The 72,089-nt window shown below is 39.1% G+C and overlaps 1 protein-coding gene and 1 long non-coding RNA gene across 5 annotated transcripts; both read left to right on the plus strand.

Annotated features, from left to right (window-relative positions):
- Positions 1-24,257: 24,257 nt before the first annotated feature.
- On the plus strand, positions 24,258-24,932 carry LOC121784297. The gene has a single exon (XM_042182461.1). It carries the CDS (start codon positions 24,258-24,260, stop codon positions 24,930-24,932), a length of 675 nt encoding a protein of 224 aa, XP_042038395.1.
- A 14,515-nt stretch (positions 24,933-39,447) lies between these two features.
- LOC121783938 lies at positions 39,448-55,414 on the plus strand. 4 transcript variants are annotated; one of them, XR_006046674.1, is made up of 5 exons: positions 39,448-40,889; positions 49,275-49,414; positions 49,716-49,826; positions 50,234-50,433; positions 50,533-55,414. It is a non-coding gene; the product is annotated as an uncharacterized LOC121783938 (long non-coding RNA). The 4 variants fall into 4 exon arrangements; XR_006046676.1 differs by having other exon boundaries at positions 49,282-49,414; XR_006046675.1 differs by lacking the exon at positions 49,275-49,414.
- The last annotated feature ends 16,675 nt before the right edge of the window (positions 55,415-72,089 follow it).

Below are 72,089 nucleotides of genomic sequence, written 5' to 3' on the forward strand. Positions count from 1 at the left end.
TAATACTCAAAACAGCTTTCGAGTATACAAAATAGTAGTGCACACGTCTAAATTTCTCCCACTTATACTGAAAGCGAGTTGAGGTCTTGAATGAGTCGAACTCCTATCCCTTCAACGTGGCTATCGAACGGTTTTACCGCCAAAGCCTTTGTAAAAGGATCTGCCAGGTTGTTCTCTGACGCAATCTTGACCACTTTTATGTCTCTTCTCTGCACTATATCTCTAATGATATGATACTTCCGCTCTATGTGTTTGCTCACTTTGTGAGCTCTTGGTTCTTTCGAGTTTGCCACAGCACCAGAACTGTCACAATAAATGGTGATGCTCTTGGGCAGATTCGAAACCACACCAAAATCCATAAGGAAGTTCTTGAGCCATACAATCTCTTTTGCAGCCTCCGAAGCGGCCACATACTCGGCTTCCATGGTCGAGTCCGCGATGCATTTCTGCTTCACACTCTTCCAAATTACGGCTCCACCTCCTAAGGTGAACACATATCCTGAAGTAGATTTTCTCGAGTCCTGATCAGCTTGAAAGTCTGAGTCAGTATATCCCAAAAGACAGAGCTCGGCTGCATTGTAAACTAGAGCATAGTCCTTAGTCCGTTTAAGGTACTTGAGTATGTTCTTTACGGCAATCCAATGTCCTTGGCCCGGATTCGACTGATATCTTGCCACCATGCCAACAGCAAAGCAAATATCTCGTCTAGTACAAAGCATAGCATACATGAGACTTCCAACTGCCGAAGCATATGGAATCCTTCTCATTGCTTGTATCTCAGACGGCGTTTTAGGGCACATCTCTTGAGATAAATGGATGACATGTCTAAAAGGTAAGAAACCTTTCTTGGCATCCTGCATGCTAAAACGACTAAGTACTGTTTCGATGTAAGATTCTTGAGATAAGCACAACATCTTCTTCTCTCGATTCCGAAGAACCTTGATCCCGAGGATATGTCCCGCGTCTCCCATATCCTTCATCTCGAACTGGCTTGATAACCATGTTCGAACTGATGACAACATCTTTTTATTGTTTCTAATTAGAAGAATGTCATCTACATATAAAACTAAGAACACCACATTCCCCTTATCAACTTTCTTATACACGCAGCTCTCACTTGGGCACTTTTCGAATCCAAACTTGCAAACAGTTTGATCGAAACATTGGTTCCACGATCTGGATGCTTGCTTGAGGCCATAAATGGCCTTCTTAAGCTTCCAAACCATGTGTTCTTTGCCCTTTATGGCATATCCTTAGGGTTGTTCCATGTAGATGGTCTCCTCAAGACTGCCGTTTAGAAATGCAGTCTTAACATCCATCTGCCATACATCCCAATAAGCTGCAATAGACAACAGTATCCGGATCGATTTGAGCATGGCCACTGGGGAGAAGGTCTCATCATAATCGATGCCTTCCTTTTGGGTATACCCCTTGGCCACTAGTCTTGCTTTGAAGACTTTAACTCGTCCATCGGGGTCCACGTTTACGTTTATATATCCACTTGCTCCCAATGGCAGTACAACCTTCGGGTAGGACGGACAAATCGCAGACGTCTTTGTCTATCATAGATTGTAGTTCCGAATCCATTGCTTTTACCCATTCGCAATGATCGATATCTGTCTGCGCCTCCGCAAAGTTCCAGGGATCTAATACATTGCTGTCCGAGGAGTGATCCATAGATTCTCCCAAACCAATGTATCTGTCGGGCTCATGTGAGACCCTCCCACTGCGGCGCGACACTACAATATTTTGAGTAGAAGTTGAAGTTTTGGGAATTGTTTGTACACTTGGTACTTGTTCTTGGTTAATGGAACTTGTGACAGAAGTTAGCTCATCAAGAGCCACTTCACTGCTGGGTTTATGATTCATTACATAGTCTTCCTCTAAGAATGTCGCGTGAGTGCTCACAATGACTTTCTTATCACGGAGACTAAAGAATTCATAACCTTTCGTTCCTTTGGGGTATCCTATAAACAAACATACCTCCGTCCTAGATCCTAGCTTAGTTGGATCCTTTTCCAATACATGAGCCGGGCAACCCCAAACCTTGAGATGTGCTAGATTGGGCTTACGCCCAGTCCACAACTCATATGGAGTTTTAGGTACGGATTTTGATGGTAAATTGTCTAAAATGTGACTTGCGGAAAGCAAGGCATTTCCCCAAAACGAAATAGGCAGACGTGCATAACTCATCATCGATCGAACCATGTTTAATAAGGTCCTGTTCCTTCTTTCAGCCACGCCGTTCTGCTGGGGCATGCCCGGCGCAGTGAGTTGGGATTGAATTCCCACTTCCGATAAGTAGTCCAAAAATTCGGCACTGAGGTATTCTCCTCCACGATCAGATCGTAGGCATTTGATATTCTTCCCATGATACTTCTCCACAAGAGTCTTAAAGTCTTTAAACTTGTCAAAAGACTCTGACTTGTGACGCATCAAGTAAACATATCCAATTTTCGAGAAGTCATCAATAAATGTGATGAAATATCGAAAACCACCTTTTGCCTCAGTTGACATTGGTCCACATACATCGGAATGAACGAGCTCAAGTACTTCCTTGGACCTATTGCCCTTAGCCTTAAAAGGCCTCTTGGTCATATTGCCTTCTAAGCATGACTCACACTTATGAAAAGGTTCCTCCTCTAGACCTTTGATAAGATCTTATTGAACAAGAGAATGGATCCTCCTTTCATTGGCAAGACCAAGTCTAAGGTGCCACAAGTACGTTTCGTTCATTGAATTTGAAGGTTCTTTTCGTTTCTTTGAAATTTTCGATGTTGTATTGAGTTCTGATTTGCGATTATTAAACTGTGTAGAAGTGATTGTGTACAGATTGTTTTCCATGATACCACGACAGATATAAGAACCATCTTTCTTAATAACGCAGTTGTCATTAAAAGAAATCGAATATCCATCATAAACCAATTTAGAAACTGAAATTAATTTTTTCTAAAAGAAGGTATCAACAAAACATTCTTCAAAATAAAAAATCTATCACTACTAAAACGCAAATAAATGTCTCCCACTGCAACGACCGCCACTTTGGTAGCGTTGCCCAGCTGGACTTTGATCTCACGATCATGTAGCCGTCTTGTCACCTGCATTAAGTCAGGATCAAAACAAATATGATCAGTGGCTCCTGTGTCAATAACCCAAGTGCAAATTGATGTCGAAGTCAAACAAGACTCGACAACTAGAGCTTGGTGCATACATGTAGCCTTGCCCCGTTTAGGACAGTCTGGCTTCCAATGCCCCTTTTCTCCACACTTGAAACACTTCCCCGTGGGCTTCTTGTTAGCCCTCTTCTTCTTCTTTCCTTTGCTAGGCTTTAAGCCAGAGGAACGAGGCGCCGAAGTCATCATGGCTGCCTTAGCCTGGACCATAAGTGAAGGGGCTGGCAGCGGAAGCGTGCGTTCAAAACGGATCACATGAATTTGATCTATTTAGCAGATTATTTAGACAAAATCTATTCGCGTAATTATCAGATGTATCATGCTCATAACTTGAATTAAAACGTGCTTTAGCACATAAAATTCCTAAAACATGCTTACTACGGAATTAGCCAATTTACCTAATTGATTCAATCAAGAATCGATGATGGCTTGTTTCGTTCCACGTGAAGATCTTCAATACAAGACCTCGGATCTTCTGACTGGTGTCCCGGACTATACGATGATATTTGTGTGGGCAAATCTCACCAACGTACTAGGACTCGAATAATGGAAGACAGAACTCAGCTCACGGAAGAAGCACAATTTTCGAAAACTCTCTCAAGAGAGGGGGGACGAAAATTTTGTAAAATAATTGTTGTGTTTTCTGTCTCCTTTATTCTCCTATTTATATAAGTCACATATTGGGCCCAGTCAGGGATCTAAGCAAGAATCTGGAACAGGCCTCACCCAATTAGCTTTTTACTAATCAAATTGAACCCACAATTTAATATAAGCTTATATTGGAATATTACGAGCAGCCACTACAGAAGTAATATTGCACTGCCTTCCAAATCCGAAATTACAAGTATTCCGGGTTTCCTTTAATTGTATTTGATTTATTTCCCGCGCTTAAGATGGAAACATCCATTAATTAATTAATGTTTGCTATAGACTTAATTAATTAACATATTTCGAATTCCAAGAGTGGACTTAGCAAGAAACTCTTATTTATTATTCATAGAGTAATCAAACTCCAACTAGTTAGGTTCCGAATAATAAAACCTCGTTTCGAGCTCCTCTTGTGGATGTTATCAAACGAGACTCTCCTCGCGCACGTTTCAACATAATAGCAATCCTAGCACCTCTAGATAATGATCTCCACTACCCAATATACCTAGATCGTTGGGTTACGAAAAACCCGCACCTTTGGTAAGTCAAAGTAGTGGATACTCAATATTGCATGCTCAATGCTAACGTACATTGATTAAGAAATTAATTCTCAAGACCTCGTCTTTTAGTAGATAGCATAAAGACTCGTCTTGCTGTTAGATCCATTCAGTGCTATACCACACCAACGTCATCTTATTTCAATAAGGTTTAGAAATAATCGGACTGACATTGCAACCTTTCGCGATAGGTAGTCTAGGCCTATCTAGGTTGTGAAATTCTTATTTTTCTTTGTTTAGAACTGACCGTGTTACCTTAAATTAGACGACGCCCACAACCGGTCTACTAAAACAAAGACTTAGACTTTGTTACGTTTGCTCATACATTTAAATATGCAATAAACAACCATTAAATGTAAAACATAACAACATTATGACAAAAATAATCTGTTGCATTTATTGGAAAATAACCATTAGAGTTTTACAGTATCCAATCACTCGAAAGGTGATTTCTAATATACAAAACCCTAACAATCTCCCACTAATACTCAAAACAGCTTTCGAGTATACAAAATAGTAGTGCACACATCTAAATTTCTCCCACTTATACTGAAAGCGAGTTGAGGTCTTGAATGAGTCGAACTCCTATCCCTTCAACGTGGCTATCGAACGGTTTTACCGCCAAAGCCTTTGTAAAAGGATCTGCCAGGTTGTTCTCTGACGCAATCTTGACCACTTTTATGTCTCCTCTCTGCACTATATCTCTAATGATATGATACTTCCGCTCTATGTGTTTGCTCACTTTGTGAGCTCTTGGTTCTTTCGAGTTTGCCACAGCACCAGAACTGTCACAATAAATGGTGATGCTCTTGGGCAGATTCGAAACCACACCTAAATCCATAAGGAAGTTCTTGAGCCATACAACCTCTTTTGCAGCCTCCGAAGCGGCCACATACTCGGCTTCCATGGTCGAGTCCGCGATGCATTTCTGCTTCACACTCTTCCAAATTACGGCTCCACCTCCTAAGGTGAACACATATCCTGAAGTAGATTTTCTCGAGTCCTGATCAGCTTGAAAGTCTGAGTCAGTATATCCCAAAAGACAGAGCTCGGCTGCATTGTAAACTAGAGCATAGTCCTTAGTCCGTTTAAGGTACTTGAGTATGTTCTTTACGGCAGTCCAATGTCCTTGGCCCAGATTCGACTGATATCTTGCCACCATGCCAACAGCAAAGCAAATATCTCGTCTAGTACAAAGCATAGCATACATGAGACTTCCAACTGCCGAAGCATATGGAATCCTTCTCATTGCTTGTATCTCAGACGGCGTTTTAGGGCACATCTCTAGAGATAAATGGATGTCATGTCTAAAAGGTAAGAAACCTTTCTTGGCATCCTGCATGCTAAAACGACTAAGTACTGTTTCGATGTAAGATTCTTGAGATAAGCACAACATCTTCTTATCTCGATTCCGAAGAACCTTGATCCCGAGGATGTGTCCTGCGTCTCCCATATCCTTCATCTCGAACTGGTTTGATAACCATGTTCGAACTGATGACAACATCTTTTTATTGTTTCCAATTAGAAGAATGTCATCTACATATAAAACTAAGAACACCACATTCCCCTTATCAACTTTCTTATACACGCAGCTTTCACTTGGGCACTTTTCGAATCCAAACTTGCAAACAGTTTGATCGAAACATTGGTTTCACGATCTGGATGCTTGCTTGAGACCATAAATGGCCTACTTAAGCTTCCAAACCATGTGTTCTTTGCCCTTTATGGCATATCCTTCGGGTTATTCCATGTAGATGGTCTCCTCAAGACTGCCGTTTAGAAATGCAGTCTTAACATCCATCTGCCATACATCCCAATCCATATAAGCTACAATAGACAACAGTATCCGGATCGATTTGAGCATGGCCACTGGGGAGAAGGTCTCATCATAATCGATGCCTTCCTTTTGGGTATACCCCTTGGCCACTAGTCTTGCTTTGAAGACTTTAACTCGTCCATCGGGTCCACGTTTACGTTTATATATCCACTTGCTCCCAATGGCAGTACAACCTTCGGGTAGGACGGACAAATCGTAGACGTCTTTGTCTATCATAGATTGTAGTTCCGAATCCATTGCTTTTACCCATTCGCAATGATCGATATCTGCCTGCGCCTCCGCAAAGTTCCAGGGATCTAATACATTGATGTCCGAGGAGTGCTCCATAGATTCTCCCAAACCAATATATCTGTCGGGCTCATGTGAGACCCTCCCACTGCGGCGCGGCACTACAATATTTTGAGTAGAAGTTGAAGTTTTGGGAATTGTTTGTACACTTGGTACTTGTTCTTGGTTAACAGAACTTGTGACAGAAGTTAGCTCATCAAGAGCCACTTCACTGTTGGGTTTATGATTCATTACATAGTCTTCCTCTAAGAATGTCGCGTGAGTGCTCACAATGACTTTCTTATCTCGGAGACTAAAGAATTCATAACCTTTCGTTCTTTTGGGGTATCCTATAAACAAACATACCTCCGTCCTAGATCCTAGCTTAGTTGGATCCTTTTCCAATACATGAGTCGGGCAACCCCAAACCTTGAGATGCGCTAGATTGGGCTTACGCCCAGTCCACAACTCATATGGAGTTTTAGGTACGGATTTTGATGGTAAATTGTCTAAAATGTGACTTGCGGAAAGCAAGACATGTCCCCAAAACGAAATAGGCAGACGTGCATAACTAATCATCGATCGAACCATGTTTAATAAGGTCCTGTTCCTTCTTTCAGCCACGCCGTTCTGCTGGGGCGTGCCCGGCGCAGTCAGTTGGGATTGAATTCCCACTTCCGATAAGTAGTCCAAAAATTCGGCACTGAGGTATTCGCCTGCATGATCAGATCGTAGGCATTTGATATTCTTCCCATGATACTTCTCCACAAGAGTCTTAAAGTCTTTAAACTTGTCAAAAGACTCTGACTTGTGACGCATCAAGTAGACATATCCAATTTTCGAGAAGTCATCAATAAATTTGATGAAGTATCGAAAACCACCTCTTGCCTCAGTTGACATTGGTCCACATACATCGGAATGAACGAGCTCAAGTACTTCCTTGGACCTATTGCCCTTAGCTTTAAGAGACCTCTTGATTATCTTGCCTTCTAAGCATGACTCACACTTATGAAAATATTCCTCCTCTAGACCTTTGATAAGATCTTGTTGAACAAGAGAATGGATCCTCCTTTCATTGGCATGACCAAGTCTAAGGTGCCACAAGTACGTTTCGTTCATTGAATTTGAAGGTTCTTTTCGTTTATTTGAAATTTTCGATGTTGTATTGAGTTCTGATTTGCGATTATTAAACTGTGTAGAAGTGATTGTGTACAGATTATTTTCCATGATACCACGACAGATATAAGAACCATCTTTCTTAATAACGCAGTTGTCATTAAAAGAAATCGAATATCCATCATAAACCAATTTAGAAACTGAAATTAAATTTCTTCTAAAAGAAGGTATCAACAAACCATTCTTCAAAATCAAAAATCTATCACTACTAAAACGCAAATAAATGTCTCCCACTGCAATGGCCGCCACTTTGGTAGTGTCGCCCAGCTGGACTTCGATCTCACGATCATGTAGCCGTCTTGTCACCTGCAATAAGTCAGGATCAAAACAAATATGATCAGTGGCTCCTGTGTCAATAACCTAAGTGCAAATTGATGTCGAAGTCAAACAAGACTCGACAACTAGAGCCTGGTGCAAACCTGTAGCCTTGCCCCGTTTAGGACAGTCTGGCTTCCAATGCCCCTTTTCTCCACACTTGAAACACTTCCTCGTGGGCTTCTTGTTAGCCCTCTTCTTCTTCTTTCCCTTAGCTATCCTGGCCGGTCCTGAGTTCGGTGCCTGCCTTTTTCCTTTGCTAGGCTTTAAGCCAGAGGAACGAGGCGCTGAAGTCATCATGGCCGCCTTAGCCTGGACCACAAGTGAATGGGCTGGCAGCGGAAGCGTGCGTTCAAAACGGATCACATGAATTTGATCTATTTAGCAGATTATTTAGAAAAAATCTATTCGCGTAATTATCACATGTATCATGCTCATAACTTGAATTAAAACATGCTTTAGCACATAAAATTCCTAAAACATGCTTACTACGGAATTAGCCAATTTACCTCATTGATTCAATCAAGAATCGATGATGGCTTACTTCGTTCCACGTGAAGATCTTCAATACAAGACCTCGGATCTTCTGACTGGTGTCCCGGACTATACGATGATATTTGTGTGGGCAAATCTCACCAACTTACTAGGACTCGAATAATGTAAGACAGAACTCAACTCACGGAGGGAGCACAATTTTCGAAAACTCTCTCAAGAGGGGGGGGACGAAAATTTTGTAAAATAATTGTTGTGTTTTCTGTCTCCTTTATTCTCCTATTTATATAAGTCACATATTGGGCCCAGTCAGGGTTCTAAGGAAGAATCTGGAACAGGCCTCACCCAATTAGCTTTTTACTAATTAAATTGAACCCACAATTTAATATAAGCTTATATTGGAATATTACGAGCAGTCACTACAGAAGTAATATTGCACTACTGCCTTCCAAATCCGAAATTACAAGTATTCCGGGTTTCCTTTAATTGTATTTGATTTACTTCCCGCGCTTAAGATGGAAACATCCATTAATTAATTAATGTCTGCTATAGACTTAATTAATTAACATATTTCAAATTCCAAGAGTGGACTTAGCAAGAAACTCTTATTTATTATTCATAGAGTAATCAATCTCCAACTAGCTAGGTTCCGAATAATAAAACCTCGTTTCGAGCTCCTCTTGTGGATGTTATCAAACGAGACTCTCCTCGCGCACGTTTCAACATAATAGCAATTCTAGCACCTCTAGATAATGATCACCACTACCCAATATACCTGGATCGTTGGGTTACGAAAAACCCGCACCTTTGGTAAGTCAAAGTAGTGGATACTCAATATCGCATGCTCAATGCTAACGTACATTGATTAAGAAATTAATTCTCAAGACCTCGTCTTTCAGTAGATAGCATAAAGACTCGTCTTGCTGTTAGATCCATTCAGTGCTATACCACACCAACGTCATCTTATTTCAATAAGGTTTAGAAATAATCGGACTGACATTGCAACCTTTCGCGATAGGTAGTCTAGGCCTATCTAGGTTGTGAAATTCTTATTTTTCTTTGTTTAGAACTGACCGTTTTACCTTAAATTGGACGACGCCCACAACCGGTCTACTAAAACAAAGACTTAGACTTTGTTACGTTTGCTCATACATTTAAATATGCAATAAACAACCATTAAATGTAAAACATAACAACATTATGACAAAAATAATCTGTTGCATTTATTGAAAAATAACCATTAGAGTTTCAAAGTATCCAATCACTCGAAAGGTGATTTCTAGTATACAAAACCCTAACAATCTCCCACTTATACTCAAAACAGCTTTCGAGTATACAAAATAGTAGTGCACACGTCTAAATTTCTCCCACTTATACTGAAAGCGAGTTGAGGTCTTGAATGAGTCGAACTCCTATCCCTTCAACGTGGCTATCGAACGGTTTTACCGCCAAAGCCTTTGTAAAAGGATCTGCCAGGTTGTTCTCTGACGCAATCTTGACCACTTTTATGTCTCCTCTCTGCACTATATCTCTAATGATATGATACTTCCGCTCTATGTGTTTGCTCACTTTGTGAGCTCTTGGTTCTTTCGAGTTTGCCACAGCACCAGAATTGTCACAATAAATGGTGATGCTCTTGGGCAGATTCGAAACCACACCTAAATCCATAAGGAAGTTCTTGAGCCATACAGCCTCTTTTGCAGCCTCCGAAGCAGCCACATACTCGGCTTCCATGGTCGAGTCCGCGATGCATTTCTGCTTCACACTCTTCCAAATTACGGCTCCACCTCCTAAGGTGAACACATATCCTGAAGTAGATTTTCTCGAGTCCTAATCAACTTGAAAGTCTGAGTCAGTATATCCCAAAAGACAGAGCTCGGCTGCATTGTAAACTAGAGCATAGTCCTTAGTCCGTTTAAGGTACTTGAGTATGTTCTTTACGGCAGTCCAATGTCCTTGGCCCGGATTCGACTGATATCTTGCCACCATGCCAACAGCAAAGCAAATATCTGGTCTAGTACAAAGCATAGCATACATGAGACTTCCAACTGCCGAAGCATATGGAATCCTTCTCATTGCTTGTATCTCAGACGGCGTTTTAGGGCACATCTCTTGAGATAAATGGATGTCATGTCTAAAAGGTAAGAAACCTTTCTTGGCATCCTGCATGCTAAAACGACTAAGTACTGTTTCGATATAAGATTCTTGAGATAAGCACAACATCTTCTTATCTCGATTCCGAAGAACCTTGATCCCGAGGATGTGTCCTGCGTCTCCCATATCCTTCATCTCGAACTGGTTTGATAACCATGTTCGAACTGATGACAACATCTTTTTATTGTTTCCAATTAGAAGAATGTCATCTACATATAAAACTAAGAACACCACATTCCCCTTATCAACTTTCTTATACACGCAGCTTTCACTTGGGCACTTTTCGAATCCAAACTTGCAAACAGTTTGATCGAAACATTGGTTCCACGATCTGGATGCTTGCTTGAGACCATAAATGGCCTTCTTAAGCTTCCAAACCATGTGTTCTTTGCCCTTTATGGCATATCCTTCGGGTTATTCCATGTAGATGGTCTCCTCAAGACTGCCGTTTAGAAATGCAGTCTTAACATCCATCTGCCATACATCCCAATCCATATAAGCTACAATAGACAACAGTATCCGGATCGATTTGAGCATGGCCACTGGGGAGAAGGTCTCATCATAATCGATGCCTTCCTTTTGGGTATACCCCTTGGCCACTAGTCTTGCTTTGAAGACTTTAACTCGTCCATCGGGTCCACGTTTACGTTTATATATCCACTTGCTCCCAATGGCAGTACAACCTTCGGGTAGGACGGACAAATCGTAGACGTCTTTGTCTATCATAGATTGTAGTTCCGAATCCATTGCTTTTACCCATTCGCAATGATCGATATCTGTCTGCGCCTCCACAAAGTTCCAGGGATCTAATACATTGCTGTCCGAGGAGTGATCCATAGATTCTCCCAAACCAATGTATCTGTCGGGCTCATGTGAGACCCTCCCACTGCAGCGCGGCACTACAATATTTTGAGTGGAAGTTGAAGTTTTGGGAATTGTTTGTACACTTGGTACTTGTTCTTGGTTAATGGAACTTGTGACAGAAGTTAGCTCATCAAGAGCCACTTCACTGCTGGGTTTATGATTCATTACATAGTCTTCCTCTAAGAATGTCGCGTGAGTGCTCACAATGACTTTCTTATCACGGAGACTAAAGAATTCATAACCTTTCGTTCCTTTGGGGTATCCTATAAACAAACATACCTCCGTCCTAGATCCTTGCTTAGTTGGATCCTTTTCCAATACATGAGCCGGGCAACTCATCATCGATCGAACCATGTTTAATAAGGTCATGTTCCTTCTTTCAGCCACGCCGTTCTGCTGGGGCGTGCCCGGCGCAGTCAGTTGGGATTGAATTCCCACTTCCGATAAGTAGTCTAAAAATTCGGCACTGAGGTATTCGCCTCCATGATCAGATCGTAGGCATTTGATATTCTTCCCATGATACTTCTCCACAAGAGTCTTAAAGTCTTTAAACTTGTCAAAAGACTCTCACTTGTGACGCATCAAGTAGACATATCCAATTTTCGAGAAGTCATCAATAAATGTGATGAAGTATAGAAAACCACCTCTTGCCTCAGTTGACATGGGTCCACATACATCAGAATGAACGAGCTCAAGTACTTCCTTGGACCTATTGCCCTTAGCCTTAAAAGACCTCTTGGTCATCTTGCCTTCTAAGCATGACTCACACTTATGAAAAGGTTCCTCCTCTAGACCTTTGATAAGATCTTGTTGAACAAGAGAATGGATCCTCCTTTCATTGGCATGACCAAGTCTAAGGTGCCACAAGTACGTTTTGTTCATTGAATTTGAAGGTTCTTTTCGTTTCTTTGAAATTTTCGATGTTGTATTGAGTTCTGATTTGCGATTATTAAACTGTGTAGAAGTGATTGTGTACAGATTGTTTTCCATGATACCACGACAGATATAAGAACCATCTTTCTTAAAAACGCAGTTGTCATTAAAAGAAATCGAATATCCATCATAAACCAATTTAGAAACTGAAATTAAATTTCTTCTAAAATAAGGTATCAACAAACCATTCTTCAAAATCAAAAATCTATCACTACTAAAACGCAAATAAATGTCTCCCACTGCAACGGCCGCCACTTTGGTAGCGTCGCCCAGCTGGACTTCGATCTCACGATCATGTAGCCGTCTTGTCACCTGCAATAAGTCAGGATCAAAACAAATATGATCAGTGGCTCCTGTGTCAATAACCCAAGTGCAAATTGATGTCGAAGTCAAACAAGACTCGACAACTAGAGCCTGGTGCAAACCTGTAGCCTTGCCCCGTTTAGGACAGTCTGGCTTCCAATGCCCCTTTTCTCCACACTTGAAACACTTCCCCGTGGGCTTCTTGTTAGCCCTCTTCTTCTTCTTTCCCTTAGCTATCCTTGCCGGTCCTGAGTTCGGTTCCTGCCTTTTTCCTTTGCTAGGCTTTAAGCCAGAGGAACGAGGCGCCGAAATCATCATGGCCGCCTTAGCCTGGACCATAAGGTCCTCTGCCGACTGGAGTTCAGTCAACAGCTCTGCCAAGGTGTAATTCCTTTTGTTCATCTCGAAGTTGAGCTTGAACTGTTGGAAGCTAGGGGGAAGACTTTGAAGGATTATCATTACCTGGGACTCGGGATCGATTGTCCCTCCCAAGACCTCAATTTGGTTGAGGTGGCCCATCATCTCGAGGACGTGGTCCCTCACAGACGAGCCTTCCTTCATTTTCTTCGACATGATACTCCGAAAGGCTTGAGACTTCGTCGTTCGATTCTGAGTATCAAAAAGATTTTTGAGATTCTGCATAATCTCGGCGGCTGTTTCCATGGCTGAATGCTGATGCTTGAGTACTGAAGACATAGAAGCCAACATGTAGCACTTAGCCATCTCATTCGCCTTATGCCACCGTCTGTGTGCATCTCTGACTCCTGCCGTAGCGGTAGCCGTCGGCACTGGAGGTCGCGGGGTGGTGAGCACAAAGATGTACTCATCTGCTGTGAGAACGATGTCCAAATTTTGTTTTCATTCTATGTAATTTTGGCCCTCGAGTTTATTTTCTTTGAGAATTGCGGAAAGAGGATTGAATGACATATTGACGATTTGATTTGCACTGCAAAACAGAGTATTTTACTATTGTCATAAACTTATGTAAGAAGTTTGATTAGATTAACCATAAAACTTTTCAAAATCTTACAACTGTAAAATTAAAATTTTGTACCCTCCAGAGGAAGTCAATACGCATTAAAATCTTACAATTTTACTGGTCACAACACCGACGAATAGTCCAGAGACCACAGAGTGGCATGGCCGCCTAATGTTGCCTAAGCAAGACCACCGAATTTAGCATTACAGAGTCTCATTTCTACAACACACTCCCATAACAATGCTTGTGTGCTGCTAACAAGATCAAGCTATCTCATAAATCCTGTGTGAACTTCTGAATCTCGCAGTTTCTTAGGATTATTGTCCCCATAGAGCAGGTGGCGATAATATTGGAAACTACATTCTAGTTCATACTATTTATATTTGAGAAGCCCGCCCTCATGAACTTGCTATTTTCTTAGGATTATTGTCCCCACAGAGTAGGTGGCGATAATATTAGAAAAAGGCTTCATAAATTGCAGACCAATTGATGGAGATCATATACAAACGTTGAGTTCGTAATTATAGCTTAGATATTTTGGGTTATGGTTTTACTTTAATTATCCTTAGCCTTGAGGCAGTTTAAGGCTTAATTAAATTATGTTGGTATTTAATCTACTGGATAATTAAATCTTTTATTAATTGGTTTCTTCCTTTAGGAAATTATTGTTCTAGAATATAATTCTTATTCATGTCTACTATAAGGTATATCTAAATTAAACAAATTATTTAATTCTTAATAAGACATGAAAAATTAAATTCAAATTAATTCCATGTTCAAGATTAGGAAGAGATAATGTATTCATACATATCTATCCCTTTTAGGATCTTAGATATATAAATATTAGGAAACTATTAAATTATTATTATCCATATCATCTAGGAATCAAAATATTATTATTTATTTCCATAGATATAGAAAATAATAAAAATATTCCTTAAATCTAGATAAATATTAGGAAACTATTAAATTATTCTCATCTATATCATCTAGGAATAAAATAATATTATTTATTTCCATAGATATAGATAATAATAAAAATATTCCTAAAATCTAGGTAAATCTTCCAAAAAGATTTTATTTCAATTAAATAATACTCCCTCCGTCCCGCTTTAGCAGTCCCGGTTGAGCCGGACACATGTTTTAAGGGGTATTTAAGTGTGTAATAAATAAATGATGTAGTGGAGGTTGGGTCCCACTTTTAAACAACTTTTTTTTTTACTTTTTTGCTTTTAAGTGTGTAAAATAAATGATGTAGTGGAGGTTGAGTCCCACTTTTAATTAATGTAATAAATAAATTGATGTAGTGGACATCAATTTTTATGCATCGAGTTCAACCGGGACTCCTAAAGCGGGACACCCGAAATTGATCAACTGAGACTGCTAAAGCGGGACGGAGGGAGTAATATTTTAATGATATCTTTTAATAAAATAATTAAATAATCATTAAAATAATCTTTCATCGTTATCTCATCGTACGAGGTTCGAACGAACGATGAACGACGAAGATCCGACGAATTCGTCGTCGAATCACGACGCATGCAGCGTCTCAGACACCGGCGCGCAGGTGGCGCGCCAGCGTCTCGGCCGCCTGGCTCGTCGGGTGCCGACGCTTCTCGGCCAGGCGCGAGCGCGGCGGCGCGCCTCTCGGCCAGCGTCTCGGCGCCCTGCTCGACGGGTGCTGACGCTTCTCGGCCAGCGTCTCGGCGCCCGGCTCGACCCTCCGAGCCGTCGGGTGTCGCGAGCTCTCGGCCAGCGGCGCGCACGGTGGCGCACCCGCTCTCGGCCAGCTCGGACCTTCCGCCTAGGGTTCGGCCCGGTGTCTCGCGGTGTCTCGGTGGCTCTCGGACGAGCCACCACTCCGCGCCAGTCACCGCCCTGTCGACGTTGACCCGGGTTCTGTCTGGTGCATGTGGTCTTGGCCGGCGGCGCGCACGAGTCCCCACTCGTTTGCGCGTCGCCACGTGATCACGGCTCCTGGCTCCCACTTTCTCGACATCCCTATCTCGATCGCACATGGTGCGTTCGAGCAATTCAAGTTCTTTGATTCGATATTTCTTGAGTTCATCATGCATAATTAATTAAACAAAACAGCAAGAACATGCTTCGCAATCAAATAATACATGCATACATGAATTTCGCGAAATTTAAATCCAAATAATCAGAGCCAAAGACTGGCTCTGATACCAACTCAAGGGGCTGGCAGTCGAAGCGTGCAGACAAAACGGATCACATGAATTTGATCTATTTAGCAGATTATTAGACAAAATCTATTCGCGTAATTATCACATGTATCATGCTCATAACTTGAATTAAAACATGCTTTAGCACATAAAATTCCTAAAACATGCTTACTACGGAATTAGCCAATTTACCTCGTTGATTCAATCAAGAATCGATGATGGCTAGCTCCGTCTCCACGTGAAGATCTTCAATACAAGACCTCGGGATCTTCTGACTGGTGTCCCGGACTATACGCTGATATTTGTGTGGGCAAATCTCACCAATGTACTAGGACTCGAATAATGAAAGACATAACTCAGCTCACGGAGGAGAGCACAATTTTAGAAAATCACTCTTTAGAGGGGGGACGAAAATTTTACAAAATAATTGTTGTATTTTCTATCTCCTTTATTCTCCTATTTATTTAAGTCACATATTGGGCCCAGTCAGGGATCTAAGGAAGAATCTGGAACAAGCCTCACCCAATTAGTTTTTTACTAATTAAATTGAACCCACAATTTAATATAAGCTTATATTGGAATATTACGAGCAGCCACTACAGAAGTAATATTGCACTGCCTTCCAAATCCGAAATTATAAGTATTCCGGGTTTCCTTTAATTGTATTTGATTTATTTCCCGCGCTTAAGATGGAAACATCCATTAATTAATTAATATCTATACGAGACCTCAGGAGAAGGTCAAGGAGAAGAAACTGAGAAGGTCAAGCCTTACCCATACCGCGAAATGGTTACTAGAAAGAGAGACGCCACAATCGATGTGGCTAGTCTATTTAAAGATGTGGAAGTCAAAAGGTGCCACTCTTGACAGCGTTAAAGTTGCCCCCAGTCAGCAAATTCATCAAGGACTACCTGGCGGGAAAGGTCAATGTAGAAGGGAGAATGATTACGGAAGAAAATGTCTCTGCAGTGATCCAGCGGAGCGACCTCCCATCAAAGAAAATCGATCCAGGAATGTTCACACTCCCGATTTCAATTGGGGATATTCAAGTAGATCACGCAATGTGCGATTTAGGGGCGTCTATCAATGTTCTACCGTATTCCATTTATAAGAAGCTGGGAAGGCCAAGCTCGTCGATACTGACATCATGATACAGCTGGCCGACAGGTCTTGCATTCACCCGGAGGGAATTTTGGAAGACGTAATAGTGAAGGTGAATGATTTTCTATACCCAGCCGACTTCTTCGTCATAAAAATGACAGAGCCAGCGGCGAAGGAGTCTAGTGGAGTCTTGTTGGGAAGACCTTTCCTGTCTACGACCAGCACTATAATCGACGTCCGTAATAGGACGATTAGTCTGGATTTCAGCGGTGAGCAGTTTATATTCAGCATTGACGAAGCAATGAATAGGCCAACAGATAGTGAAAACGTGTATTCGGTGGATGTGACAGAGCCACTGGTGTATGAGTATCTGGAAGAGGAGTTCCTACAAATGCAGTTCACAGACTCCGCCGCGGACGAGGAAGTTGAGAAGGAAATTGCAGACTAGTATGAGGCAATGAAAGTGGGCGAGATGGATGGTCAAGCTATCACGAAAGCGGTGATGGACTTCTGCGAGCGACCTTGGTCAAGCGGGATCGCTCAAGTGTCTAGCCTCGAGAAGCTGCCTGATCAAGGCGGTCAGCTGAGAAAAGAAGCGGAAGAGAACCCCCTGCCTACTGAAGTGCCCACACTCGCTAAGGAATTGAAGCCACTTCCCGCACATTTGAAGTACGCTTACTTGGGGGAGAATGAGACAACGTCAGTTATCATCAACAGTCAGCTGACCCAGGGGCAGGAAGACAAATTGCTGGAAGTACTGAGGCGAAATCAGAAGGCTATCGGGTGGAAGTTGACAGATCTGGTGGGCATCAGCCTAGATTTATGCATGCACCATATCAGATCGGAAGAAGGAGATAAACCCCATTGTGACCAGCAGCGTAAACTCAACCCCAACATGAGGGAAGATGTACTCAAGGAGATAGTCAAGCTAGTCTCCATAGGAATCATCTACTCCATTCTGGATAGCAACTGGGTCAATCCAGTACATATGGTGCCGAAGAAGGGCGGAATCCAAGTTGTATTGATTACAGGAAGCTGAACGCGGCCACAAAGAAAGATCACTTCCCGTTGCCATTCATTGACTAGATGCTTGAGAAATTGGTTGGGAAGCAATACTTCAGATTCCTCGATGGGTACAGTGGCTACTTCCAGATCGCGGTGAATCCAGAGGATCAAGAAAAGACCACCTTCACATGCCCTTTTGGCACCTACGCCTACAGAAGAATGCCATTTGGCCTCTGCAATGCCCCGACACCTTCCAAAGATGCATGATGAGCATCTTCTCTGATTTATTGGAGGATTGCATAGAGATCTTCATGGATGATTTCATCGTCTATGGGGACACATTTGATCAAGGGCTGCATAGCCTGAACAGAGTGCTGGAGAGGTGCCGGCAGAAGGACCTGGTTTTGAACTTTGAGAAGTGCCATTTCATGGTCACCGAAGGCATTGTCCTGGGCCACGTGGTGTCAAGCAGGGGGATCGAGGTTGATCAAGCTAAAGTGGCAGTTATTGCAAAGCTCTCGTATCCAACAAATCAAAAGGAGATCAGGGCTTTCTTGGGTCATGCGGGTTTTTACCTGCGATTTATCAAGGATTTTGCGAAGATAGCCCAGCCATTGACAAGGCTACTCCAGAATAATGTGGAGTTCGAATTTGCTGATGCCTGCAAGGCTGCTTTCCAGCTATTGATGGACAGACTGATCAGTTCTCCGATTATCCACGCCCCCGACTGGAGTCACCCATTCGAGGTGATGTGCGATGCAAGCGATTATGCAGTAGGGGCAGTCCTGGGTCAAAAGATCGATGGGAAAAGCTATATTATCTTCTACGCTTCAAAGACTCTCAATCAAGCGCAGAAGAATTATGATACCACCGAGAAGGAGATGCTGTCAGTGGTCAATGCCTTCGAGAAGTTCAGACCTTACCTGTTGGGTTCTAAGGTGATAGTCTACACATACCATGCGGCGATCAAATACCTTCTTGCGAAGAAAGAGTCAAAATCGCGTCTGATCAGATGGGTACTCATTCTACAAGAGTTTGACTGGGAGGCGGTTGACAAGAAGGGGTCGGAGAATAGAGTGGCTGATCACCTGAGCCGAATCATGCAAGAAGACAATGGGGAAGCCATCTCTGACACCTTCCCCAAAGAGCATTTTTACTTGATCAAGTCCAAGTCCAACCTTCAGTCCATCCACCACGCTGGAAGGATCAATCAAGCTGATCAAGGGAAGGAGATCCAACACAAGCAGAAGGAGCCATGGTTTACGGGCATAGCCAACTATCTGGTGACGGGCGAGCTGCCTGGAAATGATGAAGCCACGAGAGCACAGAAGCAGAAACTCAAAAGTGACTGCCGATACTTCTATTGGGATGATCCTTATTTGTGGAAGATGTGGGCTAATCAAGTCATCCGACACTGCATACCCGAGTGGAACAAGAGGACGTATTGGTCCACTGCCACACACTAGCTTGTGGCGGTCATTTCGGTCCGAAGAAGACAGCGAGGAAGGTGCTTGACAGTGGGTTTTACTGGCCCTCCATCCACAAAGAAGCCTACAAGTTTTGCAAGAGATGCCAGTTGACTGGAGGGATTTCTGCTAGAGATGAGATGCTACAGATCCCCGTAGTAGTGTGTGAAATCTTTGATGTATGGGGATGGATTTCATGGGACCCTTCCCATCGTCGGAAGGGAATCTTTATATCCTGGTGGCAGTGGACTACGTGTCCAAGTGGATAGAGGCTAAAGCCACAAGGACGTGTGAGTCCAAGGAGGTGGCCAAGTTCTTAAAATCGAACATCTTTACCCGGTACGGGGTACCACGAGCCATCATCTCTGATCAAGGAACTCACTTCGTCAACCAGACCATTGAAGCTTTAATGAGAAGATACGACGTCCACCACCGACTGCCCACATCTTACCACCCCCAATCAAATGGCCAAGCTGAAGTGTCTAACCGAGAAATCAAGGCAATTTTGGAGAAGACGGTGAAACCCACAAGGAAAGATTGGAGTCGTCGACTGGAGGATGCGCTCTGGGCATATAGGACCACCTTCAAGACGCCGATCGGAATGTCCCCTTACCGTCTGGTATTCGAAAAAATGTGTCATTTAACTGTGGGAATCTAGCATCAAGCCTTCTGGGCCATCAAAGAAATGAATCTAAATGCTGAGTTCTGTGCTGAAGAAAGAAAATTGCAGCTACAAGAGCTTGAAGACATCCGCCTTGACGCGTACGACTCTGCCATGTGGTATAAAGAAAGGACAAAAATATGGCATGACAAGAACCTCCGAAAGAAGGAGCTCAAGGTGGGACAGAAGGTGTTGCTTTTCCAATCAAGACTCAAGTTGATGCCTGGAAAGTTAAGGTCAAGGTGGAAAGGCCCTATACCGTCGTCGCCATACGAGCAAATGGATCAATCAAACTCCAAGGAAGCGACTCTGATTCGTCTTCCTTTTTGGTGAATGGGCATAGAGTGAAGCCTTACAGAGATTGAACTGAGGTGTGCGTGGTGGACGACGTTCCACTGCTCATGCCCAACCCTCTCCAGTAAAAGCAGGTATAAGGGCTCTCAGTCATTTCCTTGATAGTCTGCTTGATCGAGCAACTAATTTATAAACCTACAAACTGATCAAGTGACATCTTAAGGGCACTCAGTCATTTCCTTGATAGTTTAGTGTTAATATTTTTCGTATTATTAGTTTTAAACACTTAGAAAATTAAAACAATTGGAAAACAAGGAATAACTGATCAAGTGGTTATTATTCGAGTATTCATCTGGATTGACTTGTCCGCTTGATCAGTTGGATACTGGGAGTTTTTGTGGTTTGATGTGGTTTGATTGATCAAGGCAGGGTAATGAAAGGGCACGCCGAATCATTGAAAGTCGCTGAAAGACGAAACGTCGGAGAAGGCCAACTGTTGCGTTGAAAAGTCATGATTGAGTTGGAAGGAGGGAATGAATGCCCTGCCAGCCCTGGCAAGTAGTAGAGACCCCAGCTGGCGTTGGTGCCCAACCCGAGGACAGAGCACGAGGTGGCTGCTCAAGGCGACAATGAATGGAAGCTCCGAATGGAGCAAATGATGACGCAGCTCGTGGAGAACTACCACACCAACAACCTGGTCCTAATGACCAGGGTTGGGACGGCGATGGAGAGGTTGCTGGAAGCCGTTCGCGATCCAGCAAGTGCCGTGGCGAGACAACCAAGCACCAGGCACCCACCACCTCCCTCTGCAAGCTCTCCCCAAGGAAGGCGTACCTCTACCCCACCCAAGCATCCCTCTTCTCAGCCCGGTCAGCAATTCAAGAGGAACTAGTATATCACCCTTACCCAGCTCGTTTGAATTCAAACAATTTCTGTTTTACTTTTGCTTTTGGTCTGTCTATATATATATATATATATATATATTATATATATATATATATATATAATATATATATATATATATATATTATCCGTTTTCACACTTAGTCCAGTGCCCGGGCTAAGTGTGAGAAGTTTATGGATCTTCCCTGCTCTTTTAACTGCCTACGTGTTTTTGTTCTTGTTTTTCTATTTTTCGGCATGCTTTGATTTTTGGCACTATCTCCCACTTAGCCCAGTGTCTGGTCTAAGTGTGAGAAGTTTTCCTTGGTTTGTTCTACCTGTGCCGTTGCCTAACCCTTTTTCCACTGCATCAAGTTGCTCGAGGGCAAGCTAATATGCAGTGGGAGGGGAGAGGGTTATCCTAATTGAAATCATACATGTCCAATTATAAAAAATGCAAACAATTAGATAGAAATAATTAGGGCAGTATGCATGGAATTGGATAAATGAAAGATATGAATGTCTGTGGAAAGAGTAAAGAAAAGGAAACAATATGTTTACATGTGGAAACTTGATTGCTCAACTTGATCAGTTTGAATGACGTAAGTATGAAGGAAATGATCAATTTGAAAACCTTCTGTGAAGCCTCTCTATGTGTGAGTTATAAGCCAAAGACGTAGTTATGGTTTCTAGGGTTTTATCTCCATTTATCATTGTTCTTGGTTTAGTTATGTTAGGCTGAGAATCTTGTGTTACTCCAAACACGTAGTATGACATTTTGATTTCGTGATTTATTCTATGCTCGTTTTTATCTCATGTTCGTTATTACTACTTATTTGATTGAATGAATTTATTACTTTAGGTGCATCTTCAGTGATAATTCTATAGTCTTGATTTAATGTCTCTTTAGCTTGAATTGAGATGGATTGTGGTGGTAATGAATTATGAATTGGAATTGTTTAGATGACAACTTGATAATGGATTTTGATCTTAATTGCAATTGTACTTTGAATCTCGCGCTTCCGTATGGTTCTTAGGATTATTGAATTTGGTTTAAAGAGTAAGTGTTTAGCTATTCTTTGACTAGTTGATGCTTAACATGTTTAGTGCTTGCAGGTTGAATAATTTTAAATTGTCCCGAACGTATGAGATAGAATTGAATGCATAGGATAAAATTGTGTCTTGTTTACAAGTGTTTGGAGTAACAATTGTCTCACAACAATTGTCTCACTTGTGTTAATTTGAATTCAACTTTATTTTTCATTATTTTCAGAAAACAAACTTCAAACAAAAACCTTCATCTTTACTGTTATTTTTATTTATTTGGAGTTAAACGAACTTACCTTCCCTGTGGATCGACACCTTAAATTACTACATACGAAGCTGTACTCTTGCAGTGAAGTGGTAATATTAGGGATAATTTTGTGAACTTGTGTGCCTATCTATTCTGATTTAAAATGGCCTAAAATTACACGCCAAGTTTTGGCGCCGTTGCCGGGGAAGGCAGTTGTTTAATTTTCTATTTTATTTTTATTTAATTTTTTTTATTTTATTTTGTAGGTGCTTAGTTCGTGTTCTTACGGGTGATAGCCATCTACCACGTCTGGACTCGAAGACGAAGGAGTGTTTTATTTGTGGTAGTATCTTTCTAAATCCTTGTGTTTTTTTAGGTTTGCTAGTACACATTCAAGCACACACTTTTTCTAAGACTAACCCCAAAGTTGTCGAGATGTCTCGCTTTCGGTAGAATTGGTATATTTGAGTTGTGCTTGGTTTCTTTTCTGTTGTGTAGGTGTTCTAGAAAATTGAAAACAGAAAAATAAAAAAACAGTGGATGCAAACCAGATCTAAGGGTACACCGCAATTTGGGTTATTGATACATCATAAAAGAGGACAGAATTCAGTTGCGATTGATACACATCAGGACTATCAGAGTCCAGTGAGATAAAATCCAATTTATGAAACAAATTTTGAGACTAGTAGCAGTGATTCAGAAGCTGAGTCGATGGCCGAGAACAATAACAATGCTTCTCCTGTGGAAAAGTTTGGCGATACTGTCAGATCGGGAGTTGATCACCCCGGAAATTTCACCTATGCTACGGATAACATAAGCATCCCACCTCACTACATCAGCTTGGTGAATGGTGGCACCTTGTTCCATGGCCGTGAAGACGAAGAGCCTATAAGCCACCTCAATGCATTCTATGAGTTGACCATGAACCACAGACCTGCGAATGTGCCACATGATAATATCAAGAGAGCTCTCTTTCCTTTTTCGTTGAGAGACTAAGCACGAGAGTGGTACGACTCACTTCCGGGGTACAATGTGGCGACCTTTGAAGATCTGAAATCCAAGTTTCTCCTGGAATATAATTCACCAATGAAGATCGAGAGATTGAGGGATGCCATCACATCTTTTCGGCAGCAAGATGATGAATCTTTTATTGAAGCATGGAAAAGGTTTACTGAGATGTTGAGAAAGTGTCCCAGCCATGGTCTTGCTCCTGGTCTTGATCTTGTCAAATTTTACCAAGGCTTAAACAATGAAAGCATGGGACTTATAAATGCAAGTACTGGTGGAGATCTTGATAATAAGACACATGAGGAAGTGAGGACCTTGTTTCTAAAACTAGCAGATAATCAAAGAAACTGGTACAATCCAAGGAGAGTGGTTGAGAAGAAAGGAAATACCTTCGGAGCTTCAGTAGAATCTGAAAGAATCACAGCGGTTGAGGCACAACTAGCTAATATTAGCACCCAAATGACATCGGTGGTTAAAACAGTATCTTCCATGCAGCTGAACCCACAACCTCAAATTGTTGCAATGGTTAATGTGGACTGTGTCAAGGTGTGCATCACACAGAACCTAAGAAGAGCAAGTCCAGTATTCCTAACGACATTCCACCGCCTCCATATCCATTCACGAAAAAGAAGCGAGTGCGGCCAGAAAAGAGTTTGGAGTGGATGATGAATGTGATTAGAAAGGTGAATGTAGACATCTCATTGGTGGATCTTTTCACCAATTTCCCGAGATTCTCCAAGTTCTTCAAAGACATGATGGCGAACAAGGAGAAACTTCAGGATGAGGGGATTGTGGCATTGAGCACGAATTGCTCACAGCTGATATCTGGAATCATGCCGACGAAGAGAAGAGATCCAGGAGGTTGCATCATACCATGTGAAATTGGTAACTTGATTTTCACAAAGTGTTTATTGGACCAAGGTTCAGGGATCTCACTGATGGCATTGAAAACTGCTCGTGCCATTGGTTTGGAGGAAAGAATGGAGCCTATCGACATCACTCTACAATTGGCTGACCACTCCATAGTGAAGCCCACTGGAATTATTGAGGATGTCTTGGTTAAAATCGATAAGTTCATCATCCCCATTGATTTTATTGTGCTCGACATGCTAGAAGATAGAGAAGTGCCAATTTTGTTTGGTAGACCATTTCTAGCAACGGGAGATGTATTGCTTGGAGCAAAGGATAAATCTGTTACATTCAGAATTAATGGTGAGCAACTGACCATCAATGTTGAGAAGACATGTGTTGGTGGTGATAGTGTTGAGATGGCCTATGTTGGTGGTGATAGTGGTAAGGAAGCAAGAGAGGTGGTCACACTAGAGAGTCCGAAAGTGTAGACCGAGGATGAAGAAGGTCGAGCCAACGACTATAAAAAAGGCGCTGATTGGGAAAGAGTCGCCCAACCCACCCACCCATAAACTTCACAATAACAGTGGAGTATCTTTATACCCACCTTATATTTGTCTTCTACCTTGGGGACAATGTAGAATTTAAGTTTGGGGAGGGTTGAAATTCTGAATTCTGTGTGTGCATGTAGAATGATTTCCTATGGATTGTTACTTGTTGGGAGTCACTAAGTGTTGTCACTTACTTGTTTCTGGAGAACAAGGAGTCTTACTTGTTAATTTAGGAAAGAGTATTGTTCTTTGGTGTCCGATTTCTTGAGCTAAGGAGAGAGAATTATTTCGGTTTTGAAAAATGAGTTAAAAAATCTATATGGTTAATTTGCATAATTTGAGTAGTACTTGAATATATTTTGTTGATGTCGATGCACAAAAATGATCTAGGCATTAGGACTAAAAGCTTCATTGCCAAAATATCACATGTCTGACCCTAAATGAACCCCTAGCGAGCCAGTTTGAGCCTTATAGCCTAATTTCTTTGTTAAAATTTTGAAGTCACTATACTAGCCTACATGATATATCCTTTTGTTAGCCCTTCATTTCAGTCCTTGTCACTAAAATTGAGGTGCTAGCACATCTTTGGGTAGTTGTTGTTGGTGGCAAGAAAAAATGTCATAAGTTTAGATGCTTGTTATGTAATATCCAATTTATGCTTGAGAAATAAAGTGCAAAGTTGCTAAAGAAAGAAAGAAAGAAAAGAGGCAGCTTGTTCATAGAGAAAAAGCCAAGGCAAAAAAAAACTCAAATTAGTGCTCGAAAGAAAGAAAAAAAAAGTAGTAGTTTGTTATGTTGTAAAATCTTAAGTTTGGGGGTGGTGAGCAGTGGAAATTTCATGCTTAATTATTATGAAGCTTTGAGAGATGTTGTCCTATGGGATGTGATAGTATTCTTGATTTTGGTTGAATGAGCTACTAACCAAATTTGATATCCTACCTTAACCAAAAGCCTCATTACAACCACAAATAAAGACCTTTTGATTTGTGCAAAGGTATTGACATTTTGTTGATGAGTTCTGCTTTGAATTTTGTGAAAAGACCAAATAGATTTAAAATAGAGAATAGCCGAATGAAATTCTTTTGAAGATTTAGCAACGATGGTTTGAGACACTAGAGTCATTGCTTGGACTTGGATTGCTTGTTGGATAACTAGATTTTAGGGAGCTGGTTTGTGTTCATACTTTTATTCTAACTCATGTTCAAAGGAGAATGTGGAGTTAGCTTAGGTAATCTCTTGACTTGTGAGAGTTTTTATGCTATGAATTTGGGGATTTAATGAGTCTCGTCATGATTTGAAAACCTTTGTGCTTGAATGCTTATCTTACTCGAGGACGAGCAAAACTTAAGTTTGGGGTATTTGATGTAAATCAAATAATATTAATTCTACTCAAAGATTTCTCCTAATTTATATATGAAAATCATCTATCAATTAATTATTGAAGTTTAATTATTATATATTAATTGATGTATTTACATGTAGAGTGGATTATGTGTGGTACAAAGCTTAAATATTGAAAGACTAATTTTGAGTTTTATTTGTTTTGGGCAGCAAACTAGATAAGTGGGCCTATCAACTATTAAAAAAAAGGAAAAGAAGCACAATGACTTGAAGGAGGCGTGACCTATTAAGGAAAGAAGAAGAAAAAGATATAAAAAGGGGAGAAAAAGGGACGCCACTGGGGAGAGAGGAGACGGAGAAATATTTGTTGAGAAGGCAGCAGATAGCGGCAGAGAGGACCAGGGACGCCATCTTTTTGGAGAAAAACTGCATAGAGAAATTGAAAGGAGAAAATTCCAGCCATCATCCACTCCAAATTTACTCTATGGTTTCTAGGGTTTTATCTCCATTTATCATTGTTCTTGGTTTAGTTATGTTAGGCTGAGAATGTTGTGTTACTCCAAACACGCAGTATGACATTTTTATTTCGTGATTTATTCTTTGCTCGTTTTTATCTCTTGTTCGTTATTACTACTTATTTGATTGAATGAATTTATTACTTTAGGTGCATCTTTAGTGATAATTCTATAGTCTTGATTTAATGCCTCTTTAGCTTGAATTGAGATGGATTGTGGTGGTAATGAATTATCAATTGGAATTGTTTAGAGGACAACTTGATAATGGATTTTGATCTTAATTGCAATTGTACTTTGATTCTCGTGCTTCCGTAGGGTTCTTAGGATTATTAAATTTGGTTTAAAGAGTAAGTGTTTAGCTATTCTTTGACTAGTTGATGCTTAGCATGTTTAGTGCTTGCAGGTTGAATAATTTTAAATTGTCCCGAACGTATGAGATAGAATTGAATACATAAGATAAATCCGTGTCTTGTTTACAAGTGTTTGGAGTAACAATTGTCTCACTTGTGTTAATTTGAATTCAACTTTATTTTTCATTATTTTCAGAAAACATACTTCAAACAAAAACCTTCATCTTTACTGTTATTTTTATTTATTTGGAGTTAAACGAACTTACCTTCCCTGTGGATCGACACCTTAAATTACTACATACGAAGCTGTACTCTTGTAGTGAAGTAGTAATATTAGGGATAATTTTGTGAGCTTGTGTGCCTATCTATTCAGATTTAAAAAGACCTAAAATTACACGCCAAAAACTGCACAAGTAGTAAGGACTAAAGGCATTAGGACTTAACCATTTGAGCCATTTCTTCTTTCGTTTCACAAACCCGCCTCCTCAAACAAGGCACCCCCTAGAAAACCACGTTGAGCCTGTATACACTTTTACCTGTCTTTTGAAACCGAAACCCCCATTTTTACACATTTCGATAAGTACGTGAGAAAAAGGGGTCGAGAGATGAATTATTTCAAAAGAAAAGGGCATAGCAATAGAAAAGCCAAAATAAATGGTAATCGGGTTGAACACGTTAGTCAGTCAGGTTGATCGGTTAAGTTGATCAGTTAAAATATATATATATAGGGTCTTCATCTACCAAAAGAAGCGCTTAAGTATAAAAATACAGGCCAAATCTGGAGCGGATGATCTGTTTATGAACGGCCACGATTTGATGTTGTCAACGATTTTTATAGGTCATAATAATGTCGAATTGAGGCATAAAAGGGTAATTTGGGTACTAAAAATTTAATTAAACCGCCGTTTCGTTTTTTAACGCGGAATTCATGGGATCATTACTCCACACGCCATCAACCTGATTCCTCAGTTCCCGCTCCATTGAATTCATCTCCCCCCCCCCCCCCCAATATATCTACTCCACCACAAAAAACCCTAGTCACTAAATCAACAACTACTTCTAGGCATACGAAGCGGCAAAAATATACAAAGCTCCAAGCATTAATCGTTTCGAACTAAGATTCATCGGCTACTACACATAAAGCGGTCACCCACAATAATCGTTTCAGCCCAGAAAAACCTATCCCGTTTCCAGAAGGAGATGAACAAGGAGAGCCAACAGTCAAATACAACAATGGTGAATACTCGAGCATCTGGATCTTCAACTCATGACGGAAAAGGTTAGATGTTTGTAGTATCTCATGACTTACATCCCACAAAATCATTCAAAGCTATAACGTCGTTTTTTTTGTTTACCTAGTGTATCAGAGAACAAACACTAAAAAAAAGCCACCGCGGATCCCTAAAGCTCAGACGGGTAAATAGATTTCACCTTCTAGTTTTTTTATGCATGTACTTTTGTTTCGATTTGGAAGCTAGTATGTAATTGTCAATTTTTGTTTCATAAGAAAAAGGCGAAACTGCATCCAAACCAACAACTGAAGCAAGCGATGCTATACATGCCATAAACCCAGGTTAAAATTATCTATTTGTTACATTCATGTAGCGCTGCTCTTTAAAAAATAAAAAATAAGTATGCCATAAACTGGAAAAAGGTTCTGGAATAACATGCATATTTAAATGCTTATTATGACCAAAATTATCTATATGGTTTTATGACTTCGATAATCGCATATTATGACCCAAAAATGTTCATTGAATTGTTTAAATATTATCAATGTATGATTTAAACGTATGACCCAAATACAGGTTGTGCTTACCAAACTTGAGCATATGTTTTCATGACCTACATATTCACTTAGTATGGCCCAAAATGAAAAATAAGTATGATTAAAATATGTATGTTATAATTGTGTGACGTATTAAATGCTTATTATGACCAAAATTATCTATATGGTTTTATGACTTCGATAATCGCATATTATGACCCAAAAATGAAAAATAAGTATGATTAAAATATGTATGTTATAATCGTGTGACGTATTAAATGCTTATTATGACCAAAATTATCTATGTGGTTTTATGACTTCGATAATCACATATTATGACCCAAAAATGTTCATTGAATTGTTTAAATATTATCAATGTCTAATTTAAACGTATGACCCAAATACAGGTTGTGCTTACAAAACTTGAGCATATGTTTTCATGACCTACATATTCACTTAGTATGGCCCAAAATATTTTTAATACATTTGGTGTAATTGTTGGAGAAATCTTCGACCTTGCTAATACATGGCAGCCATGTCTAGCTTTGAATATAACTGTAATATAATTTATCTATTATTTAGCTATTTTCCATTATATAAATAATTCGATTCGATAACCCTCATGAATTGCAGGGTGATCTCGCAAGAAGACTCGGTATGAAACAAGGAAAAAGTACTAACATAAATGAAATTCAAAATTGTGTTGTTACACCACAGGATGGAGTAAACAAGGTAATTCTAGTGTAATAATAGTTTAACCTTATTGATTACTGCTACAAATATGTTACTAAAATGACCATATCGTACAATATGTAACAAATATTTTTGTACATCATTGACATACGTACACATTCATTAATATTAATATTTATTTGAGTCTGTAGCGGAGATTAGTAGCTTCACGGCTATAGGAAGGATTCAAAGCTGCAACACTGAAAAATCAGTTATAAGTGTTGGTTCTGGAGCAGCAAGTTTGTGTGCATCAAAGGTAAATGTCAAAATTTAAAAAGTCATTAAAAAACTATAGGTACTGCAATGTTTGTTGAGTTTCTATATATATGTTGATATATATGTTTGTTACAGAGTGAGAACCAGGAATGCAACACAATAATTGGTACATCATTTAACGGTAGTAGCGTTGCATCACATCAGACGGGTATAGAAAAGGTACAAACAATGTAGATATATATTCTTGTATGTACCCATTTTTAACCAAATATCAGGCATAACAACATCATCCACATATTATTACACTGATTAATATGTACTGAATTATAAATAGGAAGGAACTATCAATGTGGAAGAGATTGTAAAATCAGCCGTGGCTGACTACATGGAAGGCGGTGGTGATGATGCTGCTGATCAATTTTATTCAGAGGCTTCAGGAACGAAAACGAAAACAAACTGCTTAAATAGCCAAGAGAACGAATCCGCGCTCTCACTACAAAGCAAACCAGCTCCAAAGGACTCTAATCAAATGGTTGTCCTTACCAGTGAACGGAGCGAAAATCATTGAGTACCTTCAAGGAAACATAAAATAGTATTAAAAGATTTACACGTGTATAATGATATATAAAATAATATGTCATAATAAACACAAATCGTAGCATAACAGATAAATGCATCAATTTTAATAAAAAACTTCTACCTATTAATTGAGTACGTAGTATCAAACGAAACGATGTCACCAAATTGCAAGAAATTCATCTTGGCCATAGGATCACACCAGAATAAATGAATTAGACGACTACAGGAATCAACTTCATACTCGTACGTGAAGGCATCACAATTTTCCTTCTTCTTCTTCAACTCATCTATAATCATTTGGGCGTGATATCCTTCAGCGTATCTTCTGATGTCCCGTGTGTAGTTACGGATGTCCAACACAGTACACCCAACATACTCATAACCGCCCATCAATTCAGTCAACAGCTTGAAAGTGAGACCGGCTTAGATTATTCTCTGCAATCTTTCCTTCTTGACACTCCCCCTCAAGTTGAGCAACGACATCTCCGATGTTCAACTTGCCTAGAACTTCCTTGAAGACTTTGGTGTTGACTACCTTGGTTAAGATGTCTGCCCATTGTTGTTCGGACTTGACAAATGGAAGCTCAATAACTCCCTCGTCTAGTTTCTCCTTGATGAAGTGACGATCGACTTCAACATGTTTGGTTCGATCATATTGAACTGGATTTCCGGAGATACTGATTGTTGCCTTGTTGTCGCAGTATAGTCGCCTACTTTGGGTAGGTGGAAAACTCATTTCTGAAAGTAACCTTCGTAGCCATAAGATTTCCGTTATGCCACTTTTTACTCCTTGAAATTTGGCCTCCACACTACAAAGCTACTACTTTCTGTTTTTTACTCCTCCACGTCACTAAGTTTCCTCCAAGAAAAGTAAAGTACCCTGTTGTAGACCTTCTATCATTTGGATTGCTTGCCCAATCAGCATATGTGTATCCATCAATCTCTAAATGTTCCTTCTTCTCAAGGAATATCTCATATCCAGTTGTGCCTTTCAAATAGCGTACGATCCTCAATGCTACCTCCATGTGACTTTCTTGGGGTTGGTGCATGAACTGGCTTACTAGCCCAACAGCATGGGCTATGTCTGGCCTAGTATGTGCGAGGTAGATCAATTTTCCAACCAGGCGTTGGTACTTTCCCCGATTAGTCATCTTGCTTCCTTCTTCAATCCTGAATCCATGATTTACTATGATTGGGGTTTCTGCCGGTTTACACTCAAGTAGACCAGTCTCTGTCAATAGATCTAGGACGTACTTTCTTTGTCGAAGGAATATGCCATACTTTGATCTCAGGATCTCAATTCCTAGGAAGTATTTCATTACTCTTAGATCTTTCATCTCGAATTCTTGAAACAAGCTTCTCTTCAAATTCTCAATTTCTTCCTCATCGTCTCCAGTGATAATCATATCATCAACATAGATGATTTAACACGTGATCTTGTCACCTCTTTTCTTCAAGAACAGTGTGTGGTAAGAGTTGCTTTGTTTGAATCCAGCGGAAGTCATAGCCTGACAGAACCTTCCAAACCATACTCTAGGGGATTGCTTGAGTCCGTAGAGAGTTCTCTTCAATTTGCAGACTTCTCCATTTTTTAACTCTCCAGAGTATCCAGGAGGAGCTTCCATGTATACTTCCTCATTATTTTTTAGTTCTATATGTAGAAAAGCATTAGTCACATCAAATTGGTGTAACGGTCAGTCCTTGCATGCATCCACGGAAAGTAGCACCCTTACAGTGCTCATCTTGGTGACCGGGGAGAAGCTCTCATCATAGTCTATCACATAGGTCTGAGTGTATCCCTTTGCTACCAACATAGTATAGTCCTTGGTGCTCAGTGCCATGCCCAATTATCTTCCCCGTCTTCGTATCCTCTAAAACGCAGAATTGAGGCTGCATTAGTAAGTTGCAATTAAGTTCTCTCGTCACTTGACTAACATATATCAGTTTGTGAGACAACGAAGGAACATATAGACAGTTAGATAGCTTCAATTCAGGAAAAATAGTAACTGGGCCTGCTCCTTGGACATGTGTCAAATCCCCACTCGCAGTTTGTATATAAGATTTTTGTGTGGTGGAAAAATTGGAAAAATCTGAGGCATCATAAGACATGGTATCGGTGGCTCCACAATCAAATATCCAGTGGGCAGTTTTTTCTTGATTTTCGGGGATAGTTGGCAAATCGGCTAATGCTTGGAAGGCATTTCTACACTCAATATTGGGCTAAGTGTCAAAAATTCCAATATTTGTGGTCTCTAAACATGATCTTAATTTCCCAAGGGGCCCTTTCTGCAAATTCATAGACTTTTGGGGTATAGATTGACACATAAAAGGCATAGAGGGTCGGAAATTATATTTTGGAAAATTTTAGGGTTCAGTTTCGCATAAATGGCATATATTGGGTATTTTTGAAGGGTTTAGAAAATGTGAGGGGTTTATATCACAAAACCCCTATTTACCTCCTGAAACCCTCGCCGCCACCGTCAATCCACGTCCGACCTCTGCTTGTTGCACTTCGTCCCCTCTTTGGTTTTCGATCGTCATCACTGATGAGACCGACGACATGTTGCTGCCTGCCAGAACACCTCCGCCGTTTGGAGGTGGTTCGATAATAGTAGCATCGGAATCCCAGCCTCCTCATGCCACTACCACCGCTGCCCTTCCGCCACCGCCTCGATTCTGGTTCCGATTGGCCGCCCTCGCTGCCCTAGTCTTCTTCATTTCATGCCATAATTCAGGATATCCGATTAGGAGAAAGCATCCCTCTTTGGTGTGTTTCTTTCCTCCACAATGAGAGCAAGTAAGCCTTCTCTTGTCTTCTTCTCCTGTTCGGCTGCGATTTGTGGCATTTGAGGAGTAGCCGGGTGGTGGTGGCCGGTTTACGGTGGCTAATCCAGCGCCGATGCCTCTTGATGAGGCTCGTTTCATGCATTTGTTCTATGATAAAACTACATCAAATTCTATAAACTAACAACCATTTTTTAGCCAGGTGTGTGTGAAAACCGTCATATTCAGAAGAATGAACAAATCATGTGAGCGGATGAGCGGATCAAGGAAAGAGGTCAAAAACTGCAGCATTGAGCTGATCAAGTCAGGAATTAAATGGAACCAGCAGGAGTTCCGCATGGAAGATAGAGCTCAAGACCCCATTTCAGAGATGATGGTACCCTAGGGATCAAAGCCCTACCCCTCTCTATATAAAGGAAGCCCAATACCAGAAGAAGGGAGTCCCAGCCAATGGTGAAAATGGGGTCTCAAACGTGCTTAGTTAGAACATCTTTAGGAATTCAGCTCTCTTCTAGGGCTGAAATTAGAGCTATTTTACTTCATTTTCTTGATTCCTGTTGCACACACACACTTGGTCCTAGTTTAGTTTAGTTTGGTTGGCGTTTGGTGTTGGTTTTTAGTTTTAAGCTCTCGGTTCTGTTATTTCACTCTGAGAAGTGGTGATGAAACACTATACTGCTTTCGTAGTTTGTTTCCAGTTTACTTTTGATGTTATTGACCTCTGGTGTTTTGTTTGATCTAGTAAATTTGATGCTATGTTTTCATTTCCAGCTGATGTCCTCTGTTTCATGCATGATGCTTCTAATTTGCTTTCGGTTTCCTTTTTATGTTGCATGTCTTAGCTCAAAAATGTCTTGTTTTGTTTTGATTTGGTCAGATCTGATGTTTTATTTTTGAAAGTTCTTAGGATGTTCAGATCTAGTAGTTTATGTTTCATTTCTGCATGATCATGGGTTAGTTTCTTGTTTACGTAGTCGTAGCTTAGATCTTAGGAGTAGATTTAATTTTATGTGTTGTTATGATGTTTCATCTTCCGTAGATTTTCAGATATGTTCTTTACTCTGTTTCCCATGTTGATTTGGTGAAGAAGATGAAGTTGTTAAAAAGTTTTTACTTTATCGTACACTTTGCAGGGGACTGACAGTCCCCCGTTTATGTTGTTTGTCCATTTATGGAAAGTTTAGTTAAGTTGATCAATTAGATTAGTCAAGCTTTCATGAGTTGATCAGTTTAGTTGGTTTAGTTTCTCAAATCAAGTAATTTAACTTAACCCACCCCCTAGAAAGCGTGGAAGCATTCATCCCCAAGTCGTGTCTGAAGGGGTTGGCAGCGGAAGCGTGCATCAAATTGATCACATAATAATTCTGATCTATTTAGTAGATTATTTAGACAAAATCTATTCGCGTAATTATCACATGTAGCATGCTCATAACTTGAATTTAATCATGCTTTAATTGAAACCTAAAATACGCTTACTACGAAGTTAGCCAATTTACCTCGTTAATTCTCCAAAGAATCGAAGTTGGCTAGCGCCTTCTCCACATGAAGATCTTGACAACTAAACCACAGATCATCTGACTGGTTCCCGGACTGTACGCTGATATCAGTATGGGCTGATCTCACCAGAATACTAGGACTTAAATAAAGAAGATGAAAACTGCTCACGGAGGGAACTGAAAAATCGTCCCTCTTGTGGAAGGAGAGGGGGATGAAAATATGGAGAAAATATTAAGTGTATTTTCTGTCTCCTTTATTCTCCTATTTATATTAAGTCACATATTTGGCCCAGTCAGGGATCTATGGAAGAATTTGGATATGGCCTTCTCCAATTAGTTTTTTACTAATCAAGTTGAACCCACAATTTAATATAATCTTATACTGGAATATTACGAGCAGCCACTACAGAAGTAATATTGCACTGCCCATCCAAATCTGAAATTACAAGTATTTCGGGTTTCTATTTGTTTGTCGTTCATTTCCCGCGCTTAAGATAGAAACGTTCATTAATTAATTAATGTCTGCTATGAACTTAATTAATTAACATATTATTAACTCCAAGAGTGGAATTAGCAAGAAACGTTTATTTATTATTCATAGAGTAATCAAACTCCAACTAGCTATGTTCCGAATAATAAAACCTTGTTTCAAGATCCTCTTGTGGACGTTATCAAACGAGACTCACCTCGCGCACGATTCAATATAATAGCAATCCTAGCACCGCTAGATATCAATCACCACTACCCAATATACTAGGATTCTTAGGATGCGAAAAACCCGCAACATTTGGTAATTCAAAGTAGTGCATAACCAATACCGTATGCTCAATGCTAACTTACATTGATTAAGAAATTAATTATCAAGACCTCGTCTTTCAGTAGATAGCATAAATACTGGTCTCACTGTTAGATCCAATTCAGTGCTATACCACACCAATGTCATCTTATTTCAGTAAGGCTTAGAAATATGCGGACTGACATTGCAACCTTTCACGATAGGTAGTCTAGGCCTATCTGGGTTGTGAAATTCTTATTTTTCTTTGTTCAGAACTGCCGTGTTACCTTAAAGTGGACGACGCCCACAACCGGTCTACTAAAACAAAGACTTAGACTTTGTTACGTTACTTATACATTTAAATATGTAATAAAATTCATTAAATGTAAAACGTAACAACATTATGACAAAAATAATCTGTTGCATCCATTGGAAAATAAAATATAGAGTTTTACAGTATTCTAGTATACAAACTCTAACAATCTCCCACTTATACTCAAAACAGCTTTCGAGTATACAAAATAAATGTGCACTACGTTTTAATTCTCCCACTTATACTGAAAGCGAGTTGAGGTCTTGAATGAGTCGAAGTCCCATCCCTTCAACATGGCGCTCGAACGGTTTCACCGCTAATGCCTTTGTAAAAGGATCTGTCAGGTTGTTCTCTAACGCAATCTTGACCACTTATATGTCTCCTCTCTGCGCTATATCTCTAATGATATGATACTTCCTCTCTATGTGTTTGCTCGCTTTGTGAGCCCGTGGTTCTTTCGAGTTTGCCACAACACCAGAATTGTCACATTAAATGGTGATGCTGTTGGGCAGATTCGTAACCACACCTAAGTCCATAAGGAAGTTCTTGAACCATACAGCCTCTTTTGCAGCCTCCGAAGCGGCCACATACTCGGCTTCCATGGTAGAGTCCGTGATGCACTTTTGCTTCACACTCTTCCAAATTACGACTCCACCTCCTAAGGTGAACACATATCTAGAAGTAGATTTTCTCGAGACCTGATCAGCTTGAAAATTCGAGTTAGTATATCCCAAAGGACAGCGCTCGGCTGCATTGTAAACTAGAGCATAACCCTTAGTCCGTTTAAGGTACTTGAGTATGTTCTTTATGGAAGTCCAATGTCCTTGGCCCGGATTCGACTGATATCTTGCCACCATGCCAATAGCAAAGTAAATATCAGGCGTTGTACAAAGCATAACATACATGAGACTACCAACTGCCGAAGCATATGGTACCTTTCTCATCCCTTCTATCTCAGATGGCGTTTTGGGCACATCTCTTGAGATAGATGAATGCCATGTCTAAAAGGTAAGAAACTTTTCTTGGCATCTTGCATGCTAAAGCGACTAAGTACAGTGTTGATGTAAGGTTCTTGAGATAAGCACAACGTCCTCTTCTCACGATTCCGAAGAACCTTGATCCCAAGGATGTGTCCCGCGTCTCTCATATCCTTCATCTCGAACTGGTTTGACAACCAAGTTCGTACTGATGACAACATCTTTTTATTGCTTCCAATTAGAAGAATGTCATCTACATATAAAACTAAGAACACAACATTTCCCTTTTCAACCTTCTTGTAGATGCAGCTTTCATTTGAGCACTTTTTAAATCCAAACTTATGAACAATCTGTTCGAAACACTGGTTCCATGATCTAGATGCTTGCTTGAGGCCATAAATGGCCATCTTAAGCTTCCAAACCATGTGTTTCTTAAGCAGTGAAGTTAGCTCGTCAAGAGCCATTTCGCTGCTGGGCTTATGATTCATTACAAAGTCTTCCTCTAAAAATGTCGCGTGTGTACTCACAATGACTTTCTTGTCCCAGAGACTATAGAATTCATAAGTTTTCGTTCCTCTAGGGTACCCTATAAACACACATACATTCGTCCTTGATCTTAGCTTAGTTGGATCATTTTCCAATACATGAGTCGGGCAACCCCAAATCTTGAGATGTGCTAGATTAGGCTTGCGCCCAGTCCACAACTCATAAGGAGTAGTAGGAACGAATTTTGTCCCCAAAATGAAATAGGTACCCGTGCATAACTCATCATCGACCGGACCATGTTCAACAAGGTCCTATTCCTTCTTTCAGCCACACCATTCTGTTGGGGCGTGCCCGGCGCGGTCAGTTGGGATTTAATTCTCGTCACCGATAAGTAGTCCAAAAACTCAGCACTGAGGTACTCGCCTCCGCGATCAGATCACAGACTTTTGATACTCTTTCCATGATACGTCTCCACATATGCCTTAAACTCTTTGAACTTGTCAAAAGATACAGACTTGTGGCGCATCAAATAGACATATCCAATTTTCGAGAAGTCATCAATAAATGTGATGAAGTATCAAAAACCGCCTCTTACCTCGGTCAACATTGGTCCACACACATCTGTATGAACGAGCTCAAGTACTTCCTTGGCCCTATTGTCCTTAGCCCTAAAAGGCCTCTTGGTCATCTTGCCTTCCAAGCATGATTCGCACGTATGAAACGACTCCTTCTCTAGACCTTTGATAAGGTCTTGGTCCACAAGAGAATGGATCATTCTTTCATTGGCATGACCAAGTCTAAGGTGCCATAAGTACGTTTCGTTCATTGAACTTGAAAGTTCTTTTCTTTTCCTTGAAATTTTCGATGTTGTATTGAGTTCTGATTTGTGATTATTAAACTGTGTAGACGTGATTGTGTACAGATTATTTTCCATGATACCACGACAGATATAAGAACCATCTTTCTTAACAACGCAATTGTCATTAAAAGAAATCGAATATCCATCAAAAACCAATTTATAAACTGAAATTAATTTTTTTCTAAAAGAAGGTATAAACAAAACATTCTTCAAAATAAAAAATCTATCACTACTAAAACGCAAATAAACGTCTCCCACTGCCACGGCCGCCACTTTAGTAGCGTCGCCCAGCTCGACCTCGATCTCACCATCGTATAGCCGTCTTGTCACCTGCATTAAGTCGGGATAAAAACAAATATGATCGGTAGCTCTAGTGTCAATAACCCAAGTATGAGTAGATGTCGAAGTCAAAACATGACTCGACCACTAGTGTCACGACCACAACTCCCTAGTACTAGTGAGCGTAGCTATTTCGTGACTAAAATAATCTTATCAATCATGAATTTAACATAAGTGAAATAATCAACTCGAGATAATAGTTTTCGAAGGCGAATGGGTACATAGTCAAAATGAAATCAGAGTAACGAGGCCAGAGTCATAAATTCCTAGAACAAAATTCTACTGCAGCGGAAGAGTCCAAGATAAAATAGTATGTATGAAGACATACTACTTTGGGCTACCTAACTACTTATTAACGTTCACTTCCCAACACCTTCGTCGCCTCAATCACGTTCAACCTGCACGTTAAAAAAGAAACATGCAGGGCTGAGTACTTGGTATACTCAGTGAGCACAGTGCCAAAAGCAGTTCTATTTAATTTGTAAGTCGTAGTTGAGTGAACACGGGGGTTTTATTTAAAATTGCCTGAGTCACTAAATTCCTTTCATTTCCTAAAATTGATTGCGCAATCACATAAACATAAATACCATATCTGAACGTATGTGAACCGGGAATGTAGCCACATTCCACGACACTCACTGGACCGACCAACTTGAAAGCTAGCACACGGCCCCCATATGTGTACACTAGTCCGAGTAGGGTTTGCGGCCCTACTGAGACTCAAATTCGATTTAACATCATTGATATAGCCAAACACATAGATAATCGTAAAAGAAAAACATGACATGACAAACATGTTTAGAAAAAATTCCCTTTTTCATACTATTATCACCTTTTTGCAAAGAATGCCCACTCTTCAATTAATTTCCTAACCCAAGGTTAAATAAGAGACCCAAACTTAACATTAAATTGGAAGGGCCAAACTCACAAAAATACTCCCATTCTCGTCGCCTTTCTTTCCCCTCAAATCCATCTCACAATTCACTCTCAACCAAAATCCCTAAATCAACGAAAACTCTAGATCAGAATCCCCAATTCGAATTTCCGTCGCCCCTCTTCTTCCTTAACGCTCTTCGCCGGCGTCGCTCCCTTCCGGCGTTCACACACCACTGCCGGAGTCCAGCAGAGCCCTCGTCACTTTGCGAGGCTTCTGCCTCCGCTGCTGCTCGACGAGGCTCGAGACGCCGCCGCTTCGCGCTACTGCTCCTGCAGCGCCGTCGCCCCGGTCAACGCCAAACCGCCGCCGGCGCTTCCCTTGGCGCCTCCCTTTCGAGCTCTCTCTCTCTCCGTTGAAACCACGGAGGAGTTCTGCGTTCTCCGCCGTTTTGCCACCTGTCGGCCTCTACTCCGGTTGACGCCTTTCCCGCCGTCGTCGGCATTCCGTTACTCCCCCTCGCTTCCCTCCTCTTCTCTCGTGACGACGGTCATCGTCTCGACGGCCAGCCGCCGCCTCTCCCCTGCTGCCGGAGCAGCATCTGCTTCGCGGATGCCGCCTCTCCCCTGCTGCCGGAGTAGCATCTTCTTCGCGCATGGTTCACGGCGTCTGGTCGACGCCGACCCATCCCCTCGACTCCGGCTCGATCCGGCCCGCCAACGAAGCGACTTGCCGCCGCCGCCTTCGTCGGACAGAAGCTAAGTCTTTACCCTCTCCCGCTTATTTTACTCGTCTAAGCTCTGGAAAGCAAATTTTGGAGAAGTTGAATTGGGTCTTCGCTTGATTTTAGGCAGGTGTTGATTATAGTTAAATTGATAGAGTTATGCTCTTGTTGTGTATGTGACAAGGCTCGAGAAGAACTAAAGTTTCGTTCCTTCATTGTGTGTTACCTCTGGTGATGGTGGTTGTTAAACCTTGGTGTAGAAGATTTGCAGCCCCTCTTACTTCCTCTTTTTACTCGCTCTCATTCACAAAAACAATCTCTCTCGGTTTCCTTTCTTTAATGGTGCGTGGTTTATGGTGGAGTTGATCAAGTGTGTGTGTATGAGGGTATATACATGCAACTGCACACTGTGGTTTTGTTGAGATTTAGCAGGAATCAAATCTGCAAGTTCCTTGTCTTTTGTTAAACTGATTCGCTGTTCTTTTGGAGTAGTACAAGGGGTGTACTCGTGGAATTAAATGTGCTGCTATATTACTTTGTTCTCTTCTTGGAGCAACTCTTTTTTTTCAAATGATGCTGCAGCAATTTAACTGAAATATTGGTGGTGTACTAGAATCCTGCAGCAACTTTAACTGCCATTTGGCTCCATGTGAGTGCCTAGTACTTAGTTAATAAGTGGGATTGTTTGTTGTGGCAGGTGCATAGGCATAATGCAGGTGCTGCTATGAGGAATGGAGGTTGCAGGATCTGACTTGCTCTCTTTGGCAAGGTATAGGTCTTTGTTGAGAAAGTAGTGTTGTCTCACCCTTTTACTTGGCAAAACTTAGGACTTGGTGACTAGAAAGCACCAAGCAGTCTATGGTCCAACGAACATTTGAAATTAAGGCGATTAAAGGAGCGGGTGTTACATTATACCCTCGTTAACGAAAATTTCATCCCGAAATTTGCTTACGTCACTTGAATAGCTTTGGGTATTTTTCCTTCATTTTGCCCTCAAGCTCCCATGTAGCTTCTTTGTGGTCGTGATGCTTCCACCTAACTTTCACTATTACGATAGATTTATTTCTCAATTCTTTTACCTTCCGGTCCAAGATTGCTTCTGGTTTCTCTTCATAGCCTAAATCTGGGTCTAACACCATTTCTTCTTGGTGGATTTTGTGCTTGGGGTCGAACACATATTTTCTCAATTGTGACACATGAAATACATGGTTCACAATTTGGAAACTCGGTGATAGCGCCAATCTATACGCCACGGGACCGACTTCTTTAAGAATTTCATAGGGTACGATGAAACACGGTCTAAGTTTGACTTTGACGATGAACCTTGTAATCCCTTTTCACGGGGATACCTTCGGAAAAAACTTTGCCTCTAGCCTTGAACTGCAGGTCGGTTCTGCGAACATCAGCGTATGACTTTTTTCCTATCTTGAGCTTCCTTAATTACCTCACGGATCTGTCGGACAATTTCTATCATCTCTTCTATAGAGTCCGGTCCAAGAATCTTTCTCTCATCGACTTCATTCCAGTAAAGCGGTGATCTACATTTCTTTCCATAGAGCGCTTCATACAGGGCCATATTTATAGTTGTTTGATAACTGTTGTTGTAAGCAAACTCTATGGGTGGTAGCACTGGCTCCCAGTTTCCTCCACGGTCGAGCACTACGGCTCTCAACATATCCTCCAATGCTTGGATCGTTCTTTCGGACTGCCTGTCCGTCTGTGGATGAAGCGCGATACTGAAATTTAACCGAGTGCCTAGCTTTTGCTGCAGGCTTATCCAAAATCTAGAAGTAAACTTCGAATCACGATCTGAGGTGATCGTTACCGGTACTCCATGTAAGCGTATGATCTCCTACACATGGATCTGGGTCAACTTGTCCGATCCATATGTGATACGGATTGGTACAAAGTGGGCACTTTGGTGAGGCGATCTATTATCACCCAGATGGCAGTATTTCCTCGATGGGACTTTGGCAGTCCCATCACAAAATCCATTGCGATGTGCTTCCATTTCCATTCTGGAATCTCTAGAGGTTGCAATTTCTCATATGGTTGTGGGTGTAGAACCTTCACCTGTTGACATGCCAGGCATCTTTCTACAAACGATGCTATGCTCTTTTTCATGCTATCCTACCATAATTGTTTCTTCATGTCCTGGTACATTTTCGTACTCCCAGGCTGGGTAGTGTATGACGTCTCATGAGCTTCACTCATGATCTCATTTCTGAGCGCCTCGTCGTTGGGCACACACATTCTTCTTTCAAAAGTGAGAGCGTTATTTGCTTCTTCGCGGTAACCTTCTTCATTCCCCGTCCTCACTCTCAGACGGAATTTTTTTTTCTAATGCTTTATCACATCTTTGAGCCTCGTTGATCCTGCCCTTAAATCTGGTTCTATAAACAAGGTGGCGATTTTACTATCCACCGTCTCCGGCGCTCTTACTACCTCATACTACATCTTAGCAAACTCACGTATGAGCTCCTCATTCTGTGTGAGAAAAGTGGCCTATTTGGGGCGTAGTCTTTTTGCTCCAAGCGTCTGCCACTACGTTCGCCTTGCCAGGATGGTAGTTTATATCACAGTCATAATCCTTTACTAATTCGAGTCATCTGCGTTGTCGCATGTTCAAATCTTTCTGCTCAAAGAAGTACTTGAGGCTTTTGTGGTCCGTGAAGATCTCACATCGAACTCCGTAGAGATGATGTCTCCAAATCTTCAAGGCATGTACCGCTGCAGCTAATTCTAGGTCGTGCGTTGGGTAGTTTAACTCGTGCGGCCTGAGTTGGCATAATGCGTACGCAATCACCTTACCATTCTGCATCAGCATGCATCCGAGTCCGGCTTTTGATGCATCTCTGTACACCACATAACTTGTTCCTGGTTCTGGCACGACTAGAACCGGTGCGGTGGTCAACTTTTTCCTTTAACAACTAGAAACTTGCTTCATATTCTGGTGTCCAATTGACCTTAACTCCTTTATTGAGTTGTGGAGTCATTGGCCTTGCTATTTTGGAAAATCCCTCAATAAACCTTCGGTAGTATCCGGCCAATCTTAAGAAACTCCGAATTTCATTGGGTGTCGTTGGTGATTGCCAACGTTGTACTACTTCTATTTTGGCAGGGTCTACTCGGATCCCTTCTGCCGTCACTATGTGTCCAAGAAAATTTACTTCGTTAAGCCAATACTCACACTTGATAAACTTAGCATAGAGCTTTTCGGCTCTTAACTTCTCCAAAGTGGCCCTCAAATGTTGCTCGTGTTCCTTCTCGTTCTTCGAGTAAATGAGCACATCGTCTATAAAGACTAGGACGAACTTGTCCAGGTATGGGTGGAACACGCGGTTCATTAGATCCATGAACACAGCTGGGGCATTTGTAAGCCCAAAAGGCATTATAGTGAACTCGTGATGGTCATATCTGGTGCGGAATGCAGTCTTGGGTATATCGTCCTGCCGGACCTTTAGTTGGTGCCAGATATCAAATCCATCTTTGAGAATACACCAGCTCCTCAGAGCTAGTCAAGCAAATCATCGATCCTTGGGTAAAGGGTACATGTCTTTGAGCGTCAACTTATTCAACTCTCGGTAATCTATACACATTCTCAACGTTTCGTGCTTCTTTACGAAGGATATTGGTGTACCTCATGGTCACACAATGGGTTAAAAAACCCAGGTCTAGTAGTTCTTGTAGCTAGATCTTAATTTCTTCTTACTCCTTAAGCGCCACTCTATATGGTGACTGAGATAACGTGGTTGATTCAAGCCATTCATTAATTAATTTATATCGTTTGACTGGTGAAGCCATTCCTCATCCTAGATTTCATCGTCGGATACTGAGTTCTTTAAATGTTTGCATTGATCGTAATTGTAGTCATTCAGCTAGCGGATTGACCTCGTAACCTCTTGCTTAGCTGGGGTAGTCCACTTTCACAGTTTTCAGGATACCTTTGCGCTTTTTGCGATGTGGAATAGTTCTTCAGACATTGCTAACTACATATTTCTTCGCATTTCGTTGCTAACGTCCGTCCTTACTCCATATTATAGGACTCCAAATTTGTTCTCTTACGATAACCCTTTAAAGAAAATTTTGATTCTCCCCTTCCGTGGTAGGGATGATGAGGGTAGTGGTGCTATCACGTGTTCTTTTTCCTGAATGTCTCTCCAACTTTGGCTTTTTCTGGCCACCTTTCAGACGAATCTCTTTTGTTGATGGAATTTGTTTCGTCAAACATAAACTATGAATGTACTTGCATTTTCTCCATGATTTTCATTACATAATCGTGATTAAGTCTTCATTTCTTGTGGCTCACTTATCTTACCCGTAATAAGCATTTCGATCGATCATCGTTTATATATATAAGGGTCTTGTACATCATCAAAAGTCATTTGGTCCATGTATATTCCTTACCACTTCTCTTCTCAAGGCTAGTTAGCTAAGTACATAGCATAATATTCGATCTTTTACTAGCTTGTTACAAGCAGTACGTAGATGTGAAATATTTAACATTTCTTGTTTTCGGTCAAGTCGACGCTTCTAGTTGGTGTATCATTTTATGCCCGTGAGTCAATCGAGACTTCTCTTTTCTTTTCTTCTTTTTTTTCATACGTATCTGAAAGGAATTAAGGCCATACCTTTCCTGAAAGTCTTGTGTCAAGAACTCAATGATTAATATAATAGTCTTAACTTGGATATGAAACATAAAAGAAGCATGACTGAAAATTTGAAGGGCTCCATAGTATCCAAGGGAATAAGAATAACATCCCTTGTTCGATTCTTATGGATTTTCATCAACAAATTGCGACAATTAATTTTGACGGCAAATACTAAGTTCAATTGAACTTATCTTGTCCAATCAAAGAACTACATGGTTCAAATGGTTTCAAATAATTAAACTCATAGAATTTGAGAACTCACTTTTGATGGGAGCTTGAAAGAATATGAGATAGGTCATGAAAACTGGATGGAAATGAATTAATTGTAAATTTCCATAGTAGGCTACCAAATGGGACAGTACAGTTGTCCATTTAAATTGAAAGGAACTGAGCATCAAGGATATTGGTTCAAACATGTCACCGCATGAGATGATCAGCCGCGAAAAATTTAGAAACGTAGGCGATTGCAATGAAGGAGCATTGATTCTGTTTCAAAGGTGTAATTCATTTTGTTCATCTCGAAGCTGAGCTTGAACTGCTGGAAGCTAGGGGGAAGACTCTTAAGGATAATAGTCACTTGGGACTCGGGATCGATCGTCCCTCCTAAAACCTCAATTTGGTTGAGGTGGCTCATCATCTCGAGTACATGGTCCCGCACAGACGTGCCTTCCTTCATTGTCTTCATCATGATACTCCGAAAGGTTTGAGACTTAGCCGCTCGATTCTGAGTACCAAAAAGATTTGTGAGATTTTGCATAATTTTGGCGGCAGTTGCCATGGCAGAATGCTGATGCTTGAGCACTGAAGACATAGAAGTCAACATATAGCATTTAGCCATCTCATTCGCCTTATGCAACCGTCTATGCGCATCTCTAACTCATGCCACGGCATTCGCCGCCGGCACTGGAGGCTGTGGAGTAGTGAGCACAAACTTGTACTCTTCAGCTGTGAGGGCGATGTCCAAATTTTGTTTCCATTCTATGTAATTATGACCCTCGAATTTGTCTTCTTTAAGAATTGCAGAAAGAGGATTGAATGACATTTTGACGATTTAGTTTGCACTGCAAAACAGAAGATTTACTATTTGTCATAAACTTATTTAAGAAATTTGAGTAGATTAACCATAAAACTTTTCAAAATATTACAACTGTAAAAATTAGAATTTTGTACCCTCCATAAGAGGTCAATACGCATTAAAATTTTATCATTTTACTGGTCACAACACCGACGAATAGTCCAGAGACCACATAATGACATGGCCGCCTAATGTTGCCTAAGTAATACCACCAGATTTAGCATTACAGAATCTCATTTATACAACACACTCCCATAACAATATTCATGTGCTGCTAATAAAATTAAGTTATCTCATAAATTCTGCGTGAACACATGAATCTCGCAGTTTCTTAGGATTATTGTCCTAACATAAAGCGTGTCGATAATATTATAAACCACATTCTAGTTCACACTATCTATATTTGAGAAATCCGCCCTCGTGAACTTACTATTTCTTAGGATTCTTGTCCCCACATAATGGGTGACGATAATATTATAAATTAGCATCACAAATTGTAGACCAATCGATGGAGACCATATGCAAACATTAAGTTCGTAATTATAAGTTAGATATTTTGGTTATGGTTTTTCTTTAATTATCCTTAGGGCAGAAAAATGCTTAATTAAATTATGTTGGCATTTAATTGACTGGATAATTAAATTTTTTTTTATCTTTTAGTATCTTACTTTAGGAAATTAATTATTCTAGAATTTAATTCTTATTCACGTCTACTATAACATATTTCTAAAATAAACGAATTATTTAAATCTTAATTAGACATGAAAAATTAAATTCAAATTATTTCCATATTCAAGATTAGGAGGAGAAATTATATTATTTAATGTATTCCTACATATCTATCCTTATTAGGATTCTAGATATATAATAATTAGAAAACTATTAAATTAATCTTGTTGATATTATCTAGAAAATAAAATAATATTATTTATTTTCATAGATATAGTCAATAATTTAAATATTCCTAAATTCTAGGGAAATCTTCCCAAAATAATTTATTTCCATTAAATAATAATACTTTAATGATATCTTTTAATTAATGAATTAAATAATCATTAAAATAATCCATCATCGATAACTCATCGCACTAGGTTTGCACGAACGATGAACGACGAATATCTGACGAATTCATCGTCGGGAAATTCCGACGAGCCACCCTTCTCGGCCGGCAGCCTGCGCACGCAGCGCCGCTGCCTTCAGCCATGCATGGTAGCCCCAGAGCTCGAGATCTCAAACCAGCGGCTAGCTCCTGAGCGAGACTGCCGCCAACCCTCTCCGCCTGGCTGCGCATCTCCCTGCGGCTCCCACTGCTCCTGCCAGCAACCGCGCTTGGCACGGCGCTCCTCTCCTTCGTCGGGGCTTCTTCCGCCTAGGGTTCCGGCCTGGCAACTCGCGGTGTCTTGGCGGTCCTCGGACAAACTACCGCGCCGCGACAGACGCCGCCTGTCGATGTTTCCGGGCGACTGTCGATGTTTCCGGGCGAAAACCGCCTAGGGTTCGCGGTCTCGGTCGGTGGCGAGCACGAGCCCACGCTCGTCTGCGCGTCACCCCGTGACTGTGAATTCCTCGGCTCCTACTCAATTCGACGCCCTACCTCGATCGCGCTTGGTGCGATCCGTCTCGGCGTGAGTGCCGACGGATCACACATCTCGTACGATTGAAAAATTCAAGTTCTTTGATTAGATAGTTCTTGAGTTCATCATGCATAAAATATAAACAAGAACATCAATAACATGCTTCGCAATCAAATAACACATGCATACATGAATTTTTCTTAAATTTAAATCCAAATAATCAGAGCCAAAGACTGGCTCTGATACCAATTGAAGGGTTTGGCAGCGGAGGCATGCATCAAATTGATCACATAATAATTCTGATATATTTAGTAGATTATTTAGACAAAATTTATTTGTGTAATTATCACATGTATCATGTTAATAATTGAATTTAATCATGCTTTAATTGAAACCTAAAACATGCTTACTACGGAGTTAGCCAATTTACCTCGTTAATTCTCCAAAGAATCGAAGTTGGCTAGCGCATTCTCCACGTGAAGATCTTGAGAACTAAACCACAGATCTTCTGACTAGGTCCTGGACTGTATGTTGATATCAGTATGGGCTGATCTCACAAGAATACTAGGACTTAAATAAAGAAGACGAAAACTGCTCATGGAGGGAACTGAAAAATCGTCCATCTTGTGCAAGGACAGGGGGATGAAAATTTGGAGAAAATATTAAGTGTATTTTCTGTCTCATTTATTCTCCTATTTATATTAAGTTACGTATTGGGTCTATTCAGGAATCTATGGAAGAATTTGGATAAGACCCCCTCCAATTAGTTTTTTACTAATTAAATTGAACTCACAATTTAATACTCCCTCCGTCTCATGCTACTCGCACTTTTCATTTTAGGCCGTAAATTTGGGATTGATTTTTTTGTGTAATTAAAAAAGAATTTTAGGTGTAATGAGACATCACTTAATAAAAGAGCTCTTAACTTAAACTAACATATTAATTAAATGCATTAATTCTAACTTAAATTATAAATAGTGTAAGGACTTTGTGACGAGCCGAAAAGCAAACGTGCGAGTAGCACGGGACGGAGGGAGTATAAGCTCCTCTTGTGGACGTTATCAAACGAGACTCACCTCACGCACGATTCAATGTAATGGCAATCCTAACATCGCTAGATATTAATCACCACTACCCAATATATCAAGATTATTGGGTTGCGTAAAACTCGTACCATTTGATAAGTCAAAGCAGTGCATAATCAGTACCGTATGCTCAATGCTAACGTACATTGATTAAGAAATTAATTATCAAGACCTCGTCTTTCAGTAGATAGCATAAAGACTTGTTTCGTTGTTAGATCCAATTCAGTGCTATACCACACCAATGTCATCTTATTTCAGTAAGCCTTAGAAATATGCGGACTGACTTTGCAACATTTCACGATATACCTATCTGGGTTGTGAAATTCTTATTTTTCTTTGTTCAGAACTGACCGTTTTACCTTAAAGGGAACGACGCCCACAACCGGTCTACTAAAACAAAGACTTTGACTTTGTTACGTTGCTTCTACATTTAAATATACAATAAACATTCATTAAATGTAAAACATAACAATATTATGATAAAAATAATTTGTTGCATCCATTGGAAAATAAAATATAGAGTTTTACAGTATTCAATCACTCGAAAGGTGATTTTTATTATACAAACTCTAACAGTGCCAAGCAAACAAATATTAAACGCCTTATCTCTGTGGGATCGATCTTTACTTCCCTATACTAGTTAATAGTATTGTGGGTTAAGGTTTTGAAAACACACTTTTAGCTTTTCTACTCATCTCACTCAAGTTGAATCTAAGCCGAGTTAATCAGCCTGAGTTTCCACTAGATCCATTCACCAGCATTTTGCAGGTAGCAGGCGTATATAGGCTGACTGGATCAGTTTGACAATCCGACTTGATTAAGCCACAACGATAAACTAAGAAGATGAAGAGAGAACAATTGAAAGAAATATGAGTTTTCATCTCTCGTTGGTGGCTCCTTCGATTCAGGTTTGAGGACTCCCGAATTTATGGCTTCTCTTCGAATAATCCCATATGCTTGCCTCACTTTTGGAAGGAGATCTTTGTTGATGATTTCCTTCTTGACCGCATCATACTTGTGATCTAGGGCTCGTAGGAACTGTTATACTCGAAACCTTTGTTCTCTCTGATTGTATTTCTCGATCTCCGATGGGTAACTCATCGGGTTTGGGTCTCGGGTGTCAATCATGATCCATAGATCCTGAAACTTGTTCCATAATTCCTCCAATGTCATTGTTCATTGTCTCATGTCGTATGCTTGTTGATGCAGATCCCATATTTGGATAGGATCAGAACCGCTCCCGTACGTGACAGCAAGTCCATCCCATAGGTCTCTTGCCGTCTCATACCGGGATACCTCGTTCACAAGGCTTGTTTCGAGGTTGTTGATGATCCAATTGAACATCGTATTATCCCGTTGTTGCCATTTTGCTTAACCGGGATCTTCGATTGGGGGAGGTTTTTAAACTCCAATTATGTGAGACGCCAAACCTTTTCCCCCGATCGCTCGTTTCATGAGGGTTATCCACAGGGGATAGTTGTCTCCATCTAGTTTGGTTTTCACAGTGACTTCCCTGAAATTCTCGGGGTGGTCGGGTTGAGTAGGTTGGGTTGTTGTCAGTGGTGTTACCGGCTTTATTTCTGGTGGCATATTGAAGTTTTGTTTCATGAATGCCGCATGTTGTGCAGCGTATTCGGATGGGAAGCCAGATTGGCTGCCCTTGGTTGAGGTTTTTTTTGGGAGTTTCTGTTCAGAATCTGACATGGTTTTGGTTGGCTGATTTGCAGGTTCTCGGTTGGGAAGGGTTAGGCTAAAGGTCGAGAAGGGTTAGGGACGATGATGACTCTATTCCTGAGTCCCATGGAAGATTTAGCCTGCTCTGATACCATCTTAAGAAAGGATTTCAACCGAGAGGAAAAGATGTGGGAGTGAAGGAATCATTTTTATCTCTGTGTGTTTTATATACAATCTTTACACCCTTTTATAGGTAGAAATATGTGTAACTAAGGCAGAGTATAAATCTATTCCTAATTGGAGCAATTACATATCAATTATATGCTAATTGTGATACTTTCCTGCTTGACAGTTCCGAGATGAGAGTATTCTGGTGGATCAGAAGGAAGAAACCAGGAAAGACAGAAGGTGAGAGGTCGGGAAAAGGGAAACATGCCTAGAAGCTCTAGCTGAAAATTTATCCATATTCTTGCTAAGAGTGGAGTCGTAGCAGAGGCACCCAAAAACTTACTTTAAGTTTAGAGTATGAAGGTGGTGTATTGAAGAGGATTTGAAATGATGAAACATTATGTTGAAGTACAAAAGATGGAATATGATTTATGAGGTAAGAGGATGCAAGAATGCAATATCCCCATAATGTGAAAGGCGAGATTGGAAAGAAGGCTTCTAGCAATGTTGAGAAAAGATGTTGATATCTTCTCTCAACTCGTGCATTATGCTTAGGAGTATCAACACAAGAATGTTGAACAATGGTCCCAGAAGATGAAAAAAGATCTGAAAGATTGAATTATGAGGAATTGTCAGTTTTGATGATTTTATTTTCTTTGAGAATTGGGTGATGATGACTATGATGAAGAACTTTGTGATTACTGATTTCACATCCAATAGGGCTTAGGAAAGTCTAATCAAATATAGTAGTGTCATCAACTATAATGAGAAAGTAATTGTACCTTTGTGTTATGTGCATGGAGAGAAAGGTCCCCACACATCACGACGAATGAGATCAAATGTACTCTCTACTACAGAATCAGAATTGAGAAATGATAAGTGTTCTTGTTTAGCTGAAGGGTAAGCATCACACAAGGAAGGAGTTTTATCTAGAAAATATAAGGCATCAGACATAGAGTTGAGTTTATTAAAAGATATGACTTTATTGAAAGATAGGTGCCAGAGATCAACACTAACAATAGAATTGATACAAAAAGAAGAGATAATGTCTGGTTGATTAAAGTATCAACTTCAACATCAATTGTGTTACGATTACCAAGACGGCTACCCTTTCCAGTCACAATCCCATGTAAAGCTTCTAGAATTTCAAGAGAGTTATGAGTGCAAGTAACAGTAAAAGATAGGGAAAAGGTTAATGAGCTGACTGAAATAATACTTCATAACACCTAGAGTTGGAATCAACTTACAAAAGATAAAGTTGTGAATCAACTAAGGTAAAAGAATCTTATGTCTAGAGAGCAAAATATAAAGAGCTAAGGGGAAGCTAAGTTCTAAGTCTAAGAAATGCTCTCATCTTTCTTGCTCACAATTCCCTTAAATACTTCCACCTAGAACCACAGTCACACATACACGTGTGGTGCACATGAGTATTAAGCGCCTTCTTCGAGAAGTTCACCCGTTCAGTCCGCAGCAGAAACCTGTTTGCTAAGTTAGGCGTATGTTCGCAAATTTCCAACTTTGTGGCACGGACATATAGAACTAATTGATCATCTTCATCAGCTTGGAGAACCCTTCGGTTAATCTTCTCTATCCAACTGCTTCCGACTTGTGTTTATTGTGAATTTACCTCCAAACTCTACAAATTTATCCCATTATAGTACTCCTGACGTCCCTAATAAGTTGAGTCAAAAGTAGGAGATAGAAATAAAGTAGGAAAGATGAAAAGAGAGTGAAGTATGATGGAATAAAGAAAGAGTGATGGGAGTTTTGTTTTTCTGTTAAAAAAATTAAATGACTCAACTTAGTTGGGACATCCCACAAATAATATGACTCAAACTTAGTTGGACAGGGGGAGTACAAAAATAATAATCGATGACACAAATCAACTTATCACACATGACGTCGTTCATTTCCTTAGGTAAGGACACTTTCGGATTGACGTCACAACCTTTCACGATAGGTAGTCTATCTAGGTTGTGAAATTCCTTTCTGTTCTGCAATAGCAGACTTAGTTACCTACTGTGAACGTTGTTCACAACTAATCTACTATGCAGAAGATTTGACTTGTTTGCTTCTTATGTATTTAAATGTAAATAAAAACATCTTATAAATGCATGAGCAAAACACATTGTAACCAATATTCCATCTCATATATATAGTGAAAAAATGGATGAGCAAAACACATTGTAACAAATATTCCATCTCATATATTAGTGAAAAAATGGATAAAGAGTTATGCTAGCATTCAAAGATGTTTTACAATATACTAAACTCTAACAACATTGCAATATACGCATTGGGACTGAGCTTAATTGTTGTATTACTAGAAAAGAAACATACAAAAGCTAGATTGTTAAAGTTCTAAGATAGATATGCCCACTGTTCATGAACCGGCAGTTCCGATTTTGCGAAATGTGGAAGTAGAATCGGAATCGGAATCGGAATCGGAACCGTGAGGTTGTTTCACGGTTTCGGTTTCGGTTCCGGTTCTGAACCGCCAGTTTTCAGGCGGTTCCTCGCGGTTTAGGTTCCGTTTCGCTGTTATGGCGGTTTTTAAATTTTTTTTTGCTAGGTAATTTGAACTTATACATTAAATTTTAATGGACAACGGTACATTATAATTTACATATACAATGTAATATAACTTACAAGTGTCGTCGGAACATAAATTAAAAAACACGAAATGGGGGGAAAAGGAAAAAAATGAAAAGGGCTTGAGCTCAACTTAAACTTTCAAATTAAACTTTTCAAATATATGTTGAGTTGCCTACGTATCCACAATTTTATTGAGGAACCAAAGTCCACGTAGTTCTCTTACCTTGCTTACCTTTTTGGTCGGCCGTGTTTGCCGCTCACCGCCTCCCCGTCATTGATATTGTAGTGCGGCCTCGCTTCCGACCTTGTCATCGGTGGATAAGTCTTCACCATCACTCTCTACACGGAAGTCGAAATCTGACTCTTGTGCTCTCATGTCCGCCTTTGCCCAATCATCGAGTAACATAGTGGCTTCCATGTTTTTGGCGGAGAGATTGCTCCTTTTGTTGTCTAGGACACAATCGCCGACACTAAAAGCTTGCTCAACGGCGACGGTGGAAGTAGGAACGGCGAAAAATCTCCTAAACCATTACTGAGAGTATCAGAAACTCTTTGTCATGTGATGACCACCAATCAAGGACGTCAATTTGTTGAGTATGAGGACTTGCATCTTGAAAAATAGCTCTAGTCTTATTGGTGGTAGCACTGTATAGATCTTGCAATTGTGATACTACGTCTGGATCAATCATGACGTTGCTATAGTTCCCGCCACCAAAATCAAATGCAGAAGGACTAGGAGGAGCACGTACTTGGTGAGTGATGTTATACCGCATTTCATATTCCGCGTAGATAGCACGAAGTGCACTATCTAACCTTAGTTTGATTTCTTCAACATTCAGAAGACTTAGTTCGAAGCCTTCTCCTCTTGTCAAACACATTTCTCGAAGTTGAGAAAAATCCAAATCGTGCAAACAACCATAGTACATATCTAAAATACGCGCAAAATATTTCAGCCATTTTTCCACCATATAAAATAAAATAGCCTTCAATTCTATTAATTAAGTATTTTTCACAGATGTCTTAAAACCAATTGACATGTACATGCAATGCTCCAAAACGTGCACACAAGTAGGATAATAAACATCAGATAACTCAACAATGGCATATTTGAAAGCTTGGAATAATCGAGACAAATCTATGATGTGTTCCCAACAAGAGGGTATCAAAAGCATATCAGAAGGAGCATGTGGGCAACTTCTAAAAAAATCACATAAATATTTAATGTGGTTCAAGGTCGACTCCAACATATCGTACGTCGAGTTTCAACGAGTTGAACTTCCAAACGAAAATTGGTGTACCTGCACTGCTTGCTATGATAATATTTCTTCCAAACTCTATCAATAGGAGTTTTGTTATGAATCAATTAAACAACAATTCTAACAGGATCAACATACTTTTGTCACAAATCGATCGCATCTTGAACACATGAATTCAAAATATGAGCAATACATCGCACATGAAAATTTTTGCCATAAAAAACTTGAATGATCAAAACCAACATATTATTGATCAATTGAGTAATTGCTTGTGCAGTATGTGGTGCGGGAAATTCCCTAAATGCAATCAAACGTTTGTTCAAAATCCAACTGTGATCAACAAAATGCATAGTGATGCCCATATATGACTTTTTGCAAAAACAAATCAGTTCACACATCCGAGAAAATTGAAACTTTATGGCCCAAGTTAACAATAAATGTACCTAATTGCGCCTTCTCTTCCGAGCATTGTCGAATGACAAACACAGATTTTGCATGTTTTTAAGGTCTTGATTTGGCTCGTTTAAAATATCAATCATGCATATTATGTTCATTATTCCATATATTTCTACATTTTGGTATTTTGACGTGTTTGTTGAGAAATTACAGAAAATGACTTAAAAAGGTGCAAAAAGGCTAATGTGTTGCAGCCTCAGTTCAAGCCGAGTTTCCCGACAGTGTTAGAGTCTAATCAGTGATTATTTCATACCATTCTCTTCGTCTTCGAAAGAGCTTTGCGTGGATACCTTGAACGTCTCAATCGGAGTTCTGTGGAGAAAGTTATGACTATTCTACGAACATTACGCGATGCAGTCAAAGCTGGCGGAAATTAGGATGAAATTCAAAGAAGAAAATAAATTGTTAACCCAAATCTCTCCAATTTCTTATAGGGCACGAAAATCATCAAAATAATCCTTTATCATGCCAATAAATACTCAACCCTAATCCAATTCTTCTTTATCTCATAGCCTCCAATCCTTCTCCCTCTCTACACATTCTTCCATCCCACATTCCACACATAGTTCATCCATCTTCCATTGGAGCGGAGCTCTGTAAATCCAGGCAATAGAAGACTGGAGATTGAAGATTCTACATTGGGTTTTATCTATTTCTTTCATGTCTCGTACTTTAATTGGTGTATTTACTTGTCTATGAGTAGAACATCTTTTGTGGATTTTTTTGGTGAAGATATTCAATTGATTTTCCTTGTTAGTTCTTGCAGTTTTTTTATTTATCCTTGTGCCTTCTATATTCAATTGATTAGCTACCTTTTGGATACATGTTAGAGTTGATTAGAGTACTCATGAGACGAAATAATTGACTTGGACGAGGGATAATTCACACCTTAATTCAATAGAACTCTGGAGAGTTGAGGTTTTGTGTGAGGTCATTGGTGTATAATCTTTTGGGAGTTAAATGTTAGAGATTTAAAGGGGACTTTGGTTTCAACATTTAATCTACTGATTTTTCACCTTGGGAGGGGGTTTAATCTAGTTTAGTGATCGACTTAATAACTCTAGAGACCGTAATTCAAGGAAGTCGATTGGATAATAGCTCGTGATTGAGTTTTTGCATCCTAAAATTCTGCAATCCTCAGCCTGCTTTGTATTATTATTATTTTTATGATTTCTGTTATTTGTTTATTTATTTCTGTCTAGTTTAATAATCAAACCAAAACCGCTGTGTCTCTATAGTATATGACGCTTAGTATATGGTAGTCAGTTGCAATCTTATTCCTTGTGTTCGATATCCCGGTACTGACCTTTAGCTATACTAGATCTACCATGTATGCTTGCAGGTATTTTTAGTGCTAATAAACAGTGCATCATCGAACAACAACTCGAGCCATAATAGTTCGACTTAATTTTCTTGCAGCAGCGTTATAAACTTGTCGCATACTCAATTCAAACTCATCATTATCAAAAGCACAGAGACAAAATGTTTCATCACAACAAATCAAGATATCATGTTAAGAGCATTTTTGTGATCATATTTTAAAAGAGTAGTGTTACACATATGACTCGACTATTTTTAGTAATCAAAATATCACCCGCAAGTGTATAGGGTTTTGTATGTCGTAGCAAGTTAAAATTATCGATCCTCTGAGACTAAAAGACGATTTGAGTACTATGATGCAACTTTGAACACTATCTAGACTAAGCAAAGATGTTTCGGGTTTTCTTAACTAAGAACAAAGAGCAAACAAGCAAATAGAGACAATTAACTAAATAAAGCAAGTAAAAGATGGTTTTCACACAAATTGGGGAAGGATAGAGATATGGATCTGTTAGTATGGATCAAGGGTCACTCACGGGTCATGCTCATCTATTGGGCCTTAATTGTGGTTAGGAAAGTCAGGATCATTGTTTAGACCCTCTCTCGAGTGCATTTAACGCGTTAATCGGCCTCTAATATGGGAGTCTTCTCCCTACAAGTCAAAGCCGACTCGAAAGACCTATGGAATCAAGCCCTCCCTCTAGCACATGCATCTCTCGATCACATGGGTTGCACGGAGTTGTTGATTACACATCTATCCTAATCATGCATTTCTCAATGACAACAATTAAACAAAATATGTATCTAATTGGTAACGAAATTAGATAATAAAACCTCAATAATCAACAAAACAAACAAAAGATATAGATAAGAATTAAACCAAGATCAACCCATGAAATCCATGAAAGTTTAAGAAATCTAGCTACTCACATTCAAATCCATAACATAAGAAATCTCAAAGTAAATGGAAGAAAACATAGTAGAAAGAGAAATTAGGAACTCCCAATAGGTAGAAATGATGGTGGAGAGTCTTCTTCCTTCAATTGCTTGAATGAGGGAAACTCCTTGGCCTTCAATTCACCTTCTATATCTTCAATTTAGCTCAAAATCGTGTGTGTGTAAGTTGGGAAAGCTGTCAAAAACACCCGGTCGGGTGATTTGTAAGTGGAAAAACACCCAACCGGGTGTTTAGCCTGGATCCCACAATTCGCTTCAAAGCACCGTAATTAGTTTGATGTTTGCGATGACGGAGCAGCGGGCGACATAGCACGCTGGGCAGGCTGCGTCGACAGCCCGAGCCTACGGACTGGACAGTTTGTACGACGCGGCACAGCAGGTGCAGTCACGACAGCCCGAACACAGCAGCCACATACGATTCAGCAGCAAAGGTTTGCGCGTGACAGCAGCGACGGCAGTTCGATTGTCGGCAGCCCAAGCTCTCGAACTGGGCAGTTTGTGCGACAGAGAACAGCAGCGGCTGCAGATTTCAGTGGGAGTCCGACGAATTGCTAGATAAGGGGTTTTCCTATGCCTCGTCCCGTGACTTCGCTTTCCGAATTTTGATTAAGGTTTCAAAATCCTTCGATTCAATTTGGAAATAATTCAAGATTAGTTTAGAATTAAGATTTGAATATATCTTTTGGATTTTATATATTATAGTAAAAGATTTAATTTTGAATTAAATCATGGATTAATTAGATTTTATTCTTATCTTATGGATATATATGGATTTAATTCCTAGATAAATCCTAATTGGATTTGGATAATGATAATCTAATTTTATTTATCTCTATCCTATGGGCTATGGATTAATGTGGATTTATTAGTAGACGAATCCTAGTTGGATTTAGATAATAATAATATTATTTTATTCTTATCCAATGAATGTATATGGATTTATTCATATATGAGTCATAGATGGATTTGGATAGTAATAATATAATATTTTTTTCTTATCCTATGAATTTATATGGATTTATTCATATATGAGTTTTAGATGGATTTATACGGATTTATATGGATTTATTCATATAATATTAATGATAATATAATATTATCTAATTCTATGGATTTATATGGATTTACTCCAAGATAATTCCTAAATGGATTAGGATTAATATTAATATTTATTTATTTTTATCCTATGATTTGAATAGATTTAATTCTATTAAGATAAATCCTAGATGGATTAGAATAAACACTAATCCAAGTTATCCTTATCTTATAGATATATATCCTAGATGGATTAGGATATTAAAGATAATATATAAGAATATCCTTATTTAATTGGATATATATAAATTAATTTATCGAACAAATCCTAAGTAATATTTGATATATATGTCTATTTTAAATAGAATTAAGATTTATATAAATCTTGGTTGATAGGATTTTATTTTTATCTTATGGATGATGATGGAATTGTTTCTATCTAGTAATATCCTAGTACGATTTAAATAATGATAATCCTAGATCAACGTTATCTTGAATTGTAGGATTTGATTTTATCGAAATAAAATTTAGAATAATCCTAAGTGGGTTTGGATAGTTAACTCTATTTAGATAAGTCCTAAATTAATTTGGATAATCATTATCCAATATAAAACTTAATTGTTTAATTGAATCTCCCTAGAATAGATTAAATAATTGTCGATAATTATCTTGTATGTTTAAATGTCATGCATTAAATGGATTTATCTGTTTATTTGGTGTTTATCTATTTTAAGCGGATTGTCTGTCTTATCTGCTTATGTGATAATTATGCAAAAACGATATAAAATATCTAATCGATAATTACAACAGTGTGTTGTATATGGTCTCCATCGATTGGATTGTAAATTTATGAAACCAATTTCTAATAATATCGTCACCCATTATGTGGGGACAATAATCCTACGAAATAGCAAGTTCATAAGGACAGACTTCTCAATAGTATATAGTGTGAACTAGAAAGTGATTTCTAATATTATCGCCACCCATTATGTGGGGGCAATAATCCTAAGAAATTGTAAATTTCAGAAGTTCAAATAGAATTTATGAGATAGCTTGATTTTGTTATCAGCACATGAGCATTGTTATGGGAGTGTGTTGTTGAAACAAAATTCTGTAATGCGAAATCTGATGGTTGTGCTTAGGCAACATTAGGCGGCATGCCATTATGTGGTCTTTGGACTATTCGTCGGTGTTGTGACCAGTAAAAATGTTAAAGTTGTGAATGAGTATTAACCTCTTATGGAGGGTACCTGTTTTCGATTTTACAATTGCAAGATACATAATTGTTTTGTAATTATTTTATATTATGTATTAAGCATAGTATGTGATAATAAGTTTATTTAGCCAAAACGTAGAGAGCCTTTGTCCTAGCGGCAAGGAGCTTAGAAATTATTGTATGAGGTGTCGAGTTCGAGCACTCTTGACATCAGTTGTAATTTCCTTCCTTCTATAGTATAGGAGTTTAATTGTAATTTCCTCCTTCGTAGATGAGTTAATTTTTTTTTAAAGTTTATTAGCCAAAACTTCATAATGACATTCAATAATTTGTCTGCGATCCTTAAAGAAAACAAACTCGAAGACCAAAATCTTGAAAACAGAGTTAAAAATTTGGTTTGAGAGAACTTCATTGCAAAATCCATCCACAGTAATCCATCCAAACAGTGCAAAACTATGAGTATGTTATCTTCACCTTTTCACCTCAAACCCTACATTGAGATGAGATGAGATGGATTTTACCATAAGAAGCGCCTTGCTTATGGTGAAACGGAGGGAGCACTATGTTTTATTTCATTAGATCCTTCTACAAAATTTTAAATTTATAGAACTTTGTATTAATGCATTTTATTTCAATAGGTATTTTTATATTTTTTTTGTTTCATTAGGTACTTATACTACTAACTTTTGATTTAAAAGATTTTTTTATTGAATATTTATTGAATATACTTTATAATTTAATTAACTTCTCTTGTATTAATTAAATTTATATACTTTTTTTTTGTTTTTCTCCTATTTATTCTGAAATTAAATTAATTATAATATCAAATCAAGAATCATTGAAAAAAAATAATAAAATTATAAATTGATATCAGGCAATATCACTATATTTTGCATTTTTTCAATAATTTTTAAGTCGATGTTGCAACAAAGTAATTGCAAAATAAATTAAAAATAAAATTAATTATCATAAAAAAATTTATTAGATTTTGAAGTTTAATAAATAAAGATCAAATTAAGTATTTTAGTTGATAATTTTTGCAGAATCATTTAGGGTTGTTTTAGATCTATATAGTGATAAATAGGGCTTGTAAAAAATGCCGAAATATTGAAATACCGGTCTTATCGTACCGAAAAATATCGAAAATACCGAATTTTCGGTATACCGTGATTTCCGGTACGGTATGATACCGCAAAAGTACGATATACCGAAAATTTTGGTAAGGTAAAGGTATATTTTTTGGTATACCAAATTTACGATAAAGTATACTGTATGATAGTTCAGTATGGTATGTCGTACTCACCCACCCCTAGTGATAAACATCAAATATAAGTGTCGATGATACACTACGATAGAAAATGAATTTTAATTTATTAGTTAATTATATGTGCGTGTCTTGTATTTGTGTGAGAGTGAGCAGTGAGAGAAATGGAAAACAATAATTCAGTTGATGAATGTATAAAAAGTAATTTAGTAATACAAAATGATTGTATTTTATTCTTATATTTTATCTTTAGTTATTGAATATATAAATGGAATCAACTAACAATTATTAATTCTATTCAGTTTTCTAATTTTTTTATCAAGTAAGTGAATTGTCATTCATTTTCTACAATTACTCCCACTTTTATGTTCATTTTATTAATTCCTTATTCAATGCCATGTCCGAATTTTTTAGCTGAGTGCGCTCTATTTCTAATAATGACCTAATTTTCCATGCCAAAGTACAAATTATGCACCATCAATCTATCTCTCCAGATGAGTAAGGACAAAACTTATGGCCTCATTTTTCATATGTACTGATAATTATTCAAAGACTAATTGAAGTGTGAAATGCGAAATTTCATCCCCAAACTTCAACTTGTGATGGCAAAGATAAACAAAATAAAGTCATAAGTCAATACGAAAACAACTATAATTCCAATGATTATTACTTTTTTTCCAGTTTTTAATACGAATTTATAATGTATAGAATATAGAGTGACAAGGATTGCTAAGTAAAGAAGTATACTCAATCCCACTCTAAATAAAAATAAAACTTAGACACACAAGTAGTTGAACAAAAATCCACGCAGCGTTGCCTCTGCTGCCTCTATGCAAATTGAAACAAAAAAAATTGTAAAGTAAAAGAAACAATTTCATAAGAAAAACACAAATTAATTCATGATGTGTCTTATAACTTTCACAATCTAGCTTTTGTTTGCATGTTTGTAGATGAAGAGTGAAGTGTTGTTGCATTAATTATTCCTCGTTAAAGTTGTGTACATGATATTATTGCATGTTTCCAGTTTTATTCTTTCATCTTTTTCATGTTTGAATTAATGGTTTCGTTGAAGGTCGAAAGGATATCAAATAGTGGTGCTAAAATTACAGTAGAAGTCAAGATTATGGTAGGATAGTATTTGGTGTTTTTTCCACCCTCTTCCTCGGACCGCTTTCTCTTCCAAGAATAGCAATTTTTCTTCTAGTGGCCAGACGTTTTGCGATAATGACATGACATAGTCTGCTTTTGAGACTGGTGTAGTTTGATCCCCCAAATTTCTTCTTGAATGGCCTTTTCTTCAACAATTCTGAATGAGTACAATCTTTGCTTCATATACATGCGATTTGCTAGTGACTTTGTCATGTATAATGACTCCAATTTTGACCAAATGTCGGCACCACCGGTTGTTTCTCAGGCGACCTCCTCTAGCACTTTATATCCAAGATTAAAGATAATTGCACTATGAGCTCTTTCAAGGAATTCATCCTTCTTAGCCTTCTCTTTAGCACCAGTTAGTTCCTCTTTCCATTTATGATCCGCCTTCAATGCATCGGCCAAAAAACCCTTGTGCACTAACATGCCTTCATTTTCAAAAATCTCCATAGCCCCGAAGTCATTCTTGCCTGAGAAATTTTCAGCCTCAAATCTTGAAATCGTCGTTGTACTTTTGCTAGATCAATTTCCCACAGATGGCGCCACATTGCAAGTAAACGAAACACAAGAACAATGAGATTTATGTGGTTCGACGAAGCAATGACACTCTTTGTTGATTTGTTGGGTAACACAAGATGAACTACAATGTTAACAGTTAACACAGATGCTCGGCAATCAGAAACAATAATCACTCAAGTCACAAGAATAATAGCACACTCAAAAACTCGGTTGAAGCCTATCTTCTTTCACTAGATGAGTCTCTCTGTATAACCGATTCCTGCCCCTTAATCCACCATATGTGGCTAGTTCAATCTCAACGGGTACTTTCAATATGAACACTCAATGGATCAGCCAAAATACTTAACAAATAGTACAATCACAATATTTGAGATGAAAATCATCCTCCATGCAGAGCAGTGGCTTCGAGATGAACCCATTAACCAATAAATAATTTTGCATTACTAATTGGATAAATTTAGGAATTGATGTATGAACTAAAACAATGATTTCGAAGGTCTCAAACGGTGTACTCCAAAATCCAATGTGTTCAGAAAGGTCTAGAACACAGTAGCTGTTGGCTATCGACATATAACTTTAGGACTTCGTATTGTAATTTTAGAACATGTTTAACAACTAATAAACAACATTTTTCAATAAACTATAATGTTTCCGCCGAAAGGAGTTGGAGTTGCAGTTGCATTTCAGTAAATTTTATCAAAACACTCCATTATATAATGATGATGATGATAGATGTAACTGCTCTTAGTATTAATAAGCATTTTACTTTTTTGTATTAGTTCGAACGATTAAATCAATAAATATCTCCTCTATTTTTCATCTCTATTTCCCATATTTGAATGGAGACATCTTATACAATAGTTTTTACATGGTATCAACAGTTGATTCTCTTTCTTCCTTGTGATTTTTGTTCTATTCTCTTTCAAAATGAATCGCTGCACCAATTGTGATGGCAATGTTCCTGCTGTTCCGTTGGAGGACAATACAAGTCCTTATTATCTTCATCCTAGTCTTCAGCTGGTTTCTAAAGTTTTGATTGGTTGTAGGAGATCTGTTGTCACTGCTCTTTTAGTTTCCTCAATGTGATTCGGCTAGATCTTATCATCTTCAGCATCAGATTATGTCTCCTACTCAAGGTCAATCGGATGTTAGCACCTATTTCACAAACCTAAGGATTGTTTGCGATGAGTTCAAACACTCTCAGCCAATGGCTTGGTTGCCTTATGCACTATGCAAATTCTTATTGGCCTCAACTCCTCTTATCTACCATCTTGTCCATGGCTCGTTTAACTTCTCTTTCAAAGGTTTTTTCTCTCATTGATGGTTTGAGTCCTCTTTTTACTCCCTCTTCAAGTGAACAACTCTATAGCCGCGGCAGATTATTATGCATTCATTGCGGTAAAACAAATCACACAATTGATAGTTGTTTTTCCCCAAGGGATTTCAATCCTACGTCGGTTGGTGCACTGCCTTGTATGGATCAATGTCAGCAGCTAATTGCTCTCTTTCAGCTGTAAAAATATGCTCATCTTCATCAGCACCACAACCATCCTACTGGTATACTACTCTTTTTTCTCCATTTATTGCTACTGTTTATGTTATAATGTTTCACTTTTTAGCTCTTCATCTTCTATCCACATTGCTTTTGTGAATCTTTCTAATGGAGACAATACACTCAACTCCAATTTTCTGTTAACTTGATCTCACTCAGCTCATTAACCTCTTCCCTATCTTTTATTGTTACTTTCACTCATAACTCTCTTGAAATTGAGGACTGTGACTGGGAAAGGTATCCGTCTTGGTAATCTTAACACAATTGATATTGAAGCTAATACTTGTACAAATCCCCCAGATGTGTTATCTCTTCTTTTTGTATCAATTCTGTTGCACAAGAGACTTGGTCACCTATCTTTCAATAAACTCAACTCTATGTGATGTCTTATGGGATATTTCTTTTGTAGTTCTAGGCCATATTTAACATTTCATAAGTGTACTGAACTTTTTTTTTGTTCCTGCTTTGGGAGAGACGCATGAGGGTCATGCGTCTCCCGTTAATGAAACGCATGACGGTCATGCGTTTTTGTGTAAGACGCATGAGAGAAATGCGTCGTTCAAATTTGTTATTTTTTTTGGAAGACGCGTGAGCGTCATGCGTCTGTCTGTAAAACGCATTCTGCACATGCGTCGCTATTTTTTTTTTATTTTTTAGACGACGCATGACCGTCATGCGTCTTAGGGTAAAACGCATGACCGTCATGCGTCTCTAATTTGCACAAAACAGACGCGACAGAGGCAGTAGCTTCATTTTCTGCGCGAGAAAAAGAGGGAGATGCGAAACTCAGGTGATTTCTTGGCTATTCCGGCGATTTCCCGTCAATCTTTCAACATTCCTCCCTTATTTGTTGTTTATTTGTATATTATTTGTGTAGGTTTCACCCAATTGGGTTGGTCCAAGTGCTTAAGTAAATAAGCTGAATCGTTTCGAAGATAGGTCCAATAAATCCCACACTTTTACTTGTATGTCAACTAAATATAGTTGACACTAGTATGTCTTCTGTTCGACATCAATATTTACATGTCAACAAAAGACATACATATATTTGTTGACATAGTTTTTAGTTATCAATTTAAGATAATTATCAACTAATCATATCCCTAGTATAGAAAATGATCTATAATAATGAATGCAAACAAATTCTATCGATAATTAATCGATGTCATTTCATAAATAAATTGATAATTCAATAGATAGTTCATTGAAGTCCTCCAGTACTAAGAATCTGCTATATATGCTAAATGATAGATACATTTTCTTGATAAGTTCCACTGTTTCGATATGTAGCCTTCCAGTAAATCTTCTTTCTATGCTTTTTAAGATTAAAAAATGAGTCAGTAAGTACTTTTTCTTAAGCTAAACTTGAAGTTAAATTGGATTATCGTAATAAGACATTAGCTTGATGCAGATATTAGAGCCGAGGCCTCAAGTTTGTACCATCGCTGGACACGCAAAATTGTCATTTTGGTACGTTCCACAATAGTGGAGTCATTTATCTTTTTAGTAAAAGTCAATACATTTCTTCTTACTTACTTTATTTTCTCTTACTTTATTTTCTCTTACTTTATTTTCTATTCATCTCTCTACCTTTTTCATTTTCTACTTTATTCTTCCTTTACATAACTCACTTAACACAATTTTTCTTAAATCACGTGTCGAAAAGAAAACACCTCCACTACTATGGAACGGAGGGAGTACTTCCTCCGTGCTGGCTTGACACATTTCTTAATAGCACAAGATTTTAAGAGTTATTCTTCAATGGCTCATGTCATTTACTTTAAAATGGCTCATCTTGCGCTTCTTTGCCTGCCGTATCCTATCCCTTCTTTCTTTCTTCTTCTTCTTCTTCAATTAGGCGGAGCTGTTCTTCATCTTCCTGCCTGCCAATTCTTGCACTGGACAAGATACAACAAACTTTAACTTTCATTATAAGAAATGTAATGCTTCCATTATAAGAAATGTGTCATTTAGGGTGGGACATCTAAAAAAATAAAAAATGTGTCCCTTAGAATAGGGACGGAAGGAGTATATTAAGTTAACTAAACCAAATGCATCAAAAAAGTAAAAAGAAGCCATGTATATATTCATGACCAGATTTGATAGTCAGTCCATCATAGTGACCTTAAAAATTGGCCTCCAAACTTATTGGGATTATAACTGCAAAACAATTGTAGTCTTTAATACTTTGCATTAATTCGGCCAAAAAAAACATGTAGAATTGCAATAGGATTTGCGTCAACGAACCAGACCAGCTGACACTCTCAGCATCATCAGATAAAAGAAACGAATAGTTTTCAACTGCATCAATCATCAACAATATGAGTACAACAATCAAATAACAATAGGAAAGCATCAGTTTTGTTTGAGATTTTGAACTGACAGGAGCAGTAACAGAGCTCTTCTTCTCCTGCTATGAGTAAAATAAATTTAACACGTTTTCAGTTTCTTTTTAGATGCAACTAATAAATTATTAAAATTTGCATGTATAGCAGTACAGCTCAGATACTGAACTAGGCAGTCTTTTATGTTCTAAACACGTAGTAAAAACCTAAAAGTAATGAGAAAAGCGAACCTTATGGCTAGTTCTACATATCCTTGCTGCTGAGCAATAACTGGCTGTGAAGGCCCAGCCCAAACAAAGAACCATAGCTGCAAATAACAACCTTCGATTCATATAGCATAAGAATGCTTGTTGATTCATCATCAAAGCTTGTGTTAGATAGTACCAAAAATCAACCATGCAAAATGCTCAAATAACCAAAACCATGCACAAATATAAAACCAACATAGATAATCAGATATACATAAATTTTGCAATATTAAAAAAAACATCAATATATTCAAAATTTTGAGCTAGCCAGGGTTTGCAGTCCCTGTATCCTTCTTCATAGACTCTTTTAACCTTTGCCTGAGGGCAAGATAATCCAACTCCTCCTGGGTGGGCTTATGAACTCTTTCATAACCATCGTCATCACCATCTTCCTCATACTCATCCCAATCTTCATACTCCTGCAATTAAAATATTAAATCAAAAAAACACCTGAGAAAAATATTGAAGGTGGTGAATGTCTTACATCTTTTTCATACCCTCCCATTGCTCTAATGAATTGCTATATAAAAGAAGGAAATATGGATTCTGGTCTCACAGGACTTGAATCCCCAATCCTGAACACAGAAATAAACATTTCAAATTTCAACCAAATTGCTGAAAATTGATTATTCATTGACCAAATTTCAAACACCAGAATTAATTAGTTATAAGATAAATTTCTAACAATTTAACGTATCACTTACCTGGACAAATTTCAGAAAAAGGGTCTCAATTCGCAGGCCTTTCGAAATTTGGGATTGACCTTTCGAAATATACGACCGTGGCATGCGAATTTTCGAAATAAGAGATTTTCAAATTTTTATATATTTTTACTTCTTTTTTCATATTATTTCTTTTACTATATTTAACAACAAACCAAATTATCCCTAATGTTTTTAACACAATTTTTGATATATTTTATTCCAACAACCACCATTTCCACAACCACCATCTCCGGCTCCAAACCCTCCCACAGCGGAAAATGCCCATCTCAATTCCTCCACCCACCAAGGCCAAATTCCTTCATAATTGCATAAACCACCCAATTGCTAACTAACTGCAAAGGTCCCACCATCCAATTCCAATTTTCTTTCATGTATTTCCGTTCATGTAATCTGCAAATTAAATCAAATCTTAAAGAACACGGAATTGAACTAAGAATTTAACTGGGAAAAATGAGGCAGCCCGAGCTGGAATGGCACCGGGCAGTAGCTGTAATATACGCCTGCTGGAGGCAGCGGCGACCTGCGACGGCAGCGGTTTGACTGCGGATAGCAGTAGCGGCTGCCTCGGAGGACAGCAGGCAGCCCGTAACGAAGAAGAGGCGGCGCCGAAATCTTCTTTTGAGAGAGGAGATCGAGAGGGAAAAGAAATAGAGGTTGAGAATCTAGTGTGCCGAACAGAAGACGTAATCCGGAGGAGGAATTTGAGTTTTTCTAATTGAATTTGTTTTAGATGGATCATGGGAGAGAAAGGGGTGGACGGCAGAAGGGGAGGAGGAGAATGAGGGTGGAGCGGCGGTGATTAGTTGTAATTTACAAAATTGGAGTTAAAAAAATTTAAATTATAACGTAAATATTAGGTGTAATTTGGTTCATTTGTAAATATTATAATAAAAATAATAAGTGAAAATAAATGAACGTTCCGAAAAATTCGCATGCCACAATCCCATATTTTAAAAGGTCAACGAATTTAATCCCAAATTTTGAAAGGCCTGAGAATTGAAACTTTTTTCCTCCAACAAACAGATTTTTACATATTCGCACAAAACACATAACCGATTTGCATATTTGACCGGGAAAAGAAGAAAATTTGCAGTCCTAAGAGACGTGATGGAAAGGAGATTCAACCAGATATCCAAAACGATTGCTTGAAAAACATACTTATGTATTTCCAGACAATTCAATTGATCGTGACAACAACGAGGCAATCACTTTTATGGAATGAATGGGGTAGCCATTTAGAATTATGGAATTGGAAGATTTGGAATTGTAATTCAATTCCGTGTACAAAAATAGCCTTATTAATGTAATTCAATTTATAAATCAGACATTCTAATTATGAATACACGTCCCCGAACCGAACCGAACCGAACCGAACCGTCCGAACCGGAACCCTCGGCGACGGTTTGAACCGTGCCTGGAACCGCCGGTTCCCCCGGGCCGGTTCAGGTTCCAATTGTGCGCAAACCGTAACCTGCGGTTCCGGCAACTTTTCAGGCCTATTTCCGACCTACACACTAGGCTTTTCAGAAACCGTCAGCGGAACCGCATTAGCAATTTCCTTCACCAGACACCGCACAAGCAATTGGTTCTTTAAATAAAAGTTGGACTTTAAATAAACGTTTAATTGGTTTTAGACAATTTCCTTCACCACACACCGCACAAGCAATTGCATCTTTAATTATTCAAATTTTGAATGATTATGATTTATGCTACAAAATATTTTCGGTTGGTTTTGAAAACGCAACCGCTAACACTGCAAGTATACCCAAATTAATTGCGGCTTGCTCCCCGGTGATAAGTGGTAAGTATTTTCACCAAAGATGTATGTGTCATGTTTTAAATTTATGTGTACAAGATGTTTTGTCTTTATGGTAAAGACATATTCAACCTATTACAACAGATGTATTCTTGATCTTCTGGAAGCCTCATATTGGCAAGGCGTGGAAGAAGTATTGTCATTCGAAGAAAATAAGGTACACAACTTTTAATTTAGATGTGTCTACTAGATGGAACTCTACATATGATATGTTGCATTCCACATTAGATCATATAGAATATTTGGTTGATTTTTATAGAACTTTCCCTGTAAATGATTTATATCTAATCTCTTCTTGTTGGGATCAAAGCATGAGTTTATTTAAATTATTCAGAGGTTTTAGAAATGCCATCGTTGAGTGATCGAGTGTGCATTATTGCACATTCGTTCGTGTTTTAGAACATTGCATGTATATATCACTTGGTTTTAGAACTGCAATGAAAAATTCCGTAAATAATCCTGAATTAATGTGTGTTTTATATTACTCCCTCTGTCCCACTACAAGTGAGGCGTTTCTTTTTTGTCGTTGTTTTGCGAAAATGATAATAAATAGTTAAAGGGGAGAGAAAGTAAAGTAAGAGAGAGAATAATGTAGAAGAGAGTCGTATATACATTATTATCTTACTTACTTTACTTTATCTCTACTTTAACTATTTATTATTATTTTTGCAAAACAACATCCGATTTGGAGCGCCTCACTTGTAGCGGGACGGAGGGAGTATATGATTGAAAAATGGCTTAAGATTTCAATGAGATCCCAACAGTTTTTTTGCTTGCAAAAGTTTTGGATCCAAAATGGAGACTAGTTGGTACTTTAAAAAATTTATAATTTTATTACAACAATTTGGCTTCTATTGATCTTGAACCACTCCGAGCTTTGCAATCGAATGACGAGGACGACGACAACAACATAAACCTAGCCCAAACATTCCAAATAAACCTCCCTCACCTCTCAACCCTGCAAAGAAGTTTTGAGTTCGACTTGCGGGCTCTCTTTCACGATTACGAAGCCAAGTACAACAGTACCCACCAAGTGAGACCTAGACCCCCATCAAACACATAACTTTGGCTTCTTCCAAGTTGATGACCCCGACGCTCAATCCCAATTAGCGGACCTATACGGCTACAGCAGCGAAGGAAGGACGGCAAATTCGGCAAGTGAGTTAGATTTATATTTTGACTCACACTTTTCTTTCAATGATGAAGAAGGAGGTCCCGTTCCCTAACAAATCGGCGTCCTAGATTGGTGGGGATCACACGAGAAAGATTTTCCCATCCTTGCATCAATGGCCAAGGAGATCTTTTTGGTTCCGGCTTCCACTGTCGCCGTCGAGTCCGCCTTTAGTGTTGGAGGCAACGCCTTGGACGACAGAAGAAGTAGACTCACCGGGCAAAACATGGAAGCCACCATGTTACTTGATGATTGGTGCTCCGCCGAAATTAGAGACCAAGAACTGGATTGGGACAATCAAGTAGTACAACCCGACCAAGACTACTTCCCCGACGAAGAGTAGGCCAATTTCTCCGATCAAGCCAAATATGTAAGCAAGGTAAGAGAACTACGTGTACTTTGATTCCAAAATGCAATTTAGCATTGAGCATACGTAGGCATCTCAACTTAAAATTTAAATTTAAGTTGAGCTCAAGTCCTTTTTCTTTGTTTCTTTTTTCTCCCATTTGTTTCAAATATGTAATTTGTAAATTGTAATAAAGACTTTAAGCCTTTTGTAATTTGTAATTTTAAAGTTGTAATTTGTAATATAGTTGAAATTTGTATCCATAAAATTGCATTTGTACATCGCATTATTCTAATTTTATTTATGCAAGTATATTAATATTTTTTACTTGAATTACAATTTTAACCAAAAAAATAAACATGAACAGCTAAACCGGTCCGGAACTGGCCCAGAACCGGACAGTACCGGCGGTTCCGGACCTTGACGTGAACCGTTGGTTCACGGTTCAGGAACCGGAACCGTCCAAGCTAGGACGGGTCGGTTCAGGTTCAAGAAAATCTTGAACCGGAACCGCCGGTTCCCGAACCGTGGTGACGTCTAATTATGAATCAGGCTTTACTAGGATGATCACAAATATCACTAAACTCTCGTTAAGATCGTTAATTGTAACATTGACCTTGTTACGAGTCATGAGTAATACTACTCCTTAAAGCTCCTAAGATTCCTCGCGTTCTCACACTAAGTCTCAAACATCTTAGTTATATTATTATTTACTTGGTGTTAATAATTACTCCCTCCGTCCCCCATAATTTGTCATTATTTGACCCGGCACAAGTTGTAAGAAATGTAGTAGAAAGTGAGTTTCAAAAGTTAGTGGCATGTGGGTCCTACTTTTATATATTAGTTTTATAATAAAATGTGAGTGAGAATGAGTTAGTGGAATGTGGGGCCCACTACAAAAAAATGGTAAAAGTGAAAGGTGATAAATTTTTAGGGACAAACGAAAATGAAAATAAGTGACAAGGGAGTATTATTTTCAAAGTGTAACTACTCACCTCTCGAGTTTTTGCAACAACACAACAAATCAATCCATTATTGACCAAATAATCTTACGCAAAAATGCAAAGAAATACTCACTCCCCTAAAAATAGAAACATTTGAAATGACACATATTTTAAGGAAAAATTGATAAAATAAGCTAGGGATAGAAAGAAAAGTGTGTTAGTTGAAATGGGTCTCACTTATTAGGGAGAAAGAAATTTTTTAAATAGAAAGTTTCTATTTTTTGGGGATCTATCAAAAAATGAAAAAGTGTATTTTTAGGGAAAGGCAAGTATTAAACGGAGTCTAGAAATTGATTAAATAAATACAAAAACATATATATAGAGCCAAATCATTTCAAAACTATAACTTTATCTATCCATGAATAGATAGCTTAAAACAAATACAAACAAGATAAAGGAAAATATAAGACCAAACTAGAGAGATTCCTCGTGTTTGGCTTCCTTAGAGTATCCACTATAGGGGCGGCGCGCCGGCCGCCCCGGACGCGGCTAAGACGCGGCAGGCTATAGTGGGCGTGGCGTCCGCCCCGTAGCGGATATAAATTTTAGGGCGGATGGGCGATCGGCGCCTAGTTGCCGAGGAAGCGCCGGTGGGGGTGCGCCGCGCCGATAGGCGCGCTGGCCTATAGCGCGGCGGCCGTCGGTTTGTTAATTTTTTTTCGACATTTTTAGAGAGAGGGGGAGATTGGAGAAGGAAGAAGGAAGAGGGGGAGATTGGAGATGTGAGAGAGAGAAAAAAAAAATTGTAGGTGAGTAATTTTGGA

This window comes from Salvia splendens, chromosome 21 (assembly GCF_004379255.2).
Source record: "Salvia splendens isolate huo1 chromosome 21, SspV2, whole genome shotgun sequence".
Taxonomy (NCBI): Eukaryota; Viridiplantae; Streptophyta; class Magnoliopsida; order Lamiales; family Lamiaceae; genus Salvia; species Salvia splendens.

Excerpts from the sequence above, each read along its gene's own strand:
- LOC121784297 (XM_042182461.1), top strand. The coding sequence starts at position 24,258 with ATGAATGTGATTAGAAAGGTGAATGTAGACATCTCATTGGTGGATCTT.